Source organism: Fundulus heteroclitus, chromosome 23 (genome assembly GCF_011125445.2).
Source record: "Fundulus heteroclitus isolate FHET01 chromosome 23, MU-UCD_Fhet_4.1, whole genome shotgun sequence".
Taxonomy (NCBI): Eukaryota; Metazoa; Chordata; class Actinopteri; order Cyprinodontiformes; family Fundulidae; genus Fundulus; species Fundulus heteroclitus.
In genome coordinates this window covers 11,036,400-11,108,488 of record NC_046383.1, presented here as the reverse complement: position 1 = coordinate 11,108,488, position 72,089 = coordinate 11,036,400, and the positions used below count along the sequence as shown (strand labels likewise).

Below are 72,089 nucleotides of genomic sequence, written 5' to 3'. Positions count from 1 at the left end.
TTAATTGTTTGCATTCTGTGGCACCAGTCAGCTTTTAAAGGCCCATACAGATTTCTAGACGACTGTGTAAAAGTAGTTGAGTATGCATTTTTCATATAATTTATCTGGCATCTTTATTTTATTTTTGTTTTGTTTTTTGTACTCATATATTGACATTGACAGTAAGTTTAGAAAGAAACACAAATGTACAAATAAATGATTAATAATAAATTGACCAGTGTCTGAAATCGCAGGCAGCTCTAACTGGTGATTGGCAATTAAATTTAGAAAAAAATATTTTTCCTATTTGTTAAACACACCCACTCATAATAACTGATAACTCACACTTTTCTTAACTGGAAAAGCACCTGTTGGACTCAAAGTAGAGATACACCAATTGGTTTTTTTGTTTCTTTGTTTTTAAACTAACCTTAGAACTATTTGGGTCATTATAGATTGTTTTAAAAGAACAATAGCACAAATCATCATTATCTGCGTGAACGTCCATTTATTTTCACTAACATGTTGCAGGTAAAATCACAGTAATTTTTCAAGGACGCAAAGATGTACAAATTAGAAAATCTAACTCGGCATTGATTGGTCCTGACCTTCATTGCAGGAGGCCAAATGCAAATGAAACAAAATACTTTCCTTGTTAACGAAATGCATAAAAATTGACAACAACTTAAACATTTCTATCCTGAAGATGCATCTGTAAGACTCAAAATACCAACCTGGATTTGATCTTGGTCAGTTCCCATTTTCTTTCTAAAGGCTATATCACAAAGAAAGTTATTAGTATAATCTTTGTTGTAATTCAATAGTTAAATGCAGCAAATATTGACCACAACAGAAAAAAGGCACAAGCTGCAAGTTCCTTGACATATATTTAAATTAGTGAAGCTTTCCTCTAATCGACGCTGACTAGCAATTAGCAAGTCAACTAGTGAAACATTAGCATTTTATTTTTTCTGTCTGACAAATCTGACAAAAACTGAAAACTTCATCTTGTTAGGGTCTGTAAAATATATCATCTAACAGCTTTTTCTTTCTGTGCGCTGCTTTTAGTTTAGTCAAGATCAGTTAAAGGTTGAGGGCAAACACTTTGTTCAATTTAAAACTAGTTCTATCAAGGAATCTGCAGTATTTGCTATTTTGGGACTGACAGCTAAAAGACGAAAAATTAACAATAGTAATCTGTCAAAAAAAAAAGCAGGATCGGTGCATCTCTATTTTATAGCTTACAAATATGTTTACAGACCAAATTGTGGGAGCGTGTCAGTTTTGATTCATTTAATAAACCAGAAAAATAATAGATTTTTTTCCGGAATCAGCCTAAAAATCCCTGATCAGAGCCAGTCAAGGGGAAAATGTCCAATTTCTCACTAGCGGGATGGTGCAACACTCATTTTTATTAAAACATTATTATAAAGTTTAGTTCAACCAAACCAGAACAAAGCAACTTACTACCCTGCTATTTAACACGTATAAATGATCATATCGGGGGTTATGGCTTTCTTTCAAGAGCAAGGGTGCATTTTGGATTGCATTCATGTGATACAATCTAGTAACATGACAATGATAAATAAAGACTGATTATTATTAAAATCATGTCAAAACATAAATATGTGTTTGAGTTACCAGGTACACAGGTGGGGGCCACAGGAAGTGTTTCTAACTTTAATTTCTGAAACAGAAGAGCGCAAAATGAAATCAGGAAATGCTCCTCTGTTAGAAGCCATGTAACTCTTCGTCATCCTAAACACGTTTATCTCATATTGCAGAAATGTGAGACTTTTCCCTTGAAAATGAGACACACACACACATACACGCATATGGACTGTCAGTCAAGCAAACCATCTGAGAGCGACATTAAAAAAATGATGTCTTTTTAAATCCATCCATCTTGAAAATGCACCAGTAATAGCAACAAAGTGGTTTTTCTCCCCAAAATGAAGTTTTACTTAATCAAATCAGGGGTCAGAGAAACATATCTTGGTGTGAAAAGGACAGGACACACCAGGGTTAAACCGATTACGTCCTGTTAAACAAGCCTTTCAAAGTCTCCATCTCAGACACATTTTCCTGCCTTTTCCAGTAATTTTTGAAAGCCTTCAAGCTGTAATAAAATACCACTTTTTGTGCATTTGTGCATTAAACGCTCTCGGTCTCATAGCATTTTTCTGATGATAATCCCATTTTCCCCAAACCCTCCCCCTTGCTCTATTCCCATCTCCCCTTTTAAAGCACTTTGCCCCTTTTTTTTTCAGTAAAGATGACACTAAGGCTGGCTGAGCAAAGGGGAGGGGAGGCAGCGGTGGGCTTCAGCTAACAGTTCCAAATGGAGCCCTTTAGCTGATTCCTCATTCTGCAGGGCGCATGGCGTCACGTCTCCCTTTGGCTACAAGGGAACAGGCCCTCTACTGCCCTCTCAGGGACTCTCATAAAGTGCTCTGATGGTTCATAATGCAGATCATTACCCAGAATGCTGCAGAAGACCCCATGTTCCCACTTAGATCCGGAGCCTCTCTGAGCTCCCGCCATGTTATGTCTCCCTGCAGATCTCCTGCAGACACTCTGATTGTCCATTGCAGCCTGCTGTCGCCTTGCCTGCTACACGCTTTATTGACACAGAGTTGCCCCCGAAAGGCGGTCCTGATGCGTGCGACGAAGATGCGTCTTCTGTGTTCAAAGCACCTTCATGCTCGCACAAAGGAGATGTTATTGAAACACGGAGACATTAAGATATCTGACTTCAGATGCGAGCACAATGAAGTAATGGGCGATGATTTCAAATTGAGAGCGAGGGCAGAGAGGGCTGATGGTGAGTGGAGATGACTGCAGTGTTGGCTCTCTCTACAGAACACAATGAAAGTTTTTTTTTTTTTCAAGTATGTCCCCTTGAGTACTGAGGATTTAAGAAGCAATTTCCATCTGACATCACATACCTGATATGAATCAGGAATAGCTCCAGAGCTATAATGTCTAAATGTAAACTTTTGGTATCTGTGTGAAGGTAAGTCATACAAGAATATTAATTTTCCAGTGGAACCACTATTGCAAATGTCACTATGTCTGATTCATAGGTGATTAAAAAAAGGAAAATACACTTTTTTTTAGCCTCGTCTATTTTTTCTTCTTCAAAACAAACATTGCAAAACACCATGAAAACCCTTTTGAAAATATAGGAGACACCTCAGATGACTTTAGGACCACATCTTGACCACTTCTATAACGGGGGTAAATTTGGATTTAATCAGATGAATCAGTGGGCAGTGTGCCAGACAGAGCTGTAATTTTAGCCAAATGTGCCAGAACTGTGCCAAATGTGTTATGTCGTCTCATAAAAGGGAATCTGGTCAAATAAAAGTGCGGATTTCCATTCTAGGACTCCTGGCTCATATAAAAATAGTCTTTCATCAACACATTTACCCCTTGTGTCAAAATGTACCATTGTGCATGGCATTATATCAATAATGCACAAAACAATGTGTAAAGCCAAATCATAAGCTTGATTGGAATGACGCCACCAGATATGATGTTACAAATAGGGGGTTTCTCTTGTTTCACATGATACCGGACATGATACTGGTAAATGTATGTTCTGTGTAGTGTTTTTTTTTTCTAAACGTATTTAGAGGACCTTTAAATCTGACCTAGTAGGTTTAAATTGTTGCAAAAGCATAAGATTTTGTGCAAAAAAAAATTGAGGGGAATTGTTTTGGAAACCCAAATGCCTCCTCTTGCGAGCCAATTAGAGGAAAAAAGCTGTTTCACTTTGTTAAAGAGCAACGTTTAAATACCTGTCTCACCTGGGCCCACATGTGTGCCCTTCGGGCCAAATAAATGTCGTCAATTTTACAACTTTTCCTTTCAATCTAATTCAGGCTTGTAGCTCTCAAAAGTTATAGTCATTTCCATGTATGAAATGAAGAGACACATGACAAAGCATGTAGGTTACTATGCTAATATGGAATCAAACTAATTATTCATTTTGTTCAAACATGGAGGAAGAAATAAGCTACAGTTGAAGCTAAACCGGCAAGGCAAGAGAGAGAAGTTATCAATTTAATAATTTATCTGTGGCTGACAGCAGAAGATTTGCATTTATGGAAAAAACATCAAAATGAAAAACTGTTGTAAAAGAAAGCAATACCTTACCTCAGAAACTTTATGCACACAAGCAACACAATAGGGGGTTTTCAGCTGACGTCACGCTCACGTGACTACTCAGCGCGTCCGCCATATTGGGTGGCAGTCGTTTCGCACCGTTGACCTGCATTGTATGACGCCTTAGGCAGTATTGGAAGTGAACAATGGGGAAAACGTGTTTAATGGTTGGTTTCACGGCCCCCTGGAGGTGGAGATCAACGCTTTCTATCGCCTACCAGCCGTAATAGTGAATCAGTGTGGAAAAAAAAAAAACAGCTGTCTGAACAACGCCGTCACCTATGGCTGACACGGATATCCAGGTCCGATTTGGACGGTGTTAAGCTGGAATACGCCAGAGTCTGCGGTGCTCACTTTGTCACAGGTAATTAACTGTTAAGTATTTTAAACATGTAAGAAGAATATATTAATAATAGGGCTTGGGCGTTATGACTTATTACTTTCCGCGGCTGCCGTGTTGACTGCCTCCGCCGCCTCTACTGCCTATTACTACCGCATACTGTACTCCCTCTCTCAGCCGTGTTTTAATTTGATTAATTTCACCTTAACTTGATTTCAACCATGGTAAACCGTTGCTGTATTGTGGGCTGTAACAGCGCAACACATGATCGCCATGGGAAAAACATAGAAACAGATTAATTTTCCACCGCTTTCCAGCCTGGAGGCAAAACCACGGAGAACAACTGTTAGCGATAACAAAGAGTCGGCTCGCTTGGATCGCGGCTGTAAGTCGACCGAACATAACTTTCCACAGTATCCCGATGACAATGAGAGTGTGTTCTAAACGTTTGAAACACATAGCAGCAAGTTAAAAGTACATTACATGCGCGAGTGGTTGTTAGCGCTAACGGTTAGCATGAGCCAGAGCCCGGCTGAGCGCAGCTTACCTTTGAACGAGTTACAGAGATAAAGAGATCGTCGGCTCGCTTGGATCGCGGCTGTAAGACCGAACATAACTTTCCACAGTATCCCGATGTCAATGAGAGTGTGTTCTAAACGTTTGAAACACATAGCAGCAAGTTAAAAGTACATTACATGCGCGAGTGGTTGTTAGCGCTAACGGTTAGCAGCTACTAAACTAGCATGTGCCAGCCCGTCTGATCGCAGCTTACCTTTGAACGAGTTGCTGTGTTCCCACTGTTTGCTGGCTTTATGATCTGCAGCTCCTACCGGCGCCAATACGGTAAATACAACTTAATTTTGCACTGGTCATTGTTCTGCTTAAATAATTAAAAGCCGCGAGCGGCGTCGATCGGCCTTGCACCGCCCGCCGGCGGCGGGCGGTGCAACACATTTGCAACACATTTGCGTCGGATTGTTTACATTTTTACCATCTTATTAAAACTCACCCGTCCACATATGATGGCGATTTCCTTGATGTACATAACCAGATGTGAACTGGTTGTGAGCCTCTAGATCCTTGTAAGCTCTCATTTCCTCAAGAGTGTGCAGAGGGTTTTCACTGAACACCAGGTAATGCACTATGTCGCCGTGCTCTACATTTGGCCAATCATCTGGATTACGGCTAAACAAGGCACCGTGGAGGGCATAGGGGTCCATATGGTCGATCACGGAACATTTCCTCAGATATACGTCCTTATCTGGTCGCTCTAGCGTGCTGGCGTACTTATCCATTCGCGATACGATAATACGTGTAAGACAACTAGAGATAAGGAAGTGTGCCACCCAATATGGCGGACCGGAAGTTGGCCAGTGACGTCAGTGAAAACACCCTATTGGTTGCCTCAGTGGTCTGGCTGTTGACTGTTTGCTTCAATTCAGTTCAATAACATTTTATTTATATAGTGTCAATTCACAACACATGTCATCTCAAGGCTCTTTCCAAAGTCAAATCCAATCAAATCCTCCAGGTTGGTCAGAAAGTTTCCTCTCTAAGGAAACCCAGCAGGTTGCATCAAGTCTCTCCAAGCAGCATTCACTCCTCCTGAAAGAGCGTAGAGCCACAACTACTGAGATAGCTCAGGGTAACCTAAGCCACTCTAACTATAAACTTTGTAACAAAGGAAAGTTTTAATCCTAGTCTTAAAAATAGATAGGGTTTCTGCCTCACAGACCAAAACTGGGATTTGGTTCCACAGGAGAGGAGCCTGATAGCTAAAGGATCTGCCTCCCATTCTACTTTTAGAGACTCTAGGAACCACCAGCAGACCTGCAGTCTGAGAGCGAAGTGCTCTGTTAGGAACATACGGGGTAATCAGAGCTCTGATATATGATGGAGTTTGATTATTAAGGGCTTTATACGTTAGAAGGAGAATTCTAAATTCTATTCTTGATTTAACAGGAAGCCAATGAAGGGAAGCTAAAATTGGAGAAATATGATCCCTCTTGTTGATTTTCATCAGAACTCTTGCTGCAGCATTTTAGATCAACTGAAGGCTTTGAACTGCATTTTGTGGACATCCTGATAGTAAAGAATTACAATAGTCCAGCCTTGAAGTAACAAATGCATGGACTAGTTTTTCAGCGTCACCCCTGGACAGAATGTTTCTAATTTTGGCGATATTCTGGAGGTGTAAAAAGGAAACCCTGGAAACCTGTTTAATATGGGATTTAAATGACATGTCTTGATCAAAAATAACACCAAGATTTTTTATTTTATTACCAGAGGCCAATTTAATGCCATTCAGATTAAGTGATTGTTCAAGAAGTTTATTTTTTGAGAACTCTGGTCCAAAGAGGACAACAGGTTTTGATGTCATCAAGACATGCCTGCAGTCAAAGTTGTAGTTGAGCTATATGTTCTAGCCATGGGATGAACTATGTTGTTTTCTCTTCCCTCAGACTTGGGTAATTTCTTCTATTTAATCCAAAATTTCCAACAAAAACACAGTTTTTAGCATGGGAGATGAAATCGATAATTTTGATCTGTGTATTTCCACGGAGATCAGGCATGTTTTCTACAAAAAAGATATTTGGAGAGAGAAAAAATCACCTCATCCTGTTTCTGTGATAAACAGCCACTCATAAACTTGACTCATTCCTGTTAAAAAAGCAAAAAAAATGTTTTGTGAAGAAAACCCAAAGTATCCAATATTAAGGCCAGACTTGTTCCAAATGTCATGTGATTATAAAAGACCGGCATAGCTAAACAAAACATTTTTGTTATTTACACCCCTGCAATAAAAAACAAACCAAAAAAAAGCTTTATAAGAATATGAATAGTTATATTACTATATACTTTACCTGGACACTTCATACCTGCAAGCAGTAACATCAGAACAAACTTGAAATAACAACAGTTTTTATGCCTGAGCATTCACTTTCTATTCAACTCAGCTTATTCATATAGCGCTGTTTTACAATTTTTTTGTCTCAAGGCACTTTACAAAAGCAGCATTATTTACAAAAATATTTAGTCAGTTCAGTCCAGACGAGGAAGGAAACTCAGCTAATCACGTCCCGATCCCTCCTGAACGAGGAGGGAGCAACAGGGGACGGTTGATTGCACTGAGTTGTAAACTTTGCGGCAATCTCTCATGCTGAGCATGCATGCGGCGGCAGAGGGAAAGAAAACTCCTTAATGTAAATCGTTGGATTTAAAGCACGAGAAGAGCCATACAGTATATTATCACTAATGGGTCACCAAGGAGACGGCGCCATTCTTAACAGCCTAAGCTGCGTCTGTGCAAGCATGCATGCACACCCACATGCACACGTATGCACACACACACACACACACAGAGCAGACACATAGCATTTGGCTTCGCACTCGTTTCTACATAAAGACGCTTGCATTTGTAAGCATCTTTGTAAAATACAGTTTTATTTTTAAATGATTTTTTGTTATGTTTTTTCAAAGGTTTTTAGGTCTTGACTTTAAATTGCATGTGTACCCTGTGCCCCAACTGTCACGCTTTCTGATTGGCAAGCATTTAAGCCCAAAGGAACCTAAAAACACATTTTTATTATTATTTTCCAATCATATACACATAGTTCTTTTAATACTGAAGGCTAGACCATCTTTAAAGGATAAATCCTCTGTGTTTGTCGGTAATTTGACACCACGTTTAGTTTGAAAAAAACACATTTAAGGTAATCTTAGTCATTTATGTTCATCCATTGAATTGTTTTACGTTTTCTAGATAGAAAAATGGACTACAGGGAATAGTGGACAAGCACCTATTGAACTATTTTGAAGTCAATGCTTGTTGAAAGTGTAAGTTATATAAAAGCTATAATATACTTAGCTATTAATTATCAAGATTTCCATCATGAGTATGCAGGCTTTTCCTCGAGCGATCGTTTACTCATCTGTACAATTAGAAAAACCACAACCACTGCCTTATTAACTCTTTCCCTACCTGGCTATCGTCTAGCAAAAATTAAAAGGGCTTCAGGTGTTGAAAGAGAGACAGGAAGGAGGAGTGGATTTAATGAAAGCTCTGGCATCTGTATCCAATTCATCTTGTCAACATTGCGCTGCCATCTTTGCCCAAAAACCAAACCGCCGGCGTGCCTTGCCAGCCTCTTTAATTACTTTCCCTTTTTTGTATGGAATGGCAACCGGCAGAACTGACAGACAGGTGCGGCGACTCTGATTAATTAAAATAATAAAGAGAGGTAGAGGACGAAGGAGGAGGGGGGTGGTGGTGGAATATCAATGCAGCGGACAGCTTCTATTGACGGGGAAGCAGTGAGGGGACGTCAACAGGGCGGGGGACGCTGATTTACTCAGTGACAACAGGATGGCCTTCAGGCTTGACAAGACCTCTACAGCAGAAAGGCAGGCGGCGAGTTAGAAGACGGGGGAGGGTGGGGTCTGTGTCCCACTCACGTCCTCAGGGCCTGGACAGGACAACCTCCTGGTGCCTCAGCAGCTGCAGCATCCCCTCCCAGAAAAAGCTGGTGCCATCACACCTATCAAAATGAGACGGAGTTAATAAAAGCTTTCTCTGGGGATTCATCAGCTCTAACAGCCCTATATTATTTCAGCAGACAAAGAAAACATCTCTCTGAATGATAAGTCCTGAGAGAGTAGGTAGCCATTGTGCTATCGCTTTCTCATTACGTGCTGAGATCACGTCGTGTTGGTTTGGTGGACTCCGGGTGAGGCTAAAAGACAATTATTCATCAACAGATCACAGCCACACAAATATTGGGTTGCAACTCATGTCACCTGTTGGCTTTCAGTGGCCAGAAAAAGTGTTTGCACCCCTGGAACTTTGTCGCATTTTCGCTATTATGGATTTTTCTTTTTGGAGCAGAAAGAAAAGGAAGCACGAGAATTTGTTTTCAGCTCCTCTGTGTTTTGCACATTTTAAAGATTGACATTTTTCTCCTGCTTTTCTCAGCCATGCAGCTCAGCCTCACTCTGAGAGCACCAAAAAGTGTGCTCTCAGTCAAAAAGTGACTGAATTGTCACTGGACTTTGACTGGGCCATTCTGACACAGGAATAGTCTTTGATCTCAACCAGTGGTGTCAACCTCCAGTACTTTTGGATTTATCCAACTCACCTGAATCAAATGACTGAATTACCTCATTGTGCACGCATGTCCTACATAGACCTGCTGAGGACTTTTCTGTGTGATTTCTTAGACTTAGACTTAGACTTAGACAACTTTATTTGTCATTTTGTATGCACAGAGTGCGTACAGAACAAAATTTCGTTTGCATACAGCTTGAAAAATTACAGTAAATTGCAGTAAATTACAGGATAAGGTGCAGCTGTGATTTATAGTAAACAATGTAAACAATTCAGGGGAAATAGACAGTGTGCGATCACAGTGTACAGGTGAGTACTATTAAAACCGTACAAATATACGAATTGGTACAGAGTCCATTTGTGGCTTCAGCAGTTCAACAATCTGAAGCATATGTGCAGATGTGCAGATGTGCAAAATTTCTGTCCTGGAAGGCTGGAGTTTGACACGTGAAATAAATCATGGCGTTGTAGGTCTGGCTGCGTGTCTGGGGCCACTGTCCAGCTGGGAGGAGAACCTTTGCCCGACTCTCAGGTCTTCTGTACCCTCCATGCCCGGCCACACTCTTTCCCTTTTCAGATAATGGATCGATTGAACAGAGATCTGTGAGATAGTTGAATCTATTTGCTAATAGCGCAACATTCTAATTTTATGACCACAGTCAGTGTAATTGCGGAGGATAAAGGCGTATAAGAAACTATTTCCATTGTGGTCCTCCAGATCCCAAGGCCCTTTTTTTTTGGCTTTAGGGACCAATCACTTTTCCACAAAGAGTCAGGTTGACTGAGGTTAGAATATTGTTTTCTAACGTGACGCAGCTTTAAACGTCTCCTTAACCTGTCTGCTGGCTTCCTAAGTCTTCATAAAGCTGTTTGTCGCCTGATGTTCTCTGACCGACCTCTGAGGCCGTCGCAGAGCAGCTGCACTCACACTGAGACTCGTGTTGGCTCGACTGCAGAGATCTGCCCGCGCAGATGGTTGAACTAGAGTTTGCATCGGGGCGTCAGAGAAAATGGGAACTGAAAACAAACGCTTCCAAATCTTAATTTTATTTTATTTTTTTACCTATGAAACATTTAAAAAAACACACATTTCCCTCATAGGTCAGAAACAAGCACTACGCTGTGTCAGCCTACCTCTAAGAATCCCAATAATAAACGTTGAACCTTGTTGTTGTGACCAGACAAAATGTGAAAAGGGTCATTCACGCCAGAAACTCTCTGTGACGAAACGAGAGCGTCTCAGTTTTTGGCGCTTAGAAGAAAATTCTGTATAAAAATAAACAATGGTTATAGAAGTTGTTTCTGTTGTTTCTCTGTGCTTGTGTAATTGAGTTATCAGCAGTGTTTATGTACCCCTACCAGCAAGATTCAGAGCTGCAGCTCTCCGCTGGTGTTGTTTTCTGGCTAAAGAGCTGAAGAGCTTGAGAGCTGCTTTAGTTTAGCGTTTTTTGTTTTTTTTAAATGAGTCAAATGAGTGTTTTCCAACACATAGAAGCATTTCTTCAAAAGCGTGCAATGAGACGCTGGAAGTAGCATCCACCCATACTGTGGGCTGAAACGTGAGAAGTGTAAGTTTGTGGGTGCGAAAGCTGACCTGCAGTGCCCACATCCTCAAGCTGACACTTTAGAGCTGCTCTGTCTCAGCTGAGCGTGTCGGAACAACAGAGACAGGGAAAAGACCGGCATGTTTACCACTTCTCTGTGAAATCAAATACAAGCTGCGCTCGCCGCGCCCGACTGTGTGAAAGCAGCAGATTGAGCCATTCACAGCTTCAAAGTTGCCCTGATGTGCTGCGGAAGTGTTGTTGTGAGAAGCTCCATCTGAACGCCATCATGATTTAGTTTTTCACCACTAATGGATGAAACGACAATTAGAAACTGGCTTCAGCTGCATAGCTTATCTAATGTTGGGGAAGTTATCTTACACCCTAAATCTTAGGGATCAAAACAATAAACTGACATCCATCCCAGTTTAATCCAGTTCAGACTCAGATTTAAATCCACTCACAGAAATTTCAGTTTCATTCAGCTCATTCCAAATTAAATCAATTACTGATGATCAAATACAGTGAGATTCAGGAAATTAGGGATTGTCTGGACATGGAGCTGGTACAGCGCTGACACGGGTCAGGTATTCACATCTCACAGCAATGCAAAACGTGTGGAACTTATAAACCTTTTGCCCAATTAACGCATTTTTTTCATGTATTCAACATAGCAAACAAACTGCTTTTTATTGTTGGATACCAATACAGACAGAGAAGAATATTTCTAAAATAAAATCTTGAAAAAACAGATATCTTTAAATAAATCAATAGAGTGTGACTGACTTTTTTGTCAACATTTTCTGTATCTATGACTGGAAAGTCTACTTACATACTGTGGGCAAATCATTTACCAAAAACATCATTTAATTTAATTTTGTGTAATTGAATTACATTTCAATAAACTGTGTCTATGGAATTAATTGTAATGATTTTTATTATTTTATATTATTGTACTTTTTTTGATTAACTGTATGTCATTGAAATCATAAAATGTATTTAAATAAAAAATTAAGAAATTGTCCCAGAATAGGGAAACGTGTGACAGTGGAAAAAAAACACATGGTGTTACACACTAGATCAGTAATAAAAAAAACAACTAATCTTATTTAAATTTGATCTACAGCAACAAAGAATGAAATTATCATAAGGGCAAAAATAAAAATAAAACAATAATTTAAGATGAATAATTTTTGTTGAACTGTTCTGACTGTTAAAAAAAAGGCATATTTTAAAAATATTGTTCAGCAGATGATGATGTTAGGACTATTTACTGGAATATGAAAGTGTGAAGAGAACCATCTACTATTTCTTTAAAATGTGAAATAGAAACAGAAACCAATAAAGTGTAGTATTCTTGCATGGGACAATAACCCTTACAGCAGTGGCTATTTTAAAATCCCCATCCACTGAACATTTTTCTTTTTTTCTTCTTTTTTTTTTTTTGTTGTTTGTGTTTTTTCTAAGACAAAATGCAATGCATTCATTCATCCAGACTGCTGCTGACTTCACAGTAAGAAGAGTCTGCCTGTGGTTTGGAGGCCTGAGACGCCACCTTCTGGACAGACGACGCATTGCAGCTTTGCTGATGCCTCACTCAGCCTCCATCAGAGCTGAATACAGCTGTGGAGGATCACGATGACTGACGGGAAACAGGGACTTCTTAAAGATAAACGTTTCCCTGCCCCAATTTGTCTTTCATACATAACATGTTATTTTTTTTATATAGCTAAAGGAATTTTTATAATGATAATAACGTTTGACATCACAATTTCTACCTACTTTTTTGTGTCTTTCCCATTTTTCAGGTCATCTTGTCCAAGTGAAAGTTTGAATGAATAACGGAAGATGAAGTAGATTCTAATAGGGGTGTATTTTCATCCTACTCTTCTTAGGAAACTACTCTATAGTAAAAACTATTTTCAGCGAGCTTATAAATGTAAGAAACCTCTCAGAGAAGCTGTATATTTAATATATTCATAATCAACTGCGCTGATGTACTGCCTGACTGTCTTAAACTGCGATGGAGCTGGCAGGAAATGAAACAAATTCGATTGGCTTTCCACTCTGTGTCCGAGGATTGGCTGCTTTGTTTCCTTCTGATTGTTCAATTAAAAGTGCGCCTCCACTTTAGAAGGCTGGACCCATTACAGAAAGTAATTTCAAGAGCCAAGCTGTTTGCCCTGCCTGGCTCTCTGCTACGAGGAATTCCCTCCTCGCTTCTCTGCAGCCGAGCCGAGGCAGAAAGTGTCGGTAATATTAGCTCCCGTTTTTATTGTGAGACCCATTAATTGCAGCCTCCTGCCGCTGACCCTTTGACTCCCGCTGACCCTGGGACATCATGTTACCAGCCAGTCAAACGTGGCGTTAAAGCAAGTTGAACGGACGTCTTTTAAAGACAATAAGCCTAATCTGCAGATTTGAGCTGTGGAAGGAAACTGAATCGCAGATCTGACAGCAGGTCCTGACGTCCAGATATTTCAACATCCATTAAGTGTTTCATCAATTAAAGCATCTGTACTGTTGGCCTTTTCGTACGTTGCGGCCGCCGACTAAAAGGGGACGAATCTTTGTCCAGAGAGCCGCTTCAGAAGAGAGAAAAAAAAAAACAGCATTAGGCTGCACTCTAGGTTGTGCATTAGGAAAAAAACAACATTCAGCCTTTGGGACGAGGTTATGTACAGTAATATACTACCATTAAGTATCCTACTTATCTAATGCAACCATTTAGTTTGCTGGGTCTTTACGAGGAGCGTGGAATTTCTCTGAAATCCTCCCGACATGTCTGCAGGAGTTGTCTGCTCGCAGCATGTGTTGATAGTGTGAACCTTTTATGGAGTGCCGTATCGTTTCCAGCTCCTTGACAAGCTATTTCTGAGGGATGATGGCTGAATACATTCATTGCAGCTTTATGACGGGTCATTTAGGAAGTATCAGTCCTGCACTACTTCACGCGATCTCTTTATCGGCTGCCGAGCGCCCCCCTCGATAGAAGACTTGTGTAACTTTATATATACGCTTTTGTCTGATGGCTACATAAACTGCACTCTACCTGTTTTTCGACAGCCAAGGTCTGGGCCCAGGACGGGCGCTGAAAGCAAACACCTGATTGTATTAGTGTCTCCCCTTTAAGCTGTTGTCACCTAGCTGACCGATTATGGGCAATTACCTGCTCTGTCGGAATCCTAGCCGAATAGATTGAATTCAGATTGATTTTCGCCCAGGAAAGAGGGGGGAATTTAAAGCCTTTTTTAATTGGGTATTTGGTGTGTGCTGATCTGAACACCGTGGCCTTCCCCAGGGATCCTTTATGGGCCAATAATGGCATTGGAGTGGGGGGGTGCTGCAGTCTCGTCAGCCGACTCCCTCCCAAGGCCATAACCCTGCATTTGCTCTGAGTGCTTTTCTATTATGCATTGATAGCTGAGCATCAATCAATAAGAGGGGAAACAGAAAACCCAGCGAAACCAACTTCTTAAGTGTAAAATGCCTCTTAATACCCAGGGCCTTTCGAACAACTTAACCTGGACGCTTTTTACCCTCACCCTTCCTCCCTTTGCTCTTTGAGGGACATTTACCGGCGCCTGGCGACACCATGTTTTATTTAGGAGGGCTGGAAATGTGCAGCTCTCAGGTGAAAATGCACCACAGTCCTCGCGTTATGCTCCAGCAGTATATCACTGGGTGTGCGCAGGAACAAAAACAAGCTGGGCGAAGCAGATAGAACAGTGCATTTCAATTATATCTGCACGTTCTTGTTCCTGTGGCTGAAACATCCTGGCTTTCTGAAGCAGGAAAAATGAGCCGCGGCCGTCACTTGTTTGGGTTTGCTTCGAGTGATAACCATCCTCAAGGTTGATAAGGTCAGAGAAGACTCAGAGAAGAGTTTTTATGTGTGTAGCGTGTCGTGAAATCAAAACCCACACATGGGCTGAAGATGATCCAAAAAAAAAAAAAAAAAAAAAACGAAAGGAAAGGAAGGAGATGGCTCCTTTTAATGAACTTCTCAGCTGGTTGAGATTCCTGGAAGGAAAAAAAAAATGGGAAAAGCAAAGTCGCAACCAACAGATAAGAGGAGCGGTGGGGATTGGACCTCCTCGGCGTAAGAGATAAGAGGGAGACAGTCACAGCAATGACCGGCCACACAATACACAACCCCACCTCCAGCCGTCCAAATCTCCCATCAGCACCGGCCCCCAACGGCCCTCCTGTCACCACTAATGCACCTTTTCCTATAGGACAAAGCCCCAGATACAGTAAGCTTATCTGGACCTTTACGGGAATTCTCAGAATTGGCAAGTTCACCTTTCCTTTAGTCCCGATGACAGGAGCAGATACAGATGGAGGCTATCGATCGTTGGTAGCGCAGCATGTTTTCATTCAACACCCCTGATAAGACTTAGATGCTGCGTGTTGTTTGTGCCTCCCGACCAATTCAGGTTGGACACAAGAATTAGACTTTAAGGGTTGGAGCAGCTATGATAACATTTTCATGCTTCATGGAGTATAAAAATTTTGATATTTGTGCAAATTTTGCTATAGGGAACAGTGGATTCCAAGAATTTTCCCTCTAAAATATTTATGTGTGAAAGATTACTTACAGTGCTTTGCAAAAGTCCTACTCATTGAACTTATATTGTGACTTATAAAATTACAATCACTAAAGTCATCCTATCGTTATTTAATCAGACAGGCCACTTCAGTACACTGCATAATTGCTTTCAACATTGTTTTCTGAAAAATACTAATCTGAAAAAATGCGTAACGTGTTTGTATGCAGGCCTTGTACTGTTGTGTTCAATAAATGAGAATATGCATTCTGATGAGACTCGTTTAGCAGATTAAAAGAACTTTTTGACAATATGCTTTAAGCAGGAAAAGGTCACATTTTTCTATAAAAAAAAATTTTTTTCCTCGGCTGATGTAACATTTAGTTCCTAAATGTTGTGTTTTCATTAGTTGTGACTGATAAATCATCATAACCAACAGAAATAAAAGCTTTAAAACAAATATGTGAGTAGCTCATATAACATTTCAATGTCTCTACCAGCTTTGCACATCTGGAGATTGGTATTTTTATGAGTGCTTTGAAAAATATCTCAAGCTCAAATAGATTAGATGGAGAGTAGATGATTTATTTTTTCCAAGAGTAGCCACAGGTTCTTAATTGGACATAAGTCTGGACTTTGACTGGGCCCTTCGAACATGAAATGTTTTTTGTTTGTTTGTTGTTTTCTTTGTTCCTGGGCTGATTTTGAGCTGAAGTTCAAGAAATATACTAACTATACTGTTCTTATTGTTTAAAAATACATCACATTTGTTTTTAAAAGAGAAATCAGTCAAACCCAAAAAAACTTATTTCATTTTAAGAAGATAGAACCCTTTTTAACCCTTTTATCATCTACAATTGTTTATCCATCCCTTTCCTTCAAAAATTCATACTAGTTTATTTGTTTACTTTAAATATTGTGTGCTTAGTGTATTGTTCGGCAGAAAAGCAAAAAGAATATATATATATATATATATATACGTATATTTGTGATTTTATTTGAAAATCAGTATTTTTGGCCCATGTGACAAAAGGTTTGACCACTTTTGAACACATTTGTTGGATGTCCTGCTGAAAACTGGATCTCCACTTCCAGGATTGTCTTGTTTTCTGCTTTATTTATCTTCCTTTTCCATTTACCTGCTGAAGCATTGAACCATCAGAGCCTCTCCAGGATTGACATGGACCTTTTGGCTGCTTTGAACTGATATAGTTGCACTACATTGTATGTAAGTCTATCAGAGTGAGGGGGTGGGGTGAATATGAATCCACATGAATCCTCAGTACATTGCTGTTTATGGTTTTAATGTCACAAAATGAAAAAAAAAAAAAAAAAAAAAAAAAAAAAAAAAAAAGAATTGGGGGTGGGAATAATTTTTCTACTTAGCTTGAAAAATGAGATCTATACTTTAAATTCACTGTTTGGGTTTTACAGGAAAAAAAATATCAGCCCTTCTGGGGAGGGAGGAGGATGCATGTGCAAAGAGAGGACGCCCCCGAACTACTTTGGTTACACAAACTTTGTTTTTGGCCTCAATGCATCAGCGCCCTCTCCCTCCATCTGCCATCTGCTGCTGAAGAATCTGTTTCACTCCATGAGCCAAGCCCAGCCTTTATTGGTCCTAATGGCACTATCAGCTGAGCCGCCAAACCCAATTACCTTTTAAAAAGGGAGGCCACCCCAGCTAATCATGGCTGCCTAACCTGATTTGCCTGTGATGAAGAGACGGGATAAAGAGCAGTTAATGGAGGGAGAATGATCTCACAAATACAAAAAACTCAATTCATTTCTCCGGGAGAGCAATCTGTCCGATTCAGCGGTAATGGAGTGGAGATTCATTAGTCCTCAGGCCTCAGTAGTAGCAACGTCCCCTTATCAACTAAATGACAAAACAACACTCACTGTGCTTCACTTATAGAGATTATGTTGTTGGGAACAGACACAGAAAAGCTTCCAGACATGTGGCAAGGCTAGATATCAACTTGGATAGAAAACAGGAGAGAAAAACAGTCTAACCAGTTGTTAAAAGGGAACACGACTAGGTTCATTTTGGTTAAAGTGGCCTATTTCTCAGACGTTTAACGCAGGTTGCAAATGGCTGTGCAGCATGCATATTTAAACACATTTAATAGACTGTTTCCTTGCCATGCGGTAGATTATTTTGCCTACAATGAGGTGGAATCCGGTTCAAATTTGAGTTAGCACCTCTGTTGAGTTTTACAACTCATGAAATCATAGGAGATTGCCTGCTTATTCAAAACTAAGAGTTCTGCAATATATAATGCTTTTTTTTATTTGAGGTTTAAATCATATTTATACTGCCTCAAACAATGGCTTTTGTTAGACTCATCTTTTACTCCCTAAGTCGATACTTGCGCTACATATCAGCCGGGTGATCCAACATCCGCTTTTCGCTGCAGCAGCCTCATTCACAGCGTGTCTCGTTGATGATGCAAGTGACACATGAATGACCAATTGATGCCGAAAATGTAATGCAGGGCATGAATAGATGAGAGCGTGACCCCCAACCCCTTAGAATGCGCGCACTGCTCCAGCTTTAGCTTGTTCTGCCTCAAATAGGATCCAGAGGACGTCGAAAGGATGGGGCATAGGGCCATAGCCAGGGTTTGCAGACGGACATTAGGCCAAAGCCAGAGTTAAAATCCTATTAGTTTGAGTTGGGAATCAGATTATCGTCGTCGAGAATCACTCGTCTGGCAACTAGGGTCTAATTTACGCCAATCAACGGCAATTATTGAGGGGAAGGGAGCCCCTATTAGAGAGCCTCATCCACTTAGTCTAATGAATGGGGAAGATTCAATCTTGGCTGTGGAGACGCATTGGAGGGCTGCAGCTGAATGCAACTGCAGCAGCAGGCCAAACAGGAGCGGCTGTTATTTATCAATGGAGGGGTGCTGTCAGAGCAAACATGCGTTAGCCATGGGGCGCCGGGCTCTGGTTTCTATGCTCTGAGAGGACGCTGTTCAGTGTTACAACTCGTGTAGCCTGGTATTTGAATCATGATGTTCAGTTCCCAGATCATCAAATTATTTTAATATCAGACAAAGACAACCTGACTAAAGTAAAAAAAAAAAAAAAAGTTTTCAAATGATTTATGTATGAAAGGAAAAAGAAGTTGACAAAATCAATCTGGCCCTAAGCAAAAAAGTAATTCCCATAATTGAATCAGAATCAGATTTTCTGATAAACTTGCAGCACCCAGCCTTGAATACTCTCAGTTTCGTAGAAATTATAAAATCCCTTTAATGGAACCTGTCTGACAACATGAAGTAGGCTGAAAGATCCCAAAAAGAAGCACATCATGCTCCAATCTAAAGAAATTCAAGAAGTTCTGAGTCCAGAAAGTCATTTCAATGGCTCTACAACACCTGCAAACTGCAGTTTTAACAAAGATTGAACAGTAAAAAAAAAAAAAAGGGACTGGGCAAAAATGGAGCGTATCAAAGTGGAAACCACTGCAGTCCCAGACAAATATAAAGGTCCGGCCCCATTTGCAACAAAACATCTATCATCCCACTAAGCTTTGGGAGAAATTCTGTTGACTGACAAGACAAAAGTCAATCCTTTAGGGAAGGTGTTTGTCCCATTACATCTGCCTAAAACTAATGGTGGTGGTAGTGTGATGATATGAGTCAGAATTGCTGCTTCAGGACCTGGATGACTGACTGTGATTGATGGAGCCGTGAATCCTGCTGTCTAACAGAGGACCTCACCAGGCATCAATTCATGACACCTGGGTTAAGCAACAGGGTAATGATCAGAGACACACCAGCAAGCCTGGCCCAGGACTGTCTAAAATGATAATTTAAAAAAGTCTGGAAGTTATCCATTCATACTATTTTATTTGTTTACTTTAAATGTTGTATGCTTAGTTTATTGTTCGGCAGGAAAGCACACTAATTCAAATAGTGTGGGCTGATGTTAAAAAGGCTTTTCATGCGATGAAACTGTCCAAAAAGGTTGAACCGACACAATTCTGCGACAACCAGTGGAGCAAAATTCCTGCAGTCGATCCATTCGCTGCCTTAACAAAGTCTCAAAAGCAGACCATAGGTTTAGGGTCAATACTTTTCACATAGGGTCAAGTTAGTTTGAATAGTTTCCCCCCATAATTGTATTAAAATGCAAACCAGAATAAATCAACAAGGGGGGCAAATACTTTTTACACCATTGTATGTGTATGCCTGTTTTTAGACGTCATCATTCCTTATCAACATGTGCGTCTGTGATACATTTTTATTGTTTAGATGTAATCATTAAGTTCACAGATTTTCTCACTTACTTTTTGGATTGCATTATTTGTAGTAATAAATTCATATTTTACAATTTTTAATCTCTAAATGGTTTTGTTTTTGCTTTTCAGTCATTGTTTATGTTCAGAATCCTCACATTTTCCAGATAAAGTACATTTTTGTGATGCAAACTGAGAGGAAAGAGCGTGTCTCTGCTCTTGCAATATGTGGCTGCAAAACAGTCTAAACCCAGTGACTCAAATGTGGCAACTGACTCACTCCGAAAACGTCTTTCTTATTTTTCATCCCATCACAAGGAGATTTGCAAACTCCTTCTTGCAATGAATACGGCAGATTGATTTCCTTTCCCTCACTGCCATCTGCTGTTAGACAAGAGGAACGTGCCGCTGGGGGACGAGCGGAGAAACAGGTCAGTAGGTGACTCTAGCCTTAGATAAGAACATTTTAAGTAGTATTTGCAGAAGAATGAAAGTTTGAAATGATTTTGCAATCATTTTAAAGGATTGATATTACACTTTTTATCATAACTGGGGGTGGAAGCTGAAGTGAGACTCCAACCATGGAAAGTTGATTTACATATTTGCCTTGCATGTGCAGTTTTTACGTTTTTGTGGTGTCACAAATTACATCAGATTACGTGTGTTATGACTCCTTGCATGCTTCTCCCACAATCCACTGTGTTGCATATTTTATATTTTAGACTTGTTTTCCACAAATAATTGAGATAAGAAGTGAGGGTACTTTTTATCTGTCTCTGGTAGATGTGTCCTGACAATCTGAGTCTTTAATTGGGGGATTTCCGAGACCTTTAATGGCTTTATGTTGGGGTTTGGCTTCTCCAGATTGGTGAGAGGGTGCAGACTTGCACAAAGTTATTATTAACAACAAATATTTCCAGTGGGGAGCGTTTCATTTCCGATCAAAGCCGCTCTGACTTTTCCGATCTGAACGAGCACAAAACAAAAAAAAAGCTAAACCTTTTAGGATTTTCCTTCACAATATTGCAGTTTTTCTGTATGTTTTAACCAAATTAGGATCTTTTTACCTAAATTAGTCCATCAGAACAAAAAAAAAATAAAGGACTTACATGCATATTTCACTATAACAGATATTAACGTTCACCACAAACTAACTAGCATGACATGCTCTTCCAGATTTATTAATTGATAAATGAGGTCGTGGTTAAAGACGCAGCAGTGACTCAACTTGTTCCTTTGTCTTAGCTGCTTATGGGAACAAGGGAAAGAGGCATGTCAAGTCATTTCAGCCGGCGCCCTTTCCCTTTTCAAGTTCGACTGATCAAACCCCCAAAGAAATTTGATATTTTGGAACTGTGGAGGTGTTAAACCATGTTTGTTCCTGTGGCGACCTCGACATCTCTTTGCCTGTGGGCTGCTTGTTCCACTTCATTTCATACTTTCTCATAATCGCTAAACACTGTCCCCACTGAAGAACACTTATGATTTCAGCAGCCAGAAACGACCCTCCATATGACGAAAGCTTTCAATTCTGCCATTTGGCTGCACTTAAGGCCAGGTACTCTCCCCACCCCCTGGTGCCCAACCACACAGTAGCCACTTCCTCCAAGGTGAATATTTACCACTTTTACAATTCTTAATTTAGAAAAAGTAGGTGAGTACTATCACAGTAGTTTGGAGGTTCCAACTGTCGTGTAACGTGTCATCATGCAATCATTGTCTAAAACTGGACAGCAGAGTGGTGGAGTTTAAAAATAGCAACATACATGATGAAGAAAGCCATACAGACAGCTATTTTAGGTAATCTCGCCAAAAGGGGATTTCCCAAACACAAATTTGACCTCTCCAAGGATCATAATGCATCTACGTAAAGAGGATACTACTGTGTACCACAGTGTTGTTTCATCAAAGGTGAAAGAGTCAGGAAGCCCCCTTTTCATTACAGCCCACTACTTCACCACTTGCACTGAGTGAATCGAAACTAACATAATGGAAAAATATGCCCGAATGGTCTAAAATGAGACGTGACTTGGGCCGTCAGGAAGTGATGTCGCTGCTGAAACGTAGCCCAGGACGGACAATAGGCTTGCTTCCAGTTCCGATTGTAACTGATCGTTTCCCTCAGAAACTGTCATTCAGAATCTTCCAGCTTGTAAAAAGTACCGACTTTACAACATCAGAAGTTGACAAGTTGCAACGTGTTCACTAATTGCTAAATCATACATCTACTTGACTATTTAAAAAAAACTGTCTTTTAGATTTTTTTTTTTTGAGAAGATACTTTATCTTGTTAATTGAGGTCATTCAACGACATTTCTATGACTATGAATATTATGAGCATAATATTATTTTATATGTTCCTAGCAGGGAGTCCTGTGGACACGGGCATGGGTGGTTTTAGACGGGGCCACCAGGGGCCAGTACTCCAGTAGAACTGGTCCTGACTCATGTTATGGCCCCTATACTAAAGATGTAATAGTAAATCAGTTTCTTACAATGATATAAACTGGCACAGAAACTGTAACTGATTGAGCCCTAGGACCAACTTTAAGTTTTTAAATTTACAAATTTACATAAAAACTTAGTTGTTACACTTTCAGCTTCCGTCGTATTAAGGTAGCATCACAGGTTTCATCTGCTTGATCAAGGGTCTGTAGCCTGTACCAGGGGTCACTAATTATATTAGACAATAAAATTTTACCCTTTTTAATTTTTGTTTGTTTTGTTTTATTCTTTCAAAGAGCCTCCTGGGTGCCCCACTTTAAAGGTTTTCCAGGCCTGTCCCATTAGGAGGCGACCAAGTACAGACCAAGAACTCTACAGAGCAAATGGACTAAAACCTACTTCATTGGCACTGTGTCATACCAAGGGCTACCAGTACTAACCTATGAACGAGGAGAGTTAAAGTTCACCTTAACTTTATGTACAATAAACATATAAACATATTTTTAACACGTTTACTAGATTTTGTCATTTTTAAATCTACATAAGGGCAAGTGTGAAAAAAAAAGAAGAGCAACATAAACTATTCTGTTCCCTTCACTTCCCATAACATTGTCTATATATTGTGACTTTGTATTCACTTCGTTGTTCTGATACTTAAATGCAATATGAGGTCATTGACAGTGTTTGTGAAAGCTTGATTGATTGTTGACTTCTTGGACTCAAAGGCTAAAACTGAATTGCCTGACGATGAATAATAAAGTAGTTTGAAAATTAATAACAGACATCAAACCAATCACTGAAGTCCTACGTTTCAAAGCAAACTAAAATGTTGACATTTCATCAGAAGTCTTGTTTATATGGATCACATTTTTTACAATACCATCACAAATAAGTACTGTAGAAGACCAAAATATTGGACTTATTGGACAACAATCTCTAATTCCCGACGATAGGTGAAAGATTTAATACGATTTGATAAAGAAAATTTAACATTAAATTTTAGTTTAGTTTAGTTTAGTTTAATCACCATTAATTTGATGCATTCTATTTTTCAGATAATTCATCTAAACAATTTTAATGTCTACATATAACAGAACCATGTCCACATGAACAGTGAACTTCATCTAGCCTTCAGTTTTCAATGCCTCAGGCTGAACTTACATTCAATGAGCAATAAATCCTCCTCTAAATCATTGATCATTGATCTAAATCATCCGTAAATAACAGATGTAATCCGTTTTCTTGTCCTACAGCCACAGTAAACATCAGACCTTCAACCATTGTCAAAAACATGTGATTTTACATTTGCACCTACAGTTTAGATCAGTTTTTACTTATTTATACCAAAGTTTCATCCTTTCAAATGTTTGCGAATGGTTCTGAAATATCATTAGATTGACAAAAGAAACTTGCTTTTCCAATTATTAAAAACGATCAATTGTGTTTTTTAGCAAGAAAATATGATCAACTGTTGAGTATCCTTCTGAAAAGACTGCTTCATTATCTTACAAAACTGCATTACTTTCACTTTACATGCAAATAATTTCATTATACTTAAAGCAACTGATTCCAAAAATACTACAATTTATTTCCTCAACAAAGTGGTGCAATCTTTTTTGGGTAATCATTCAGAAATTGATATTTTGTGAAATAGCAAAACATAAAGAGGGAAGGAAACATGACCCATGCTTTTATTCCATTAATTTAAAACATGATCAACAGCGTTCCCTGTTGTGGACATCAAAATAACTTCAACCTTCGGGTTGTAAAATTATTGTAACGTGCAGTGGTGTCAGCCACTATCAACAAAAACATAAATAATTATGGAAACAGTTTTTTTTCCCCTTTGTTTAGCCTGTTTTTCACTGTTCCTTTTCCAGCTAATTAAACAAGACTGTCTGAAAAAAAGATTAAGCTTCTTGAGTATACATTCGACATTATGCTACATGAAACCTGGTTGGTTGAGAAAACGTAGTAATAATTTCCAATAAAAAAGAAAAGTAAAACACGACAGTGGTGCAGGCAGGGACCAGAATAAAAGCACTCATTTATTAGTCAGTGCTTTGATGACAGGTGAAACTGATAGTCAGGACAATAAACAACAGTTTTCACAGGAAAAAAAAATCCGGTCCTATCAGTTTATCCCTTTACTGATAGACGTCTCCAGTAGCCTCCTTTTTCCTGCAGATTCATAGCAGTTTCCTTGCAGTGCAGGTAACACAAGCGGCTCTTTGTAGCTACCAGGCAAAAAGCCGCGGCTCTGGAGGTCTTGATTGGCAATAGTCTGCAGACACAATCCTCTCTTGGTTAGACGTCCCTGATCTAGGGGAAGCAAAGCAATTTGTGGCCCCTGGATTTATTTTGTGCGGCCCCAACCTCATTACAAGAACAGACCGTTGATGCAAATGAAGACTTTTTATCTAAAATCAGAGTACATTTTTTTTTACCGGCAGAAAATTTTAGGAACAACACAACAGTAATGTTTTTAAATAATTTTTTTTAAAATGTTATAGTATATAGGATTACAGCAACTGGTTGCTCCCAATCCTCCATTTAAATGATTTATTAAACTTTGCTAAAAAAAAATTTCAAGAAAGAAATTGACTAAATGCATGCGTGTCTTTTAATAAGGCAAACATACAAACCCATTTAATCTTTTTTGATCTATAACAAATAGCATATCCCTTGTTCCCATAATGACTGTTTGTTTCGAAACATATTATTAATAACTATCATAAAATATTGCACTTGTAGTTTATTACTGAACAGGTGCTTTTGGGGTTGTACTAGTGATAATATATCTGTTTATACAGGCAAATTAGTTGCCATCCTTTTAGCACTAATGTGGGTAGAAAGCAACAAGCGTCAATCTGTTTTAATTGCTACAGACTCTCGCGGTGCAATCTACAGCATCAAAATTGCTCACTCTTGGTCAAGGCAAGACATTGTAATAGTCAGACATTTTACGGAAAACAGACGTAATTAAAAGAGCAGGAATTTTAGTGAGATTATGAGATCACACAGCAAAGCAGAAATAAAAGGAGGAAGTGAAAAAAGAATGGCAAAAAGAATGAAATAAAGAGTAAAAAGGGATTCATGTGTTATATGTTCCAAAAAATTTGGGTATGATGAGGGAAACATCAAGGAGAAAGAGGAATTAAGAGGATTAGATTCGGTCTTACAGGTTTGCAATGTGTAGCCTAAACAATAGGAGAGCACCCTTCAGGATGTTGTGAATGTGGTCAATCTCAAGAGAAATGCATTAATTGATTTTATAAGATACCGTAGAGAAAGACATATTCTTCAAGTTTTGTGAGCAGAAAGCGCATTTCGGTTTAGTTGAATTAATTAGTTTAAATTCAGAACTTTTTAGTAGAATATTGGACTTCCATTATAGTTCAAACTCCTATACAGAAGGTGGCGCTAATACCTGTTTAAAGCTTTTTTGCCAACAGCCAGTAAAACCAAAGACGAAGAAAATTAACCGCGTTGTACCTTCGTTTTCCAGAATTTTCCGACGCCGTTTCCCATCTGGTTAATTTCCCAAACCCAAGCAGGTAAAGCTGAATAATTTTGTCTGGTTTTGAAACTACAGCTTCGCAATTTTCACTCCCCGTGTTTAGAATAGGCTGCAGCATCAATTTTGGCTGATTTGACATTGGGCTAGATAGTTTTTGTAGTTCCACTCAGGCTACCAGGTGGAAGTTGGGAACCGAGTCGCAACTAACCGCATGCTAACCAAAAATAAAGATGAATGGACGTTTATATTTCCAAATAAAATGCCAGCTGACTGTTAAAACTGGCTGAAGTTGCTTGAATGTTAAGGGTTAATTAATAAGTATCAGACCACCAAGCTTGTTAGCAAAGGCAGTTTAGCTGTAAGATTAAAGGTAATATTTAGTTATTTTTGCTGTGGATGGGGAAATAAATTACAGTTTTTGTTAGTCAGAAATGTGTAATTGTCCAATTTTAGGTTGTTAAATCTTAGATTACATTACGTGTAACCTGCATCGCCCGCTTTAGCCTATGGGCGCTGACGAGATTTGGTGGCGCCATCTTGGGTGGGTCAAGAGCTCTGCTCGGTGTAATGTGTTGGTGCAGGTGCAGAATAAGTTTTTAATTAACTATAACTAAATTTAAACAAAAATATTAATACAACAAATAAGCTAATAAATAAAAATGAACTAAATAATCTACATTCTAAAACGTAACAAAAATTGAGAAATTGCTCCAACTGCAAGCTTGAATTTTGTTGGACAGAAAAATAACATTGTAATCAAAAATACTGTTCATCTTAATTGTGAAAAGGTATCCCTCGAGTCCTGATGTCAATAGTTGGTCGATTCAGACAAAAATACACCGCACAGTGCTGAGGTATCCGTCTGTTCACCTTAAACCAGCAGGTTAGGGTAGCAGGTCGACCTCCCCAAGATGGCGGCCGTAATTTCTGCGTCGCGACAGTCAATGCGGGGTCTACTCTTGAATAATGTTTATGGGTATGCAGGTGTTGCACTTTCTTCTCCTCCACCACCACCACCACCCAAGGTCACATTCTCAAACAAATAAACATAAATAAAATAATGAACTATGTAATATGGATTAAGCCTGTATCATTGAGAAATTGACACTTTACAATTTTCCCTTATTTTATCATTAATACCTAATCAGGTGTTACATCATTTTCTGCAACCCATCATATTCTGTGCCTCCAGGGGCTCTGATCGTTTAATAATACTAAGTTTAATTAAAAATGGAATAATGGTAGTACGTGCGGCCGCAGTTTAACTTGGTTATGATTGAAATTATCTAATTAAATAATTTCAATTCTATTTAAATATTTTAATTCACTGTCCATAAAGTATATCATTGGGCTTTTAAACCCAGCCAACTTTGGTCAGACGTGACTAATATTTGGTACTGTTAAAAGGGTTTTAATGTGCTGTTCAAGCAGAGTGAATATGGACCTCATGCACCTTCAGAGGTTTATGTAGATTGCATCTGGACACTGTTCTGGTGGAGTTACAGAATACGATGAGTCCACCTGGCCCATTAATGGCAACGTGACACACGACCACAGAAGCAGGCAAATAATGTCGTCCTTCACTGGCAACTACCCTCTCTTTATTAAATTCAAAACACTTAGAGAAAAACAAGACATAAACATCTCTAAAGGACACCCTCAAAAATGTAAAACCCTCATTTGACACCCCAGTTTTCCAGCTTCACTTCTGTTGTGTTAAATCGCTGTTCATATAGACAAGATTGACTATTAAATAATTGACGTACAATCTCGTCAACATGAACTTCTTTATTTGAAGCAAAAATATTTCTTACCTAATATTATTGCAACAAAACACTAAGTACCAACTTCTTTTTTTATGCTTTTATTTGCTCTGTCAGTCCAATGTTGTATTTAGGAATATAGAAATGGAAATAAAAGTTTTTTTTTTTTGTCTGCTGATTCATCGATTAATTGTAAAAATAATTGACTTATTAATCGATTATTAAAGTAATCATTAGTTGCAGCCCTGGACAGAACGCTTCTTTCTGTCGCCCGCGCAACAAGAGAGCGGGCTCAACCCCTCTTCACCACAAAAACTATTTTACAAGCAGTAAATGTTCTGCTGTGTGTAAATACCAGCTAAATATGTGCATTTGTGATCATTAGAAGCGTCGAGTGGTGGTTTTTCTTGCTGTTCTGCCACTTCTTTTCATGGATCAAGTCGATGTTTTTCACAGTGATCTTGATTTTGTGTGTGTGTGTGAAGAGGAGATGGCATCTGAGTGTTTGATTACAGCGGGATGACTGACTGTTTTCTGCAATAAGCTCTATAATAAATTAAAGCATAGGCCTGTAATAATACTTTTTTTCCCATTCATTTTGAGCCCTCTACATTTCAACCAGCGTTTCAGCTGCTCTACGCTGGTTTCTCCATTGAAGCAGGTTGAAATGAAGCTACTGGGTGTCGCCATTTTAAAAAATGATTAGTATTACGGTTGTTGGTAATGTAATTTTCACTCTTCCTGTCCAACCAGCCGGACAAGCGGGCTATCTCAGGAAAAATGTGACAACTGACCCATTGTTACATTATATTACTTGTCTGAACTATGGTTTGCACATTTTTACCATCTAGAGTCTAATAAACTGAAGCAGCACATTGTCAAATTGCAGTTTCCATTCGTTTCAGTGTGTTCAGTGTTGTAATGGCAAGAGACTGCTTGATTGTAGTATTTGACGGTCTATAATAATTTACTTGCTGTGCAACAAACTCTATTTGCCAGTGAAGTGTTCGGCTAGTTTGATGACATTTTAGTGTCTTTTAGGCATAAACGACTCGGAGACCAAGACGTTGAAGCTTAAGTGGTGTTGTCTATTTGAACTCTGTTGTCATTTTGATAATCCACATTCATTTCGTATTGCCCTATTCTAAGAATTTATCTGCAAGCTTTAAGATGTTATTTCTTTGACATTAATGTAATTTGTTTTGTGATTTAACAAAACTGTTTTCCTCGAGCAAATGGGTTTGTGTTCCTTATTTGCCTAAAACTTGTAAATCACAGTTTTATAATACCTCAGCAAACACTGTTGTTCTTTTCTTCTCAGAGCTCGTTCAGCTTGTAGGATGTTTTCAGCGACTGGATCGTTCCGAGGGTGTAGAGGAGCCAGCTTTGGACAAATGCTGCCGAAGAATCTGCCACCAACGTCAGGCTCAATGGAGTCAAACAAACACCAATCTACCTTCAGTGATCCTCAGAAACGTGGCCCAGACAGACAAGGTGCCAAGTGGGTCAGACCCGGTAAGCTGTGGAATGGGATCCTGACAGCTTGGTAGTAGTCTAACCTGTGTGTTTTATGCTTCATCTCTCTGCTTTGTTTGTTTGCCTTAGGTTATGCTGAGAAGCCACAAGTCTCTCCCAAAGTGCTGGTTCAGAAATACAATAACGGCGAAACAAACGCCGTGTCTTTGCTTCACCAGCTTGCCCAGCTTCTACAGTTGCAGCTAGAATTCAAGGAAACAGTAACAACAGGTAACAAAAGTACCATAAAAGTGAAGCGGACGTCACCTGGCTGTAGTTGTGGCAGGTGATGGTGGTTGAAAGGGAGGTTATGTTTTACTGTTTATGTGGATTGTGTGTAATTAGTTTAATTCAATTCAATTTTATTTATATAGCGCCAAATCATGAAACATGTCATCTCAAGGCACTTTACAAAATCAAGTTCAATCATATTATACAGATTGGGTCAGATTATACAGATTGGTCAAAAATGTCCTATATAAGGAAACCAGTTGATTGCATCAAAGTCCCGACAAGCAGCATTCACTCCTGGGGAACCGTAGAGCCACAGGGAGAGTCGTCTGCATTGTACATGGCTTTGCTGCAATCCCTCATACTGAGCAAGCATGAAGCGACAGTGGGAAGAAAAACTCCCCATTAACGGGAAGGAAAAACCTCCGGCAGAACCGGGCTCAGTATGAACGGTCATCTGCCTCGACCGACTGGGGTTACAGAAGACAGAGCAGAGACACAACAAGAGAAACAAAAAAGCACAGAAGCACACATTGATCTAGTAATCTGTTCTACATTAGATGGTAGTAGCGGGTGAGCCGTCTTCTCTGGATGATGTCACAGTTAACAGAACGCCAGACCAGGTGTACCTACTATGAAGAAAAAGAGAGAGAGTTAAAAGCTGAAATGAAGACAGTCATTTCAATGTAATACAACAGAATCATTGAATCTAATGTTGCTTTATATTTATGAGCTGTTGTGTTCTCTGCTAAATGACAATTTGGTCTGTATTTTAATTTTTATGACCCTCTGCTGGATTTTTAAGCCTTTTCTGCTGCTGGGCTGGGAATGAGTTTTTCTAACATTGGGGTTCCACTGAACGCGGAAAACTCTAGTCAGTCAGAGCGGTTCCAGACGGCGCCTTTCTAACGCTCGCCACTTCTATAAAATACACTACTGCTGTTCTATTTTTGTTGCGCCGACTCTACGTCAGTCTGAAGCAGAGTTCAGGCAGGAAGTCAGATGATAAGCAAATAGGATCTGGTCAGGGTTACAAGTTAAAGACTACATGTGCAGAATTTACAGATTGCATTTTACTCTGAATATCAACACGTAATTACCTGTCGCTCCAGTACCAAGCCTCCAGAGGACCTCACTTGATACTTGACACCATGGACGATGGTTTAAATTTTATTTAATGCCTAAAAGTACACTACTATCACGCAATGACATAACTCATGCATGATCAGTCCAACTGTGCAGAGAGGGAGCTCTGCTCTACTAGAATAGGGTGCCTTGCAGAAAGCACCGTGCAGCCTGCACTGCTTCCACATTTACTGGATCCCCAGAGTAAGGACTTTTTTATGTTTTTTTTTTTTCAGAAAGCAGATCAGAAAAATAATGTTTTGCTAAATGCCAGTTTTTGCTTTAAAAGCTTCCATTTTGGATTGTTTATACCCTTTGTCCTTCCTGCCAAGACAAGGGAAAGGGATGCCATGCTGCATTAAAAGTAAGGTTAGGTGGGCTATGATGGAGCGTTTGACCATTTTGGATAGCATGAACATGAAATGCAGTGATAACTTGATTTATGAGTTTAATTTGTCCCGTGACGGAGCTCGTAAATCAAATAAGTTGTATGTCAAATAAACTTTCCCCATTTAAATATATTGTTTCATATTCCCTTTCAAAATGTTAATGTAACGAGTTTGGCAAGTCTCAATAAATGGCATAAATGAAGTTTAAAGGTTTCTCCCAGATTCCCAACATTTCTGTCTTGTAGAGATAATGCCTCCTCCACGTCATCCAGTTCTTCTAAAACCTCCGTGTCAAGTCAAAGTAACAAATCGGCTCAGAGTTAGACTTAGACAACTTGGTTTGTCATTTTGTATGCACAGAGTGCGTACAGAACGAAATTTTGTTGCATACAGCTTGTAAATTGCAGTAAAAATTAAATTACAGTATAAGGTGCAGAGAGTTGGCTTGTATCTCGAAAACTTTAGTTGGGACCCTCGTAAGTCAGGGTACCACTGTATCTTGATCAGTAGATAATTTTTTTACTGCTGGATAGTCCTTGTAGAACAATGTCAGCAAGAATAGATTGAATGAATATTGTCTGGTTACCTGTTTTTTTTTCTTCCCACTCAGGTAACGTCCCAGGATTTTATTTTGCCTTTGCTGTTGTTGTGGACAGTGTTCAGCACAAGACTGGCCTCGGAGTGACCAAAAAAGAGGCTCGTCTAAACGCAGCACAGCTTGCTTTGGAGGACTTTTTGCCCAACTTGGGCTGTCTTAAAACGGATCTTCCTCACGCATCAGGTTTTGTATTTTGATGGTATCACTAGATATGACCTAAAAATTGTTGCAGTAATGTAGTTAAGTAACATGAAGTTTAACATGGCGAACATAGTGTGAAGTATTTTCTTAGTCATCTCTTACATTTGTTCTTTCCCGTGACTTTTTGTCTTCAGATGGTCCTCCACCATTGCCAGTGAAGAAAGAACTGTCCGTCTCCGACAGTCATCCTTCCAGAGCCATTTACGGTAATTCAGGGTTTTTGTTTGCCAGTATTAGGTTGTAAACCAAGTTTCACGCAGTATATTATTAACAGCACTGGCACTGCAAAAGGAAAACCCTTTGTTATAGTTTTACTCTTAAGAAGAAAACATTGGCTGTCCATTATGTAGTATTGTCAGATTTACAATAATATTGAGTTAAGGAGCTTTTGGAAACGTCGCCTAGTTCTGCAGACGTTCTACTTTGGCGTCATTGCACATATGTACATGTGAATCCATTCTTCTGTAGATCATGTACTGAAGGAAGAATTTCTAGGCTGCGTTCAGACCCTGTTAAAGCACCGGGGACTGTCTTACTGATTAATGCCAAATTAGAAAATGTCCATTATAAAATAGGTTTATTGCATTGCCATTGAGTAATAAAGTTTACCTTTAGCGATTTGGCTACAGTACAGACTTTATTTTTTTAAACATCGGATTGTTTCTCTTGTAAAAATGTAACATTTAAATGTTAAATGTTTCCTATTTTAAGAAATTCCTTGAATCAGAAAATATTAATTGCATTTTACTGTGAGATCAGTTGAGTCCATATTATTATTATTATTTTTTATTCAGAAAGGAAGAGTTCAGTCAACCTCCAGATTCCACTTGCCGTGAAGGACCAGCTCTCTAAACTGCTGAACAACCACCCTGAGTTCTCTAGCTGTGGAGACACGACGGCAGCATTCATTATCAAAACTTGTAAGTAAATTAACAAAAAATGCTATGATTTAGAAACGGGTTTAGGAGTTTCCCACGGAAATGTTGTTGGGGGTGATTTTCTTTTCACTTAAGTTTCCATTTATATCCCAGAATACAGCTTTATATGAGCAGCAAGCTTCTATCTCTCTCCGTCTTTCTCTTTCCGTGTTTTTTTTTTTTTGGACTATAAGCAGACATTAAAACAACTTCCCTTGCGGCGAAAATTGCAGTTTTGAATAAGAAATTGGTCTTTGTCAGATGATGAAGAGTAATTTGAGAGGCATTAAGGTAACTTTGACGGACTAAAGCTGACATTAGCTTTAAGTGACTATGCTAGCTAACTTCGTTATGAGATCTAACAACAAATTAACGTTAGCAATTTAATTTTATTTTTAGTTTCATGGTCATGCTTATAGCAAAGCAGTAATGTTAATCTGCAAGGTACAAAATAGTTGTGAATGGTGGACATTCACATTTATTAGCCTACTTATTAACCTACTATTTTCTGACAGAATACATTTGCCTTTAAAATTTGAAATCCAACTATGTCCTGTCTTCCTCAAATTTATTCTTACTCTTCCATTAACTTAAACTAAAAATTAAAAAAAAGGTAGTTATAGTAATAATCATAATAGAAGAAAATGTCTAAATTAAAACAAGGCATTGCTTTTTAACTGTGGTTGAAAAGAGTAATCAGTAAAATAAACCAAACTGTCCCAAACAAATTAAAGCACTTTGCTAAAGAGCAGGGGACCAAAATACCTGACAGCAGGTGCTGCCTTGTTGTGAAACTTACCTGTAGTCAGAGCAAATTTCATTTAAAAGCACCAATCTAGAGCCGAGAGTGTCTCCTCTTTGCTCTGACTACAGACGAGTTTAACGACGAGGCAGCAGCTGCTGCCTGTGAGACAGCGCTTGGAGAAGTGTGAAGGGACTTAAAGCAGCACTCGCCGCTCTTGTCACCAATAACAAGAAGGTCCTTAGATTTTACTTTAGTCGTTTTTTTGAAAAAAGGTTGTAGGATGGGTCTGAAGTCACTAAATACAGTGAGAAACTTGCTTAATTGGCAGCAGTGAACAGGTGCTTCCTCAGATTAGACGTGGAGCCTTACTTTCCAGCGCTTTCCATCAGCCATGCATTGTTAACTGTACCAGCGGCTGCTGATGTCATCAGTCTTGTGTGTGCAGCGCTGTGTTCATGTTCAGCATGGAAAACCGCCACTCTTCCACTCCCTCAGTGTCACAGTGATGCTTTTAGGTACTGAAACATGGTAACGTTTGATTTTACGTGAATCGGTACCCGGTCGTACCGACTGGATTCGGTTTGTCGGGTGGCGCCAATGTATGGCAGCCTTACCTCTGTCAGTCTGCCCCAGGGCAGCTGTGGCTACAACACAGCTCACCACCGTCAGGGTGTGAATGGGTGAATGACTGTAGTGCAAAGCGCTTTTGGGTCGTCGGACTTGATAAAACGCTATACAAGAACAAGCCATTTACCTTTTTACCATAATATAAATATATAAACTGTGTATTAATGAGAACTAATAAATTTGACGGTATCCTGTTCTTTTAGCCAGTGGATGTGAGGTGGTGGCTCTTGGGACCGGGAACTTCAACTCCAGAGACTGTGTGTCATCAAATGGACGAGTTGTGCGCGATTCACACGGGGTTGTCACAGCAAGGAGGTCTCTTATGAGGTATTTGTTGTTTTTCCTCCAACAATTGAGACCACTTCACGATTTCCTGGGTTAACATACCTGTTTTAGTTGAAGACTGGAAGTTTGGTTGATAATTTGGTGAGTATGACCGTAGAGGTCCTGGATAGCTGTGGTTTCTTTCATTGTAGATTTTTGTTTTCTTTAAAAAATAGATTAGAATTAGTTTGCTGTATATTATTACCTTTGACGGTTGTCTGTAAAGATGTGCTACATTAGTAAATGTTTACCTACTGTATTGTCTTTTTTTCTAAAGGTACTTAATGCACAATGATTCCTCAGACTTTGCCAAACATATTTAGACATCCAATATTGTGTTTTATAAAAAAAAAAAAAAATTATATACTAAGAAAGTAAACTTTTTAACAATATCTTCTTATGCAGTCAATCCCTAAATATTCCAGAGGTTGTTGTGTGGAACGCTGATCAATCCATCAATCCATCAATGCGGTGTTTTAAAAACTCAATGTCTTAAATTTAGCCATTTAAATTTAAGGCCTTAAAGCGACTGATAAATGTCTACCTTCTGTAACATTAATATAGAATTACATAAAGTACAGTGACTCAGGTCTTAATCGCGTTTGCTCGCTTGTGAACTGCTAGGGCCCAGCCCAGCTTGTTTGTCCTCTGCTCCATGTGTTGTAGTTCTGGCTGCGATAATGTTCATGATTTTATGATGTGGTCTAACTAAAAGGCCTTAAATGCTGGGGAGCAAAAAGTGCTTTCACACACAACGCCCTTCAATGATTGATTGGAGGGAATGTACCTCTGAAACGTTGCGTCTGAAACGGGCTTATTGGCCGGGGCAGCGATGCCGGGTTCCAGATCGTGCTCCATGCTAGCTCCTCAAGCCCAGCTTCTCTCGCTCTGCCCGCTCGTCTGCTGTGGGAGTGCAGCCCACAGCTGGAGCCAAATTTCAGCAACGTGCTAAACACAATTAAATATGGGCTTTGAAAACAGGTTTGAGTGTTTTCGGCAGTTTAACATCTTACCATAGGATACCTGTTGCAGAGAGATTCCCATTTACACGTTTCAGTGATCACATGTGGAATGAGTTTCTCAAATTCCTAAACAGCAATTATGACCTTTTGTGTTTTTGTCTTTTTTGCATTCTATATATGCTGTTACGTATTCAAAAATAAAATTGTCGCTGCACAATATGTTTCACTGGCGGCAAAAACGATACTTAAATTATCTCAGGTCGGCACACTTTGAAATCCCTTCATATGGTGCTGGTTTGTTAGGTCTTTAATTTACTGTACAGAGCATTTCTGACTTTTTTTCATCTGCACTTTAATGAGTCAGATTTAAACTAGACTTTAATACCATAAAAGATTATTTGGCGTCCCGTCTCCAATATATGGCGATCAGCGTTGTGCAGCCTTCATCTTAAGACACTTCTAACACATCTGTAGTGAAGTGCTGTCCTCCTTCTGTTACACCAGGTATCTGTATCGGCACCTGCTGATGTATTTCAGCAAAAATACAAATCTGACTGAGAAGTCGGTCTTCACGCATAACGTCAACAGCAACCTGCTCTGCCTGAAGAGTGGCATTACCCTCCACCTGTATGTGAACCAGCTACCCAAGGGTGCAGCTCAGATCCCCGGCAACCTGTGAGTATTTATTAACTTGGTTATGCTTACTACTGCTATTTTTTAAATAGCAATCCATATAACTCAGTGTTAGTTTGTTGTCTGTAGAGCCAAGAAATCCATGACAGCCAAATAAAAAAAAAAAAAAATTCACTTAGGTTTTGATATCAGCAAAGATGGGTAGTAAACAAGTTACATTGACTTGTAACTTTTTTTAGAGGAAAAAGTAGTTTCAGGAGTTTACTGCACTTTTTACTCATGTAATATTATCAGTTGAGTAAAATCTTGAGTGAAACCACTGAGTGAAGAGAAAACACATTTTTACCAGAAATGCACCAGAGAAACGCCAACATTCAAGGTTTAAGTCACCCATCTGAATATTAATTTTCTACTTTCAGTCTTCCTCTTGTAGGATTACTTCACTTTACCAATAATGTTTCTTAGACTTAATTGCATTGTAACCTAAGTGTTCTCAGCACGTATGTATTACCTAAATCAGGGATCAGCAACCTTTACAACCCGCAGAGCCATTTCTGCCCTCGGTCCAGCTAAACAAATTCTGTTTAGAGCCACAAGAGTTTGTTTTATAGTATACTATAGGAAATGTGTTTACATTATTTTAATATTAAGGATCAACAGTTTTTATTGTTTAACCAACGGTATTTTTATATTTAGGTTTAATGCATTTTCATTAATTGGATATTTGATTCTTATAGCAAAGGGCATCAAAATGATGAAAAGGCAAGTAGTTTGCAACCTATTGACAAAAAGATACTTCATTTAGCTATAGTAAAATATTCTATACACCATTAGTTTCTTTCTTTCTGGAAATGTTATGCATATATTGCAGAACTAAATGCATCCTAAAGCTAGCAATTTTAAATTACCTTTACATTTATATTTTTGGTTTAAGTTTTTAAGAGCTAAATCTGAAGGTGTAAAGAGCCACATGTTGCAGACCCCTGACCTAAATTCATGAAGCCTTACCTTTTCACCCACTCTCGTGTTAAGGGGGACATACAGTATCGCATCATTCAGTTGGGGTCTATATAAAGTTGACCAGCAATGCTTTGGTCTGAAGCCCTCATTAATTTATCCACACATTTCCGCTTTTATCTCTGTTCTGAGGTGCGTCAGAGAGAAACTTTTTTTTTTGGTACTGTCTCTTTAAATCTAAAACAGGCCCTACACAACACCCCCCTCCCTCCAGGTTGCTGAGCTTTCCACTACCAAGAACGGTGCCATAATTATTCAGTAAAACGTAATAGAAAAAGGAGAAAACCAAACCGCTTGAAAAATATGACCCAACCAGAATATGAAAATCTCTGTGTAGCTTCTGGAGATTCTGATCTTCTGTATACCTTGAAGTACCCAACAGACTGCATTTAGGAGCTAAATAAGTCCCCTTTTGAGTGCTTTTTTTTTCTTCTTTTAACGAAGAAAAAAGCAGCAGAAGCGTATTTCGTTACTGGAATAAGTCACATGAAAAAACAAACCACCACCACCCCCCCCACGCTGACAGCAGCAGTGTTTAGCAAACAAAACTGGTTCGTCGGAACCCGTGGGACTTAAAGACTCAGATCAGAAACACGCTGCAAGGTTTATTGGCGTTTGCATCAATGGGCAACACTGAATAGGTGCAACCACCTGAAATTTAACCACACTAACATTACAAAAAACATTCAATACATCTTTCCAAAATAAAAAGGTATGATTTATTTTTCTTTAGCTGGACTAAATTACAAGAAAATTTGTTTTGTTTAAATAACAAATGTATCTGTTAGGAAATAATTTAATGTTTATAGTTTATATTTTTAGGGTTCAGTTCCTAGTTCAACAATCTCCATTGTTGAGATTGTTTACATTTCAATTGATTACAAAAATCACCGCTGCACTTTATCCTGTAATTTACTGTAATTTACTGTGATTCTTCAAGCTGTATGCAAACGAAATTCCGTTCTGTACGCACTCTGTGCATATAAAATGACAAAGTTGTCTAAGTCTAAGTTATTTCTTGTTTTTTGAAGGCCAGTGAATTGCCTTTTACATAATTTTTTTTATATTGTTCGACATTTGAATACTTTGTAATTTTACAGAAAGGTTCAGCATGAAGGTGTCAGGGAAATGTTTTTCAAGGCAATTTCATGTTCTCCAATGAAACAAAAGGCATTGTTGTTTTTCCAAATTCCACGTAAATACTTGTTTTGAGAAATTAAGATTTCACTGTTGAGCAAAATTATTGTTCTATTTATTTTGCAATCAAGCATCCCTGCCCAGGAATCTTTACCCCAATGTCACTGACTGCCGGGTTGCTTGCTATGATTGTATAAATCTGAACGGTAAACGGTTTGGTGAAATCAATTAAAATCGAAACTGAAACATCAGTCTTGATTTCGCTCTCTACTTTATTCTCAGGCATCTGAGCCCTCTTTCCGTTGCAACATGGCAAGTGAACAATGAGATCAGCCTACACATGGCAGTGGAGGGCAAGGTATTGTACTATTATTCCCAGGGATTTGTCGAAATCTTTAGCTTAGTTTGCCATTGTAGCATTTTATCCAGATTTTAACCCTTAGCAACGAATATCTTTTCTTTCAAAGGTGTTTTGTGTTTTCTCCTCAATCCTTGATAACACTGCTAGCGAGATGATCAGCATGTCCACCACTGACAAGATCACTCAGTGGCAGGTGTTAGGATACCAAGGAGCCTTACTCAGCCACTTCATTGAGCCCGTCTATGTGCAGAGCATCCTTGTAGGTAAGTCTCTGACTGGTAGACTTTGTTGCATTCATGAGGATTTCCTCAAGTGACTCATCAAGAAGTGACATCATATCTATGTTTGAAAGTGCAATGAAAAACTAGAACTCTAAATATACTCCAAACATAATTAGGGGTTGGTTTAATTTCTCATACATGTGTTTGCTCCAAAGTCTAGAAATGTAATTTAAAAACTAAAAGTTTTTTTTTTTTGTTTTTTTTTTTTTCAAAAGTGATATCCCTTGCACACTATCATCTTGTTGGGGAGGTGCCTGTGTCATTTCCTACTAGAAAGAACCTGTTGGTTGTGTGAAAAAGATTAGAATCTGCCAGAGGTTTCAAGATTTTTTGGCTTGAATTATACATAATTTAACATTATTGAGAGGCACCAACTTCAAATCTGCTGTATGCTGGCTTATTATTTCCCTGTCAAACGTTTGTTTTTAACGAGTAAAATTAGTTCATCAGAGTTGGATATGAAACTGACCTGCTTTTTTTTTTCTTTTCTTTTTTTCATGAAGAGGGGAAAAGTTTGTGTAAAAATAGATCCTTATCTTGCTGTCAGTGTCTGCAACACACTTTCAAGGTGGGTGCTCTTAAGCACCAACAAATTCCCCAGTCTTATAACCAAGATAGAAGGGTGTGAAAATATCATAGTTTCCAGGTTGGAGGGGTACTTGATTGCCCCCACTTTTTATAATTATCATGGCAAAAGAATAACCTTTGTCCAGTATGGAACAAAGGGAAACTCCAGAATTAGTTGTGCTGTTTTTAAATGAAATATACAGTGGTAAATCCCCAGATTAGAGTGAGTTTGGATGGTTTGACAAACGCTAAAAAAAATAAAAAGATAGGATGTATATTATTGTGACTCGGTAGAAGTAATGAAAGCTAATCACGAAAATGGTATTTCAAAAAGAGATTTTTTTTTTTAAAGAACTATTTGTTTTAGAAATGTATCCTAAGAGGCAAAACACGACAGAGGGAGTCTGCGGTGTGTCAACAGTTGTGCGCCAAATAGCTCCTCAAGTAACAGATTATGTGATGCTGAGGCCTTTCTCAGTCACTACACTAATGCCAGAGAAAGTTGCTTATATATTGAAGCGTTCAAAACGAGAAAACGATGAGATCTTTTACTGGTTTTTATCCGTTTTAACACTTTAACTGGCATTATCCAAACGGTCATTTTGACTGCTTCAATATAAACCTCAATTAATTTACCTTGTAAGTTTAGAATTTACAAAATTTAATTAGCCAAACAATTTCTTTATTTCGAGATACAGTCCATTCCATAAATAAATAAAAACACATCATGTAAAAAAAAAAAAAAAAAAAAACTCATCCATCACAAGACATTTATTCCAATATTTAAAAAGGCTTGAGGTATATCTAACATTGCTATATACAGTTTAGAGCTTTTACTAATAATTTTTTTGAGACATCCAAGCGGCACCTAAATGTATACATGTAGTTTCTCAGCAAGGCGTGAAAAGTTGAGATGTTACTCATGACAAACATTTGACTTAAACATGTCCATCTTGGACGTCTGAGGAGGATTATAAAAGCATCTTGAAAGGCTTTTTGCAGTTTCTTCATCATAGCTTTAGTGTAGTTACACCACAGATGTAACGTATAAAAGGAGGTGCAATAAGTATGAAATAGGCACACTTTAACGTCATCTGTAAACATGCTAATTTTACGTGCCAACATATTAGCTTGCATGTATAATTTAAAACACTATTGTTTAATATCCTCATCATCCTCAAGATCACACCGCAGAATATGACCTAAATATTCCACAATATTCACCAAACTCAAAACTATATTTGGTAAATAAAATGAAGGAAAATTCGTCTTCTTATCCTTTTTGAGTTGTAGCAATCGTAAGTCTTTTTAGGATTAAACATGATGTCAAACTGGGCTCCATATTTAGCACAAACCCTAAGTACCTGCTGCTAGCCATCGCTGTAGGGAGACGAGACGATTTGAGTTGGTGATACCAGCAGAAACCCTGATATATGATGGTATGTGGTTATAGATGTGATTTTTTTTTTTGACACTTCTATTATACCATTCATTTAAAAGCTTATCTTTAAAAATGAGGAAAATAAAAACTACCAGTTTCACAACTACGCCAGCAGGTTATCGGGTCAATAAAAAAAACTCTGTCTTATAGGCGACTCTGGCGGTACTGACATCCGAGGGATGGAGATGTCTGTGAGCCAGCGTGTGGAGGGAATCACCTCCCAGATGCCCATGTTCTACTGCATGATCCGACCCCTGATCAGTCTAGTTCCTTCTGTGGTGGCGCCCAACGCAGGTGGCAGTCAGCTGACCTGTGCCATCAACTGGAGCGAAGGAGACAGCTCTGTGGAGGTGGTGGATGGTCTGAAGGGCAAGACCGTCGAGGAGTAAGCGTGCCTGCCAGATTTTGCATCTGTTATGTCTTGGTGACTAGTTTATATTTGTGCTGCTTGCTCGAGGTAGAATTGTATAGAGGGAATAAAATGTATTAAAGAAATTATGGTTTGCATTAAGCGTTAATGAATTTGCATTTGACAGCAAAATGTTTTAGCAGATCATAAACGGCGGTGATCAGTGCGGTGCAATACAATTTCTCATTAAACCCTGGAGTGTTTTTCTTTAAAAGGTTCAATGGACGACTCCCATCTACTGGCCTCCGTAGCATATATGGGTCTTTTTTTTAAGATATTCTAAATACTCCATGCAGCCAAACCGTCTGTTCTCCCTGTTACAAGAAGTACTAAGCAGCGGTCAAACCTGCAGCTTTCAATTATTAATGTAAGCTTCAATTTAGTCACAGAGTAGCTTTAATTCAATCCTCTTGCAATTGGCTTTTAGTACAGAACAGACTAAATCTGCGACTATTTCAAGACTAGGCTGTCCAATGGACTTAGTCCCAGACTGTGATGCTGTTTGAGCTGGTTTAAATCTAAGATACGAAATTCCTTTATTGTCCCACAATGGGGAAGTTCAGGCAAACAGTGTTTTAGTAATGAAAAAACAAACAGGCTCATTTAAAGTTGGTTCTAAAGCAACACAGAAAGCAAAAGTAAAAATAAATACCAGAGTATTTGTTATTGACAATATGGCATGTTCAGGTAAAGAATTATGAAATATGCAAGTCAAACAGTGGGGAATAAAATCTCCAGCCTATTTACAGAATGATATATATGTATGATATGAGATGATATGCATGATAGTTCAATAGCATCTCGGAGTAAAGTCTTGAGTAGAAGTTTCCTGTGGTCTAAAATCTCAGGAACAACTTCATACCATGAAGGGTATTTATGATGCTGATATATTAAAACAAGGCAGAAAAGAGAAATGTAATTGTTCTAAAATAACTTAGACATTAAATGAGTTAAGCATGTTTGTTACTGTGTCTGTTTCAGTCCCCCATGGCGTCCCCCTAATGCTTTACTCATTTCTTTGGTGCAGGTCCCCTTTTAAGAGTGGTCCTGCTTTGGCAAGCCGTCTATGCAAAGCAGGAATGCTGCACCGCTTCAGGTTGGTGGCCAAAGAAGCCCAGAGACAGGACCTAATCACCACAAGCTGCTATAGAGAACTGAAGGTAACCTATTTACACATCAGCAGTTCCCTACAGCCCTGTCAGCAATCAAAAGTTGCTAGTTCTTGTTTTGTGTCAGACTGCAAAAAAGTAAAAAAAAAAAAAACTGCCATTTTGGTTGAAAATGACCTTTTTTACCCTTAAATCTCACGTTCCAAAGTTGAAAATGATGCTTTCTGCTTAATGCTACAAATCCTAAGCGGGGACTTTCTCAAGTGCCGGATCAAAACGTTCTAATTGGATGAATACTAAAAGTAGTTTCTTGCATATCAGTTTTTCTCAGATGTTATTTACTAGCGCAAGGAAGTGATTGCACCTGTTCTATTCACTCAAATGATTCAACCTTGATTCCTAAAAATCCTTACATTTTCTGCCTCAAAGCTTCATTAAGTTCTTCATTGAGCGCGCTACGTGCTGGCCGGCTGGTTATGTTGCACAACTTTCTCACTTCTGCTAATGTTGGCCTACACACCTTTTTACAAAAGCATTTAGTACTTCCTGAGAAACTGGATTTTATTTTATTTACTAATCTCCTTTATTCCTTCTTTTATTTCCATTTAATTTGTTTACATTTTTTGCAGGCTGTATCTTTTTATCTGCATAATGTGCAGCACTTAGTGAACCCTAGTTTTGCTGTAAAGTACTTTATAAATAAAGATGGTATGACATGGTAGCACCTGAGCAGTATAGGTGTGCGATACCGGGAATTTTTAATCAATCCGATACCAAATAAATACAAGGTCAGTATTACCAATACTTGTTTTATATTTAAGCTTGATGTATCATGAATTTGACCTTTTGGTGTTTTTGTGATTTTTACTTTATTATTACAATTGAATAATAATAATAATAGTTTCATAGTGTTTTCATCCACCTCTTATGATACTATATCTTTCATTCCTTATGCAGTTTTGTTTGTGTTGTGTGCACTTGTCTGTTGCTTTAATTCTATAAATTACTCTATCGTGGGATAAATAAAGGATTATCTAATGATAGCTTATCTTAGATAACACTTTTTAATGGGATAAATGTACTGAGTTCTTTCAAGGTCTTAATTACACTTACGTGATATATAATATCTACTTTGAAAGTTAGTATGAAGTGCTGCTGAAGATGACCACTCTTCTCTACCTGGATATTCTCTGGAAGTCTGAACCGCCTCTGTCAATGACGTCTGGGTCTGTCGGGGCAATGAGCGAACTTTAGTTTCTGCAGCTCTACTTTTTCTTGCGTATGGTTTTTCATGTGCTTATACAGGTATGTTGTGTTTCCACTGCACTTAACCGGCTTTTTACAAACCATGCAGCTTGCCGTTGTTTCATTTACGGCATTAAAACAAAGCCAAACGGCGCTTCTTTCGCTCTCCTACATGCCTTTTCTGCTCCGTCGGTCTCCGAGCAGCAGCCCGGCTGTTTGTATGTCGAGTGGAGAGAGAGCTGTGTGCTGATTGGCTGGTGTCGCTGAGTCATGTGACGGTGCAAGACTGTGACGAGAGGGGAGGAGGAGCAGCAAAGTTCTGTGACACAGACAGGGAGACTTTGGTGAATCTGCTGCAGTCAGTGCGGCAGGAGAATAAAAAGTCGATATTGTTCAATATCAAAACCTGCATTGGTATTAATATTATCTGGTTTGGTTGATGTTTGCAGATTTTTGCTGAATTGGATAACATAATACTTGTTGATGTTAAAAACATTTTTAATCGCACCTTATTTTTCGAACTGAGACGCTCCGGAACATCATTTGCGTTAGTCAAAAAATGCATCATAAAGAGGAAGGAAACATGTAAGTCACACCAGACTACACATTTATTTAGATATATCACACAATGCAAGACTAAAAACTGACATCTAACCGGGTAAGGCAACTTCATAAATTACACAGCTGCATCCACAACCAGCTGAATAACATGGAACATACCTGGGAGGATGAATGGGGTAAATTAGCAACTCCAACCGGCTAGTGAATGAACGCTGGTGGCTACTGGGCTGCTCTGCTCCCGGTAGAGAAGGAAAACTAGAGACGACAGTCCAGCGTTTCCTACTTAGCGACACATAATTGGGGGACTTTCCAGAGCCCTTTCTGTGATTTAGCAGCTTCACTTGAAAGTAGCATCTACTAGTATCTCTCTACCGCTACTGTCTCACAACAGCTGCTAGAGTTGTATGGGGTCTCATTCCCTCAGCGCTGTCTCACAGGCACAGGCAGCTGCTATGTGAGGTTTGTGAAAGGCAAGTTATTGCACTATTAATGACAATAGGGACACTCTTCTTTGTTCAAGCGGAACCTTTTTACTTTTTCTTATTTTAAGGTTTGCACTTCAAGCCCAATGGGAAAATTCATTTTGGTTTGTTATGATATTTGAGTGATTTTCTTGTTTTGATAAAAAAAAAAAAATATTTTATTTTGAGGCCATGTTGCCCAGCCCTAGTTTCAATACATTTTTAAGTTGTGCAGGAGCAGGTTATAGTTTTCACAAGCCTAGCGAGGCCTCTTGCGGCTGTAGCATGGGTTAAAGATCTGCATCACTGCGACAGTTTCCATTAATTGGAAAATGACAGCAATACAATTTATCCACTTGGTTCCTTTTAGACTTTTTATTCAAGGTATTAAACTGAAGCTGCTCTCAACCAATGAAACCTGGCAGAGCCGGGATATCAGCCAATCAGAAAGAGACTAGGGCGGGTCTTTGCAAAGCGGGCATCTGCCAGTCTGAGGTTTGTCGGTGTTTCATAATTTTAACTTTTGGAAGAGCATCTCAAGCTGGCCACAGGTGGCATGAATAAAAGTAGCGGTGGTCAAACGTTTTCTTTGGATTTATACGAACCAGCAACTCAAAAGTTCAGTGGATCGAACATCTGAGAACAACTTCCTCAGTAAGTGTGTCTATTGCTGCTCTTGCAGTTAAATTAATGAGTTATTTCCACGTCATCTGTCAGCGTTTATTCCCTCACTTCCAGTAATTTAGCTGATAAACGCGGGCGACCAACCAAGGATCTCCTGGTGATTTGCTGTTACGTTTTTATTTAAAACAAGAAGACTAACGCGCTAGCTCAGGCTAATTTAGCATGAACGTGCTTTTTCCAGAAGAAGGGTTGGATATATCGACCGTTGACGGCGGCGTTAAGAATAAATGGAGAAGGGCTTGGCTGAGAGAAACGGACAACGTTGAGAAGATTGTCGGGTCGTGAGGCAAAACGCTTAACCTGCCAGGCGTGTTTATGTGCATAATTTCCCACCAAACCGCCCGTTTTCTGCAGCACACGTCCTCTTGTGAAACATCTACAAAACTGAGGCACCTGTACTCATGGCTAACAGGTGTGTAACCAGAAAGTTTGCATGTTTGTTCATAACCAAGCATGACCTGTCCCTCACGATGTCTCCGCCTCTCGTTGACCTGATCAAGTCGGTTGCTGAAAGATCAGAGAGCGCTTTCAAGACTGTCGGTACCAAATGCACATGCCTCTTATCTCTGCACTCATGGCATTGCTGCCCACTATAAAACAGAATAGTCAGCCAAACAGGACAAAAGGTGTTTAGTTTGTCTTTGCTAATGTCAGCAAATACTAACAGAATTATTAGTGTACCAGTGTGATACTATGATGATGACTTGGGTAAAGTGTTGACTCAGCATCTGGCCTCCAGAAAGGTCAATATTGTAGATGCAGTAACTGTCACACGTTGAATAAAAATTTATATAAACCTACACTTAAAATATATAGTCTTTCATTTGTGATACAATTATAAACTCTGTCAAACTAGCAAATGGCTAGAAAAAGACTGGGAGGGAATGGAGCTGAAGTTGTAAAGTCGAGAGGTGAGTGGACTGTTGACCAGCTTGCTAAAAGTGTGAAGGAAGAACTTGATGCTGCAAAGAGGAAAGTAAGTTAACCAGGTGATGTGGAACGTGTAGAGAGGATGGAGAGGGCTGTCCAGGATGACACCAAGCTGACATGAAGCTGAAAGGTGGGAGAGCTGCAGAAATTGTCAATGCATATTTTAAAACGGACAGATTTGGTTAAAGTTGACTTTCCACAATAAGCAAGTGAGGTAACTAATGTATCATAACCTCCATGGGCCCAGAAATATATGGGCTGACTAGAAAAAAATTCTGTCAAATTGAATATTTTTGCTTTATAACCCTTGGACTCATGTTTACTCCTTGGTTCATGTTGGTCCATATGAATTACCATTTAAAATTGGTATTTAAGTCGCACGTAACTAACCAAACTATGAAAAAAAAAAATTTGACTTACAGTCTGAAAAATACGGTATTGATGTTGGTATGTCTGATGAACTCCTGAACATTTGTCCTCTGATTCTTTTGTTATTGAAGATGATGGCTAAGCCGTACCAGGAGGCCAAAAGTGTGCTGCGGGCATACCTGTGTCAGCAGGGCTTCGGCTCATGGCTGGAAAAGCTTCCCGAGGGTGACAACTTCAGTGGTTGATGAAAAATGTTCAACCTAAATCCAAGTAAGCTTTTGAAAGCAAAAAAATTGAAGCCTTAATGTTGTTTGCTCAGTCTTAAAATGTTTCTCTTCATCTTTTCCACATCAGGTTTGCATCTGTTATCCTTTTGTTTTCTCTTTTGTTAGCCTAAATGTTTACATTTACCCTATTATCTATAATCATAAATGACAAACAAAAAAGTGTATGCAGTCCCTATGTTATATTTAAAATTGTGTTTGGAAGTGATGGTTTAGGTTTTGCTTTACTGCGTTAGTGGTTTTGGGACTATTGTAAGCAAGACATATTCAGCCTGTCTTGAATTTTTGACAAAATGCATGTTATAAAAAACTATGTTGCATGTGCACAAAGCATTTCTGTTTTGATTATTGAATCTGACAACAACTGCAACTTGTTTTTCTCTGCAAATAATTACAAAAAAACAATAAAAGGAACAACTACACAAGGAGGAGTCAGGTCACAATTTTGATGCTAAAGAACCTGGATATTCAGTGCTGTGTCCCATAATGTTATTATACAGGTGCTGGTCATTTAATTAGAATATCATGAAAATAAAATAAATCATTTACAAACAATAATTACAAAGTAACAAATTCAGGCAGAAGAAAAACTTACGTTAATGTACACACAGTAAGTTAGGAAAGTACAAAATACTTCCAATAACAATATCTACTGTTTACTGAATGCTTACTTGACCTGTAAATCGCTCAATGAGCTCAGCAGATAGAAAATACCATTAAAACAACAAAACTTGTCTACAAACAAGAAGTCTCACGTGTCTCTCTGGTGCATTTTTGGTTGAAACAAGTTAATTTATTCAGTGAAGTTACTCACAGTGGATAGAGTAGCCAGAAACTTTACTCAAATAATAGTAGTGATATTCCTTCATAATATTTACTCAAGTAAAATAAGTACAATGCAGTAAAACTACTCCTAGAAGTCCATTTTGTGCAAAAGCTTACTCAAGTAAACTGAGTAAATGTAACCAGCCACTACCCACCTGTTATGTAGGTGGCTTTACCTAACATAATTTATTGCGGATAAATAAGAAAAATGTTAGATAATAATGTAAAAGTGGAGAAATTTACAAAGAATATATCAAAGAGGTGATGACATTTTTTGAATTGCATAATGTCAGCAGCATAGATGGTCATCTGTAGGTTCGCTTGTGTTATGCCATCTCCTCGCTTTTGATTGCTGTACGCAGCGCTTCACTTTCCAGGCTGGTACGTCAGAGCATCAAGACGCTCAGAGAAAAAGATTTATTGATCGGCGGCAATAAGATTTCAAAGTCTGCCCATTTGTGCCGTGATCCAAGAACCAATTTGACTTTCAACACTCCTCCTCTCAGTGATGACCGGGCAGAAAAACTTTATTTATTTATCTTTCTTTCTCCATTTCATGTCGGTCATTTTGCCAAATACGACCCTTTTATACAAGCAGGCAATCCCAGTAAAATGCTGACAGGTGAGGCATTAAGTCTTGGTAAAAAGATGAGACAAAATGCTAAAAGGGAGAAGGTGACAAAAAGAGAGGAGAGGGAGTGGTGAGAGCAGTATAACATCTTCAGAGTCTGTTTCTACACCTGCAAAGACAGAAATAAAAAGAACAAAGTATTACAGGTACAAATAACCAACGCCTTGATACCATCACTGAGAAATAAACAGTATTATTTAATATGACATGTATAAAGTGACAGCTAATGATGATAATAGGTTTTCTGTATAGAAGTGAATCTGTAAACAACTGAATCCAAGCAGCTGTAGGTGTTTGTGAGAGTGTATGTACGGTTTATCCAGAGCACCCAGGCAGACGCCATGGGTACCACAACCCCAAAGCAAAGGTGCCCAAGAAGGACCAACACAGGGAAAGCTGGCTCCACCATCCCAGGGTAGAGCAGAGAGGAGCCCCCAGGAACCGTGGCAATGGCTCTGCTGGCAGCCAGCTATGCCGGAGCGGATCCAGCCACAGGCCCAGAGGCCCAGGAGCTCCCAGGCAGGGCCCCGATAGAGCCACGGGGGCAGAGGCCCCGCGAAACAGCCGCCAAGAGCAAGCTACTTAGCACCCAGCCTCGGACACTGAGGACCACCAATGCGCCGGCCATTGGAGGAGAGCTGGACGTGGGGGTGTGGGATTTTCTTGGGCACATTGCTGATCCAGTGTTGCCTAATATAAAAAAAATCTCAGACGTGTGTGATCTGCACGTTGTCCTCTCCACCGTCTTAGGAGATTTCCAAACATGTTTGGCGCTGAACATCAGTGTTAAAGGAACAGCCTGACTTGGACGCAAAGTAAAACTCGTGTATACCAGTGAAATCTCATGTAAATGACTAAATTAGTACAGAGCATATGATGTATCATCAGACATAGCGTAATCGTTTTGTTTCGCGTTGGTACCTTCCCCTTTCCCTACTCTGCACCTTCTTGTATGAGCCGATGTGACGAGTGAATTTCTCCATTGTGAGATCAATAAAGACTATCTTATCTTACTGGAGCCTCTGGATGTCAGAGCTAAGCGTTACGGACACCAGACCCACAGCATCAGAAAAAGAGGCTTAAGGCAGCATTTTCAACACTACTGAGTTGATCAGTAGTTGCAGCACATATAAATCCACAACTTTAACGTCAAGTGAGAATGTTTACAATTAATGATTTAGCTACTTAGACAATTTATTGTAATGAATCCCAGAATACCTTGTCAAATAGTTACTTGTTGACCTGTCCCCCACTCTGTGCTGTTAAACATATTTGCCTTACTGTTTTTTATATACACACACAGGAAATACTCTGGTTTCCTGTGTATGCAGCACAGTGCATCATTTATTCTAAACTGTTTAGCTGGAGCCTTGTGAATGGTGAGCTGTGCATTCCTACTTGTCTTGGCCAAGCAGTGGGGCTACCGTAGGACGCAGGGAATTTGCATCCAGTGATCAAACCTTTCTGTCGTATGTATAGCAACAAAGATTACTTCACCTGTCGTTTTATGTACTGTTACCTTGTGCATCATGTTCATAAAGAAATAATTTATTTCCTGGAGGGCACCTGATATGTAGTGCTTGTTTTAGGGTGTTGACACGCTTCCGTGCAGATTCTTTATTTTTCGGGATTCACTTTGTAGATATACTCTGAGCCTCAGCATCATGATCTGTTTTAGTTTCTGTTGAGCAGAATCTTGAACAAGCATTTAAAACCTGAGGCAGACGAAACATATTTAAGTAGCTGTTGGACAAAGTAATGCCACCTCTTTCTTTGTTTAACGTTCAGTTTTGGCGATTACTTCTTTTTTTATCAATATAAGAAGAAAGTCTAAGCATGTACCAGTTAATGGCTGATTTTTGCTTTGTGGAAAAAGTTATTCTCAAATAACAGAAATAAACCATATATGTTTTTCATCTGATTATTGCTTGTTTGACAAACCTCTGTCAGCTGCGTCCATGACGTTTATAGAAAACACATTTTCTGCCCCGCCTTCTGAGCATGAAATCTGTTTGTGTTTTTTTAAAACTGGACATTAACTCCCCACACCCACCCCAACTATTTGATTAATAAACTACTAAGTGCTTTGCAATTAGACAACACATTGCCGTGATCCCTTTGTCACTGAGGTGATAGTAGTCGGTTTAGAGATAAACAGGATGTGCAACTCGTTTGATGTGGGTCACACAATGGAAAAAAAATTGAACTGAGGTCTTTAAAGCTGTAGATGCTGTGCTGTGCAGGAATGTGGTCTGAATTCTTGTAAATTGCACTCAGGACTAATAAACGTACTGACATACAGATGTCCTTCTGCATTTTTTATACAAAAAAAAACTAGTCATCGAATCACTTAGCTGTATTTTCTTTTCCTCTAAACTAAAACATAAGCTCTCGACTACTATCCAGATTTTCTGGGCGAGGGTTTGTGTAATGAAAAGTAAAAGGTTTTCACATTTTTTGCTACACTACCAATCAGGCTTTGGAGATATTAAGCTTGCAAGGTTATCACACGTTCTGGGCTTGTGGTTTTTAAATACAATGTTATGCTGCTTTCACATAGCAAAAGGTGCATTCTGCACTGTGCTCTAAGGTCATTGACGAGAAAATGGTGCTGCTTGTTGATTGACCTAAATAGTATCTAGAAAGTAACTTCTTCAGCTTAGTGCATTGGTTCAAACATCCTTTAAAGCATATAATAATAATAATAATCTTGTGATTGTCCAAGATGATTATTCCAGTCCAATGAAATTTATGTTCTGCATTTAACCTAAGCCTTAGAGAGCAGCGGGGGACCACTGTGTGGCACCTGGGGAGCGTTCTGGGGCTCGGGGACCCAGAGTGGGAGCTAAACCAGGAACATTGCAGCCTCTCTGGGGCCTCATTTATAAAGCTTGCGTAGTAACAAAATAGGGCCTGAAACTTGCATACCTCACTTTCCACGCAAAAGTTGGGATCTATTTAAAGGAGCATTATGAGATTTTTCACCTCTTGGTGGAGCTTGAGCCCTGTAGACCAAAACAAGATGTGTATCAAGCCACGCCTCTCTACCTCGCTCCAGCATTTGGCACCCGTTTCCCCTTCTCACCCATCAGTTACTATGCGCCTATTTGCAAAGGATAAAAACAAAGCAAAGTAGCATCACCTTTCAGATGTCTAGTGAAGAAGTAAGAAACTCATAACTTTATAACGCTTTTAGCAAGAAAACGTTTTGATCCGATGGGCATGCTCTCCTCCATTTTGTTCCTGCCAGTGGCATTTAATGGGCAGGTAAGGGCTAACTTAAAGAAAAGACTCAAGTACAGAGATAGTGATATTTAGCTGTAGTTCATCTAAAAAGATACCTTTAGTTCTTCACAAAACCATTTGTTTAGTTCTTTCTATCTAAAATGATGAAATTTTGCTTATTTCCATGAAAAAAAAACTTATGGCAACTCTGACCCAGGCATACGCTCATTTTGGAGATGGAAAATTGGCAACACAGATGGTAAAGTTGTGAATGTCTGCCAAACTGCATGATGATTCCTCTCAAATGTTCAATTACACTCCATATCAGACTTAAATCATAGATTGACTTTATTATACGCATTCAAAACCCCAATTAATCTGGCTTGAGCTGGTTACACATAACTGCATATGAGCTTTCAAAGAAATAAAAAATGCCTATAAGCCAACTTAAATAAAAGTCTGCATAACATTTTTGTTGGGGTTTTCTACCATGAAATTCTCCGATGATCCCCAGGATGACATGTACTACAGATTAACATAATTGTGACAAAGTGTGCAGCAATTGCTTAATTGTAAACAGTCAAATGCACTCTTTTTTTATATATACATTTTTCTGTTGTCATTGCAACATACATTCCAATGAAATTTGTTGTCTGCATCTTAAAGGTATACTATGCAACCGGGGTTGATTTTCCAGCGAGGCTCCCCCAAGAGGGCGAAAGTAAAAGTGCACTGTCATAAAGATGCTCAGCTGTTCTGGTTCCTCCGTCAAGCCAGGCGCGGTTGTTTTGAGCTTAGCAGACAGGCGAACGCAACGAAAAGTGGAAAAAACGGCAGTACAAACAATGACTAACACAGTGAAGGTATGAACATCAGGGTTCCCGCAGCGCTATCTTGGCGAGGCGGTCGCCGCCGCCTCGCCAAGCCGCGACCGCCGCCGCCTCGCCAGTTTTATTATTATTATTATTATTATTTATTTTTTTATGTTGGCGAGACGCTACCGCCACCGCCTCGCCAAGCCGCCGCCGCCGCGGTAGCGTCTCGCCAACATAAAAAAAGATTATTATAATAATAATAATAATTATTATAATAATAATAATAATAAAACTCGATATGCTTGCATGTTTATTTGACGTTAAACTTTGCACCGCTGACCGGCTGAGCGGAGCGGAGCGGGGGGGGGGAGACAAACTTTGCACTGCTGACCAGCTGAGCGGAGCGGTGCGCATATCGAGTTAGTTTTATTTTTTTATTATTATTTTTTTGGAATGTCGGCGAGGCGGTAGCGTGAGGGAAACCCTACAATGTTACTTACAATCGCATCAGCAGAAACGCGAGGTCCGCGTCAGCCTTGCAGCCTTCTATGTTCACCCGTGTACGACTCCTCTCTCTGTCCAGAGCCCTTTTCCTCTTTCTTGCCTGCTCCAACATGGGCTTTCGCTGTTTTCTCGCTGGTTCCGCCATGATAACTGCACAAATATCGTCACTGCGCTACCAACGAGCACACCTTTCACTGGGGGCGTGTAGCAGTTCTCGCCGTAAAGCAAGACCGACTCTCGCGATGCACACCAGACTACTGAGCCTGTGACTGCGGGCCGACTGCTCCTGCATTGCAAGTGCGGTATTTCCCCCACAGACCACCAGGGCGGCCGAGAAAACCTTAGTTCAACCTGAAATGACTCATTTAATCATCCAAAACGGTATGGAACATATTAATTAACTGAAAAATGTTGCATAGTATGCCTTTAATCCATCTCCTTGGGGAGCAGTGGGCTGCCACTGTGCGGCGCCCAGGGAGCAATCTGGGGTCAAGGGTCTTGCTCAGAGACCCAGTGTGGCAGTCTGTGGAAGTTGAACCCAGAACCTCCGGGACTCATGCGTAATGCTGCACGGTGGATGCATTGACACTGCGGGAAAACCTTGTAAATGTACAGTCTCCGAGGAATTTCCACACAGAAACAGTTTTTAAAGCCTCAAAAGCAGCATGTGTTATAATACAGAATCAAAAGTTAGCACACCCCATGTCAATATTTTATGAAACAAAATAGTCTGTTTTTTAGTAGAAAATGAATGTGTAAATCATTGTAGATCCAAAACGTATAGTACTGGTTTGGAAAAAAAGTAATTCAACTGCACATATAAAATTGACATTTCAGTGAAATTTTGCTGCAAGGCTCAAAGTAAAACGCAGAGAAAAGAGAAACATAAATTAATTTCTCATTCATCAGGAATGTAGGAGCAAACCAAAAGACATTTCACATTTACAGAAAAGTTGTGTAGTTTAGGTTTGGTTTGGTGTAGTTTACCATTATTGAGACGTTTAATTGTTTTGGTTTTAACATGTTTTTGTTCTCTATATTCCACAACAAGGATGAAAAATAATAATTTCTACCAAAGCATTAGTGTATTTAGCCAAGTGTGATAGGTTTAAAATATCGCTTTTGTGCAAAAGTCACTGGATGTTTGTGGGCCTAATATGGGAAACAAAACCTTAATACTGTTAAAGCAAAACAAATTGTCATTGAAAATCTAACCTTTAGAAAAAAAGTGTGTCCATCTGTTTGGACCACTGGTGCTGCTGGACCAAATTGCAATTATTCTCAAACTGTGGCAGCTGCAAAAAAAGAAAAAAAGTGCTACGAATGGGCCTTGGGTCACAAAAACAAGTGTCTAAAAGACAAGACCAGGGGTGTCCAGAGAACAAATGACAATCCCAAAGTCATGATTTATGATTTAACATAAATGCCAAGGATAATACTCTTCAGAAGGTAAACTGATCCATAGCTATACACAATTTTTATTTTTTAAGTGTACGTATGCCACTCGTAAATTCGAAATTATGATTGTATCTCTTGTACTGCTTGTCACAATTCAGCACAGTATTCAGACAGATGACATAAATTCAATATAATATACATGAAGCCCATTAAAAACTACATAGAGTAAAATGCCTAATCTTGTGAGTTGTGCAAACTGAATCAGGTTCTGCATTTTAAATGTTTCTTCATTGGCCGAGCTCTTTATGCTGTGGCATGTAATATTTTCTGGATCACTTGCAGTCATGGTGGGGCTGACTGGTTCTTCTGAATCCAGAGTAAGTCTGCTTGGTCATAAATGAAGCAGTCATGGTGGACGCTTCAGCAGTTTTCCAGGTCTTGGCAGCAGTTGTGGTTGAAAATCCAATCTGGTAATATCCATCCGAGCCAGTCCCCTTTCAGTCCATTTTCACACTTTTACTTTTTTGTTTGTTTGTGGTTTTCTTTGTTGCTGAAATTACCAGTAAACCTATGCAGTGTTATCACATACAGACTACATAATACATGTAACACCCACCCAAGAACAAATATTACTCAAACCTGAGAAAAACAAGAGTTGTGTTTTGAGCAATCCTCCGTCCCGTAAACGAATACATACTGTGACGTAATGAGAAATCCTAGATTAGTTTGTTGAAAACTTTATTTTATTAAATGAAATTACCATTCACAAGGAAACAGCATTGAAATTGAAAAACATTCTTCTTTGCACCGAGTGCATGATATAGGAGTTTGATTTAAAAAATGTTTTTTAAGTTGCTGGCCTAGTATGTTTCAACAATAAAGCTAATTTTGACATTACTTTCATTACCCACAAAAAACAAAAAAAACAAAAAAAAAAAACAGTCGGCTGACCTCACGCAACACTTGTTAAGACTTGTTGTGCATGGCACAAGCTTGAAGTTAAAAATATATATTTATATCTAGCTATTGTAATTGCCTGTGTAGGCTGGATTAGTCGGTTCATCAGAGTGATTCAGGCCAAATCCTTTGGCCGTGCGCGTGGGTTTGACACGCTGCACGCTCTCATTCATCTGACTACTTTGAGTTTTCACTAATAACGATGCATTAGTGGGAGAACGCGGGCTAACATGAACATTTATAACTTTCTTACATCAGAAGACATTACGCCTTTAAACAAAAGACCTGTGCGGTCGGAGCGCCAGATGATTTTCCTCTTCTCCCACTCACATGCACAACACTGGTGTCATATCAACCTGTTGCCAGAGGGGGCAGACTTCTGCAAAAACTCTGGAACATGCGCTTTGCTCCTTTAAGTAGCAACCAAACAGTCGATAGCAATCTCTGCCAGATTTACTTTAGGTTTATTAGTGAGAGAAATGAGTCTGTTGGCCGAACTGATTTTTCTGATAAAATTAATGAATCCTATAGACCCTTAGATAACTGCCTCATAGGGATTGCTGGACACACATCTGTAGTTTCTGTTTGATCACAAAGGAGCAATTTTTACTTCAGTGTAGCAAGCACAGATCAGCTTGGCTCAACAGTCATTTGGCCTTTATACTACATTTGAAGCCGGATGGGGTTCAAGAGTAAAGTGCATCACCTACGCTACCGCATCCACTGTAATTTCACTTGGTCTATAAATAATTGCTTTGTCAGCGGAACTGATATTTTCCACACATGGAATGACACGGTAGCAGTGAGAGAGGGCCACTGAACAGTTTTTAGGAAATTCCCCTGCCTCTTGGTCATTCCACACTGTATTTTTGCAACTAGCCTAATTTGTTGTAGATCCTTATCAAAATAATCCCACAATTAAAACACGAGCTTGAAAAATGCCAAAAGAGAGGAATCAAGCGCTTTTCTGTAAATGTGGTCCTCTTCATGTGGCCATCTTCACCTCTCTCTCTGTATTTGGCTCTGCCCACACTTCTTCACTGGTCCTATCAAAAAGTTATAGTTTATTAAATATTTTAGGTGGTTTGTTGTTACAATTATATATTTTAACAAATAATGATCTGATCAAAAGTTGCAGGTGCATCTGTCACAAAAACATCCTCATTGGCTTTTAAGATTGACTTTATATGTAAAGCCCTTTGAAGCTTGATACAGGTAATTGTGAGAAAACTTCAGATTTAAAAAAATAAATAAATTATTTTTGGTTGCTTTAAGAAAAATAAAATGTTAGGCTTTTGTATTGTAATTAGTTAGTAATAGCAATATCACCTTTATTGTCATTGAAACATACATTACAACAAAATTTGTTCTCTGCTTTTAACTCATCACCCTTGGGGAGCATCACCCTTGTTAGACCAAAAGCTGCATCCAATTCATGTTTTCTGCATTTTTAGATAGGGTCTGTAAAATATGTTCATTTGTATGATGGAAATTGTATGTTCAATAAAATACTGATGTTGTTGAAGAGGTAGAGGTCTCAGAAATATTTTTATCCAAAATTATCCAGGCTTACATCATGCACATTAAAAGTACTGTTGTTTAGATGTATGAATACTCATGTCTTTAATTTGATAGTTTAATTTTAATAGTTAACCTTTTATCCATTGCAAAAATGCTTCACTTTCTAACACTGTTGAGCACCGTGGGAACATACAGAATAGGCTGCTAAAATTTCTTGACAATGACTTGTTGATTTTCCGTACGCCAACCTCTTGAGGACAGCTCGACTAATTTAGGTGCTCTTAACACAGAGGAGGAAAGCCTCCCACAAACTATTGCTCCCCCACGTTAATAATTCCAGTTATGACAGTTGTGCTGATGTATTTGAGATCTCGGGCTTTTTCAAAAAGTAGATAAGGCATTCATTTAAAACTTTATAGTTGTTTAATACAGTATTAAAGTTCACAGATCATAAAATATAAGTTACACACATCAAAGTTTCAAGCACCAACAGACAATATAAATAAATAAATAATAAATAAATATTTAACCAGATATTTAGAGCTTTCCAAAGCTTTAAGATACATTCATTGTTTTTTGCAAACAGACTTTCACGGTTGATTGTAGCAATGATTTATGAAAATAAATGATTAAATAATACAGTAATAAGTGGTGAACTTGTAGGCTATATAAATGGTTCCCTTAGAGCTCCATGATCCAGTGCCATGGTTTGAAATGTACAAAAATTAAGAGCAGTGTTGAATCAGTTAAATCAGATTCCATTCTGTAAAAGCAAACGAATGGCGATAACCTTTAAAACACTCCTGTATTATGAAAATGTCCATTCTTTTCTGCATTTTAGCGGTTTTTTAGCCTACTCCAATACTCTGCTGTAAAACTGATGGGGAAACAGTTGCAAATATGTCCTCTGGCCATCTCAGCCCACAAATGTTGTCTGTACTATTGTGGAGCTGCAGCGTTTATTCTCTCAAGCAAAGACTTATATCCTTTCAGAAACTCGCGGAAAGAGCCCTCTTTCCAAATCTCACAGGCACATGCAGGGAGATTTGTTGATTCCTAGAGGAAAGATAAGTCCAGTTAGGTCTAGTTGGAAATATAACTTTAACTTGTCGTGTTAAACACAAAAGAGGCATTACTTACAGTGGTGGTTGTATTATTCTTTTGCCACAGTATCTCCCTTCCTAAGGTTGTAAGTCCCGGGCCAATGTAATATTTGTTCTCACACTCCCGTAAAGCTCTTCCTTTCAGCTCTTTGAAAATGCATTCCAGTGCACTTATACAGCATGCGTCCTGTTAGTGTGAGAGAAACGTTTAGCGTCCTTTTAGCGCGTTGACTGAGGCAGACTTGTGGCTGCACACAGTAAAGTCACAAAGTAATGACAGCTGTGAGAAAAAAATCAACACCTGGCAAGCTCATTTCCTGTACTCGAGAACCTTTACATGTGGTTTATAGAGACTCGACTAAAGCCTGCAGCCTGGGTCTCTTACACCCAGGGGAGTACCCCAACATTACTTAAATCCTAAATTATCAATTTATATTCCTCACTGTCCTCTTTATATCAAGCGCATGCTATATCACATGTTATTTTAGCTTGCTGCTGTTGTATTATTTATTTTGCAGAGTAAAAAACACTATCTCACCTCTGTAATATTTGGGATGTAGAACGTAGACTCAATTTCCTGTGAAGACAGAAGAAAACAACATATTAGCAGCTGTGAAACCTAAGCAAAAAATATCTAAATAATTTAGCAAGAAATTACTTACGCATGTGACAGTTTCATTCATGAGCTCGATGTTAAACTCATGAAGTTCTTTATGATGTAATTTTCTGCAAGTATAATTAGGTAGTGGATGACAACAAGCTAGCGTGACGGAGAAGGTAAAGATCCACAATGCAATCCTCATAAAGCGCTCCATGTTTCAGCTTGAAGTCTTGTTGGTGTGATAAGCAAGTTGTTTAGTAAAAGTGCTTACTTACCCCGTGTGGTGCTGTCCTTTTTATAAGGCTTTGAGGTGGAAAGGGTGGGCAGAATTATTTGTGCATTACTGAGATCATACATTAGTTTTTCCTTGCCTCTTGGAATGTTTTTTTTGTCACCGCTCTGGTGCAACATGGTAAAGTCCCCCCAGTGGCTTGTTGTAGTATAACACTTCAAGATAATATGAAAGTAGGTTGTCTGTCACTAGTTTGTCTCGCACTGGGTTTGCATTTGCTGTCTCTCTTTGCTCTATGACTGTTAGAGCAGTTGTGCAGTTGCTTAATTACAATTGAAAGATAACTTTTTATATGAACAAAAACTAAAGTAATACCTTTCTGCCATTCTACACCAAAGTCTTGCTTGGCATAATCAGATGTTTTTGATTAAAGAGTTAACAGTGATGTTGGCAGTGTGATCAGTGTTTTATTCTGAAGGTTAATTACGGGTTATTTTATTAATTAACCTTTTTTAAGCATGGAGCAAATTCTTCCATTGCCGCTCTTTATTCCTGCCTTTAAAGTTTCCACCTAATCATGAGACTTATTTGTGGTTTTTGTGTTCCGACCACATCTGTCTTTTGGTGGTATATTCCTCTTGCCTACACTGAGATGACACCTCTAGGAGTATTGGGCCTTCACATGCCTGCTGTAGCATTATTAAGAACATTTGTAATAATTTTAATAGTTCGTAGGGATTAACAAAACTCTAATAGTACATGAGTAAGAATGTAAATTTATGAAAGCAGTTGTAAATTGAGGAATGTAAATGTTTACTATTTTTGTTTGTAAAAGGAGAAGTTCTAGTACACTTGTCTGTGTTGAGTCATTAGTTTAAAAATAAAAGTCATCACATTGAAGAGTGCGCTGTGCAGAAGCGATAACCTGTGGCTTGTGTGCAAGGAAGTGGCGTTTTCCTCCCAGTTTGATTATAAATGTCAGTTTCTGACAGCTCATTGATACATTATTTCAGTCCAGATCATCTTTAATTCTTATCATTGAACATGAAAGCTGTGTTTTCACCAGACATCCTGGAAGGCTATACAGTTCAGTCTAAATTAGTCCTATTTTCTCCTTCACTGGTACATCTCAATAACTGGGAATATCACTGAAAAAGTAACTTATTTCAAGAATTGTTATTTTTTCGTCCTCCAGACTCTGGAACCCTTACTCCTTTAAAAAAAAAAAATGCAGTTTCTTTAATACTTTTGCCACCATGTTCAAATAAACGTAAAATTTTGTCTATTGCTACCCAGTGTTCTTGATGGCCAATATGCTTCTTAGTTTAGAACTTCACCTATATGAGCACAAATGTTTTTAATGAATACGTCCCTAGTAGTGTCTTGTGGAACTTGGTGAGAGGCTCAGGAGACAGGATGTTATAGGGTGCCCCCAGAGACATAAATCAAAATTATCTTCCATATACACATGTTAAATTAAACTCTTCCATATAATATAGTGAAAACCTTGCACAAACACTAGTGAAAAGCTCTCACATAAACTAGTGAAAACATTTACCACTCATTTGGGGTCGTCAGATGATTTATTTCAATATTCTCAGCTGCACATTGCTTTTTTAAAATAACGACGGAACGCGCTCAGTTCTGAACAATTTCTTTGTGCTGCTTTTCGTTTTTATGCCAACGGCAGCTTTTTAATAACGTAGGAGACACAGAAAATCTCTAAGGCAACTGAATGTCACGCTGTCAGAAATGTTACTCAGTTACAGTTTAAAGGTGTTCCATAGTCAGAGACCCACAAGATTAATAAAATAACTACGCAGAATGAAAGCAATCATTTATTCTGTATCAAATTTTGGCACTTCCAGCTCTAATTTTCCATTCCATATAGCCTATGTAGTTAATATAAAGTGAGGTTGGCACATTGAACATCTACAAGACAATCAGTGTCAACTCATTTTTAGGGTTGGTGAACAATGGCAAAAAAGATGAGCATATCAGTTATTTCAATAACACACACCATCCCATCATTAATTGCATATGTTGAATATAGCCAATTAATGCTTTGGTTGAGTACTGTTAAACATAAAACTTCTAACTTAACCTTACCTGGTTAAACTGTACTTCATGATTTGCTGCCATGTCCTTTCAATGATTTTAGTAATCAATGCACACACCCCCACACAAACACACCCACACTCCCCCATTTGTGTTGAACAAGTGACGTATGAGAAAACAGCTTTAATTCTCCATCACATAACTTTCATATCGCAGCATACATTGACTTTTTTAAACAATTTTCTCTTGCGGTTTTCAATAGCTACGGCATTGTTTCTTATGGTTTAATATTGTCCATATGCCTTCTTTAAAGATTTCTAATTCTACTCTAATTCTATGTTTGAAACATCATAATGTCACAGTGGTGCAGAGATTAGAGAGTTTGTCCTGCACTTGGCTGGTTCCTGGTTTGATCCCCCGCTTGGACCATTTCAATCGTTGTATTCTTGGGCAAGGCACTTCACCTGCATTGCCTGCTGGCAGTGGTCAGAGGGCCTGGTGGCGCCGATTGTATGGGGGCGCCATTCAGTCAGTCTGCCCCAGGGTAGGCTGACCATATCAGTCAGCCTACCCTGGGGCAGACTGACTGATATGACTCACCACCAACCGGATGTGAATGACTGGTTGTAGTGTAAAGTGCTTCGGGGTTGTCGGACTAGTTTAAGCACTATACACAACATTTACCAAGATTTGAGAGGTCTTGGCAAAGTGCCGATCAGCCTTGATGTATTAAGGTGCTAAGCCGTTCAGGGATTTAAAGACTAACAGAAGTATTTTAAAGTCTATTCTCTGAGATACAGGGAGCCAGTGTAAGGACTTCAGAACCGGGTCCATGTTCTCTGCTTTCTTAGTCTAAGTGAGGACACGCACCGCAGCATTATGGATCAGCTGCAGCTGTCTGATTGACTTTTTAGGCCGACCTATAAGGACACCATTGCAGTAATCAATTCTATAAAAATAAATGGCTCACCACCGTTAGGATGTGAATGTGTGTGTGAATGACTGATTGTAGTGTAAAGCGCTTCAGGGTTGACAGACTAGTTAAAGCGCTATACACGGCATTTACCAAGTATATTTGAGAGATGTTGGCAAAGTGCAGATCAGCTTTTTTCAAAAACACTTTTTATCCATAACAATACCACCATAATTGCAAAGGAACAACATAAAATACAAGTGTCATCTATGTTCTACCCACACCAATGGTTATTAAAGCTTTCTGGTATGATCAGAAAAGATTACATTGGTCCCCACAAAGTCCCAAACCAATGTGAACTCTGTCCTGAGTCTTTGGGTGTGGCTGTGTTTTTCCTTGCCGTTGGTGCCTCGCTGAGCATGGGAAGTGTCGGAACCTCGGAACCTGGAGGTTTCAATGTTGCTTGCTTTTGAAACAAAAGCTTCCCATGTGTTGCGCATGTTGAAAACTCTCCTGCCCCCTGCCTTTTGAGATTAAGCTTGTTGAGGTATTCATTCTTATTTATGAGAAGCAAAACCTTCACCACACACTTCTTGTCTTCGCATTGCCAGGAATGGTTTTACCTCATTGAAAATAATATACAGATTGTTCCAGAACCTTCCCAGGGCTAAGCCACCTAACAACTCAGTGGAGTGGTCTGTCTTTGCTTGAGCCTTAGCTCCTCAAACGCACCTTAAAAACTTTAGAAATATTCTTCCCTCTTGTTGTTTCAGGCGGTGGGGTAAGCAGAACAGTTTTGGTTCTGCCATGTCAGAGTATCTTACCATAACAGCCAAGCACATCATTGACATAAACGCTCCATGTCCAAAGCTACATCAAACACCCGGAGCTCTTTCAAACCATTTGTTGGGCTCTGACATTGTCACTCATTTCCTGGATGTGTGGTTCCACAGTTGTGGTTGATACAGGTATGTCTTGCATCCTTGTTGTAATTGTAGCTATGTTTAGGAGCCCAACATGTAACCCTATGAGCTGCAGAAAAAAAGCCTCTAAATTCTCTTTCTGTCAATGGCTTTTCCCGTTTAGTAATCCAATATGGAGTATGATAACTGCCTTGAGTTCTATGATGTTGAGCAGCAGTAAAAACTTACTTGAACTCATATCCTGACACAACATGATTCAACCTTCTCCGCCTCATTCTTAAAAGTTTTTTGATGTTAGTCTCAAAATGTTGTTTAATACTAGAGGTCCAGCTAACAACACTTGAGGTAAAGGATACATACTGCACAATCTTTCTGCTGCACCAAACTCAGTTCTCCCATCCACATCATCATAAAAGGCTGTTTTTCTTTTGTTGTTTGTTTGCTTCAATGCAAAATTTTATAAAACTACAATCTTAACATAGCGAGGTCCTTCTTCCCAGTAGATATAGTAACAAAACTGCAGAGGAGGGTAATCTAGGTTCACTAAGTAAAGAGAATAGTTTCAACCATTTGCATTTCCGGCTCCACAGCTCATACAATGACTCATTTTTAAATCCCCTGGTTAAGTGAACAGGATAAGGTAAAACTAGGCAGGGTTTTTACTTTCTGATGCCCAATTTACCCACCTCTGCAAAATAGTCAGCGAGTTCTAGTTAACTTCAAGTTCAACCTAGTAGGTGGGGTGTTAGCTAAGACACCATCATTATAAAGCAGCACAACTATTGTCTGTAAGCTAATTTCTAATGTGTACTGGCAGCGCTATATGTCTTCTATTCAAATATACTTTTAGAGATTAATGCATGGCGTGCGACCTGTGGCATTAGTGCCCAAGGTAGCTGACCCTTGATCTAAAACCCTTTGGATGCCGCTGGGGTTTGGCGACCACAAATGTCCACCTTTACTCAACGGGCTTTGCCAGTTTAGAGTCTAATTTAAAGATTCTGTATTTTTAAACCATTAAAATAAACTTGGCAGGTTTAGTTGAGCTGCACCATGAGAAAAGATCAAGTGAATGTATCTTAAAGCAGTTTATGGTCAAAGTAAATTGTATTTGAAACTCTTTGTTTCTCAACTGTGTTTAGGATTGTAGCTCATGATGCTTATATTTCTTTCTTTATCCAAAGTCAGGGAATATGTAAAACAGCTCTAAAAGTTTCAGCTGAATTTTGTGAAAGACTGATGATGTTTTTACACTGAACTCTTAGATGCATAAATAGGTATCCCCCCAGCACAAAAGTAGTGTCTTCAGCTCAATTGTGATTTATCTGAAGAATATTTGGCATGCCCTCTGGACCCCTTAGACCCAGGAGAAAAAGGACTGTAGGAAACATCACATCATTGATGTATAATGTTTCTCAGGCCATGCATAGAGTGGAGAGCGCTTTCACTGACAGACTCCTGCATCGTAGATGCTCAAGGTAGCGCTTCCGCAGGTCATTCATAAACGCTGCTATTAGAGTTTATAATCTCTGTTGCTCACAACAAACTCAATAGGTGTTTAGAACATGCTACCATGCGGTAGCATGGGTTATTGAACTGACCATTTACACGTCTCAATCCAGGAGCTGCATCTTTCGAGGGCCGCATCTGTAGGACAGTTACAGTGGTACCAATTAATGACTACTTCAACCAGGCGCCTCGAAGGATGCAGCCCCTGAATTTCGACACCAGCTGACTCTCATACTAATATCCATTTGCACACATTTTAACCTCTCGTTGTTAACTTGTACAATCATGCATATTGTAAATTGGTTACCTCCCTTCCCTCTATTTAACTTGAATATAGCATTTTGTTACGCAATGTATGCATTTTTACTTGAATATGTTGTATTATCAATTAATAACTGTGAAGGTTTCCCCTGTTAAGTTCATTCTGTTCTGCTTTAAAACATTACTTTAAATTAGTTTTTTTTATTCATAATACTTGATCTAGTGTGTATCCTGCTGACGTGTTTTTGCCACTGTCGTGCACGGATTTCCCCATTGTGAGGTAATAAAGTATTTCTGTTTTTATGGGCATTTTCCAGTGAGGAGGAGGACGTTTTGAAGCGTCCTAAGGGCAAGGCAAGTTTATTTGTATAGCACATTTCAGTACAACATGATTACAAAAATAGGAAAATTAAAAATAATAAAAGTAATAGACTCTTGGAATGAAATATAGGAAAACTGAAGAAGAAAAAAAACAGGAAAATGGAAACTAAAAGCAAGTATTAATGATTTTAGAAACAGATGGACTACAAACTTAAACTAATGATGTTTCAATTAACATTTTAACTAGAACAGTCAAAGGCAATCCTAAACAAATGTGTTTTTAATCTTGATTTAAAAGAACTTTTATAGTTTTCTGGAAATTTGTTCCAGATAAGTGGAGCATAGGAACTAAATGCTGCTTCTCCATGTCTGGTTCTGGTTCTGGTTCTGCAGAGTAGGCTGGAGCCAGAAGACCTGAGTGTTCTAGAGGGTTGATGCACTGATAACAAGTCTGTGATGTATTTAGGTGCTAAGCCATTCAGGGATTTATAAACAGAAGTATTTTAAAGTCTATTCTCTGAGGGAGCCAGTGTAAGGACTTTAGAACTGGGGTGATGTTCTCTACTTTCTTAGTCTTAGTGAGGACGCGGGCAGCAGCGTTGTGGATCATCTGCAGCTGTCTGATCCACTTTTTAGGCAGACCTGTGAAAACACCGTTGCAGTAATCGATTCGACTAAAAATAAATGCATAGATTATTTTTTCAAGATCCTATTGAGACACTAGTCCTTTAATCCTGGAAATGTTCTTCAGGTGATAGAAGGCCCAGTTTGTAACTCCCTTTATGTGCCACTGAAGGTTTAGGTCTGAGTCCATCACCACTCCGAGATTTCAGTTCTGATCTGTGATTTCTAGCTGTAGTAACTGAAGCTATGTGCCAACTTTTGATCGACCCTCCTTTGGATCAAAAATTACTTCTTCAGTTATCATTGCTAAAGGTAGTAGCTTGAGGACCTTAGAGGCCAGTACCAATGCTTTATAGCTGTTAGTCTATTGACCAGGCTGCGGTCACCCCAGGTTATTTTACTGAATAATGTGGTGTTTCTATTATAGACTTCTGTAGTAATAAAAAGACTCTTGAAACCAAAACTATATTTTACCATATTTAATCTGAAAGTCAGAGGGATGTTTACAGTTACAGTACCGGACTCGTATACAGTAACGCGACTGGCAGATTTCCGGTCGTCCGAGAGAGCCCTCACACAGACATTAAGTAGAACCCATTGTGTACATCCATTCAGGGGTGTACACAATGAAGACGTGTCCTAGCTGACACATTTGCCCTAATCAGTCATTCTGTCCAATCTAATTATGTCATGCTCTGGCCTCCAGAGTCCGTTTATCTGTAATCTCCATGGTAGCTGATATTGCAGTCCAGTCTCTGTAGTCACATAATTTCTAACATAGCGTTCGCAGTCTGCCTCTGATTCTGAACATTTGCGAACGGCCACTTGTGTCAGAAATTGTTATTGAAGAAGAAAAACTCCTGCCAGGGATTAGGTTGGCGTAGCATTTTAGATATGCAAGGATTAGGCCTTTCTCAGGGGTTTTCCGGTTCTATTTAAGGCTTAGTAGTTGGGGTATTTTTGGATCTAATGGTAAATGAAGAAACCACAAGATCATATTTCTTAATGCCTTACTATGTCCCTAACATTTAATTGTTTTTTATTAAAATAAAATGCATCAAAAAATGTACTGTTTGCTGATCAGTTTATTGTAAAAAAAAAAAAAAAATAGTGGGAGTTATGGATAGAGAATAAAATGTAGATTTTCAGTTTTCCTGTTCTTATAAGCATTGTTGCCCTGAATAAGGACTCCGTAACCCTTAACTGTCCTCAGAATGTTCTGCTCGCTTTTAGCGTAAAACAAAGCTGTACGCTGTTGGACGTTTCACAAATGTTCATGTTTGACAGTTTTGTTGTATCTGTCTTACAAGTGACAAGAGCTAGGACTCGTGCAGAAATTGCTACATTCTAAAAAGCACAGATGAGTTTTCATTCTGCTCAAACTTAACAGGTTCAAATGTGTTAACAGTTAAAATTGGCGTGTTCATCAAGAGGATTCAGTTTATGAATAATAATGGGGCTGATTTGAGGTAAAAAGAAATTTGAGCTTTTTGAACAAAAGTATGAATTTATTTTTGACCTTTTGTGAGTTTCTTGGCCTATTCAGAGACAAAATGAAGCTTTGAAGAAGTTCAGTTGTTGGTACATTTGAATGCCGTCAGTGGGAGGTTCACCAAGTAATAAGAAAGAGGGGCGCATGTGTCAGGGATCTGATTTATTTTTGATATATTTTTGGCACATAACATAAGCAAAGGGAATCAGTCAGGGCTGTTTTTGTTATTACAATTAAAATTTTTGGAAGTTTTTTAGAGTTCTTGCAGCAGCGCCTCTTCCAGTTTCATGGCACCCTAGGTGAAACGTCTATACAGTCTATGCCAAAGAACGGCTCTGAGGTTACTTTTTGTTTCTCTTAGGCCTATTTCCAAAGACTAACATGCTGTAAGAAAAGTCTGGTTAAAAACTGATGCCTTTAAAAAAAAATGCTGTGAGGCTTGATCTTTTTTCTGGGTTTTGTAACACAAGTTGTGTTGTGCATTCTCTGTTTCCCCAGTTCATGCGGATGCTCACCATATTTTTGTGGGTGAAGCTGCTGTTATCACACACAATCAGTTTTAGATTTTGTACCGGTGCCCTGGGATGTAAATAAAAAGAAATGCATTGCTCTAAACCAATTTGTTTTAGTCTTTTAAGTAAGCAAGACAATTTCTACAGATAAACCGTTTCATGCAGGGGTAATTTACTATAAAACGGGTGCATTTATTGGCTAAAAGTTGTCCTGTACATGCTCATAAATTGGTGCCGATTGCGCTACTAAGGTGAAATTACTCAACTGTTTCCACTGTTTTACCTTGTAAAGTGACATTTAGGTAATATCAATGGAAAATGCTGCGGACTTTTCTTCTATAACCCATGCAGATGTCGTTGTACTGTGGAGGATTGAGTTGAAAGGGAAAACTTCAGTCTCTTTAAGAAACTGAAGCACATTTTGGGAACTTTCCCCCACAGCGTTTGCTACCTACATCCTGTGAAAACTGCAAAGATGCTGTGAAACATTGAAAATAATCAAGTTTTGATTAAAGCGGCTTGACTCCCTCAGAGTGAGACTTTGTAAAATTTTAAATGTTTTGAATTAAGCTAAACATTAAGCTAACAAAGGATCATTTTTAACTTAATATTGGATAAGCTGTACTCTTTTTTTAATTAATTATCTATGATAATGCTGGAGGTTTAAGCTCACTTGGTAGATTCAGCACCCGTGTTCTTAGGTTTGAGTCCAGCATACTATTTTTAATAACCCTACAGTATTATTTGATTTGTGGTGTAAAATTCCCCTTTATACATTTATACTTCTTTTCATTTTTTACATTTGTGTGTTTCTGCATGCTTCCATTTGCCTTTCACTTTGCTGCTGGTACACTTGAATATCCCTACTGAGACAATAAAGGTTATTTCTATTCTATTCTCTTTCATGCATTGAGATTAAGTTTTGTAATTTTGAGATAAATAGAAATCATGTTGACCATTTGTTTAGACTAAAGTTACAATTACTGAAACAGAATTGTGAATCAATAAAACAGTATGGACTCAAACAGCTGTTTGTCACACAATATAATTCACCAGATTTGTATTCGTGCCTTGCAAAAGAATTCACCCCCTTGCCTATTAACAGGTGGGGGGGGGGGGGGGGTTAGGGAGTTGGCTGTTTGAGTCTTGTAGAGGTACAAAGGGCAACAGTTCAAAACATCAGTCTGTCACTCTGGGCCTCAATCTGAATACTCTTATAGAGCAAGGACTCTTTAGCCAAAGCGGAAGTGTGTCAGCGGTCGCCATGATAAGTGCTGTCTGAATAGTGCAGTCAGTAAGGAAGGAGATAGGAAATAGCCTGTATGCTCCCTCTTGTGGCTATTTTAGCCTAGGAACCCCACAACGTCCCTTACCGGCACTAAAAACCCTTAAGCTATCCCACAATCCTTTTTGTGTGACATGACATATCAGCACAGCCCCCTCACGGAGATCAACAAAAATAACCGGATAGAAGAGAGCAAGCACTTTTTGGTTCATTTTCAAAAGGTTGTTGACCCGAATCTGACTCTCATCATCCATGTGCGTTACCGTCACGTGACATTGGAGTTTAATGCGGTCCCAAATTGGCACACCAGTCCGAATCTTGTTTTCTATCCACGATAGTTCTGTCTTTTGACCCCATAATTGGTCAAGGAACAGAGCTAGAGAACACTGTTCAAGGAACGCTTGAGTGTTTTCAAGGGAAACATTTAAATGTGTTGGAGTGGCCTAGTCCAGACCTCAGTCAAACTGAGAACCTGTGGTTAGACCTGAACATCTCTGTGCACAAGTAAAAACCATCCAGAATGAAGGAGCTGGAGCAGTTTCGCCTTGAGGAATGGGCAAAACTCCCAGAGGCCAGATGTGGCTAGCTCATAGATACTGATGCAAAGACACTTGCAGCTGGAATTGCTTCAAAGGGGGACTCCTCAACCTCAACGTGCCACCTTTTGCTCGCTGAGGTTTTCTTCTATTTGGTCCTCTTTGTTGTTGGCTTCACAAAAACAAAAATAATGCATTTTTAAAGCTGTAGGTACGGTTGTCTAGTAAATTAAATGGTACAAACTCTCAAACAACCTATTTAAACTCCAGGTTGTGAGGCAAGAAAACATGAAAAATAGCAAAGGGTGGGGATACTTTGGCACGCCGTTCTATTTACAAATACTGGGTAGTTCTTGAAAATGTTACCCTGTTTAACGTTTCTTATAAAATGGAGAAATAACTGAAGAAAATCCAATATGCAATATATATATTAACACTTTATTTAAAAATCAAATGCATTACTTTTTCAACGATGTAGCACATGTAGTTCAATAAATTACATAAATAAGTTGAGAACTTTTGTAAGTGTTTCTAAACTTTAACATTCAATCACAGTTTAGTGCAACATAGTAAACATCGGACAAATCTGTTTTTGCTCTTGTTGGATTCTTCGACTTAAGAGCTCTTGAAACATTCAAAGGACCTTTGAGTATTATTCACAAATTTTGCAAACTGCACACGGGTTCCCTCACTGGTGGCGTTTGGGGATGTTTGCTGTTGGAAGAGAAAGCTAGTTGAGTGCTGGGCAACATGTTTTTCAGCTTTGGATTAGAAAACAACAGGATGCTTATAACTCACCAGTTCAGAGAAATTTGGAATCTTTCTCAAAGTGCCCAGGAACCGTTTTATGACTGAACTTGGTCCACAATGTTTAATCGCATGCTCCAGTCCCTCCTTGATGACCCTCAGTGTTTCGAATGGACAATCTGCCTGTTAAAAAAAAACATCAAAACATATGGGGAAATTCAAACATTTTGCTTATAAAATCAAAGTTTACCATACAGTATATACCGAGAGCACAAAATATGAATGTAATCGCTTACCGGCATGCTCGATGGATCCACAAATGTCACATTTTCTCCCTGAAACAAGAAAGATATGTTGGCACACATTTTCATCGTGCGTACATCGTCTCCAGCTCGTTCTAAAAAAGAAAATCTGAATCAGGTCGTTTTTACTTACACATGGGACGGCTTTTAGACGATTGAATCGCAGGTCAGACTTGGGGATTTTCGATATATCGACTGATTGTTCACATCCTGGCATGGCTTGAAGAAATCCAAACAGAAGAAACATCCAGACTGCAACTGTGAAACTGCGCTCCATGTTTAACTATCAGAACAGCTTCACTACGGTTTTCTGTAAAGACTTGTTGTAGCGTTCTTGGTCAGTGGCTTATGCTGCTCTCCTTTACAGGCCGCTTATATATAGGGTAATCCAGAGAAACACAGGTGGACAAATCAGTTTTTCCTATTAATCACTGCTGAATTACCACCCCAATGGGGGGGGGGAAATACCCAAGTCGGTGGCCAAGTGGCTACAGGGTGTGCATGTCATTTAGGGAAGAATTGAAAGTTGTTAATCCCACATTTTCCACATGTTTTTAAAATTTGTTTTTATCTTGATTGTCTCCCATCTCTAGCTGGGTCTCAGATATCTGTGTGTGCACTAATTAATGTGCATTTTAGTGACTATTGCTTTAGTGACTTATTAATCCACTGAACTGGTTAAAACAACGAGCACACAGGCACTGTGGGTGTTTGGTTTCCCATGTAGAACAGAACGACCACAATGTGTGCACAAAGTGACGTCTTTTCCCTTTGGGCTGTCATTAGCAGGTGCTTGTCGTGTTTGACATAGCTACACTCAATGAAATTTAGCACATTGCTATATAGAAAGCCTACAGTAATGACTGTTTGAAGAGTAATAGGCAATAAAATGTACAGACTATAGAGCTGGGGTAAAAATGATTAAAGTTTATTATAATTAAAATAGTACTGCTTTAGAATATGGAAAGGAAGCATGACTCCTCGGTTGCACAGACTCAGCAGAAATGAAGGGTTTCTCTTGACACCCACATTGTTGGGGTTTCCCCTCTAGAATCCCGGGTAGTTACGCCTGCTTAAATCACCAAATGCAATTCTCATTTTTCTCTGTTGCTAACTAAAATAATGTCATTAGTCAGGTTAGGTTTCAGTTCTGAGGTTCCTTGAGGTCTGAGAATGGTAGTGAATGTGTCAGGATATCGTTGAAGAGGGTAGGGAAATTTCTATCCATGGAAATGATTGTTGGTTGTGGTGGGGGGCACCCTGCTGTTTCCACATCTTTGAAGTCCATTTTCACACTCAAAAGTAACTTTTAATATCAAGATGCCACATTTTGATATGTATTTCACCCTACAGGGACATTATTTAAAAACCTTTTTGTTTAATGATGGCACAAAAACAAATGTCAAATTTGAAGTTCTGCAGATTTTGTCATTATACTGTCTACGTTTTTTTTTAATATTGGTTTTATAAATATTTAGAACCCCACTATGAACGGAAAGGATTTTTCAGTAATGATCCCTGTTGTTTACTAATATTAAATATGATTAAAGTTGCCGTTTGCCCCAAAATCACCTTGAGGGTATTGAAATGATGATATCCATACCAGGGATTTTCTTGTTGTGTATTTTCAGTAGCTTAATGTTTTATTTCTGATGGAAGCAACAACATTTCAGGCTAGAGGTTTTGGTCCAAAATACATGTTTTTATGGAAATTGATGCTCAAACCTTGAAAATTAATGTTTTCTAACGGGAAAAGGTCTCCTATTGCTTGAATAACTAAGTTTAAATACATCTGCATGAGTACGGTTGTCAATCTATTGACATTCACAATGCCGTCATGCATGTCAATCTGACATTTGAAGATTGGACAGGTTAAGGTTAAAAACATAAGTAGGTAGGTGTGTAAGGTGAAGGGAATGACACAATGACCACAAATTGCTCTTAATGCCACAAAACCTGAATGTTGGTGTTTCATCGCTCAACGAATCAAAGGGAAATAAATTC

At 38.9% G+C, this 72,089-nt stretch overlaps 1 protein-coding gene across 2 annotated transcripts; it reads left to right on the top strand.

Moving 5' to 3' along the window:
* The first annotated feature begins 25,817 nt into the window (after window positions 1-25,817).
* adad1 (adenosine deaminase domain containing 1 (testis-specific)) lies at window positions 25,818-47,520 on the top strand. 2 transcript variants are annotated; one of them, XM_021320649.2, is made up of 14 exons: window positions 25,818-25,941; window positions 28,989-29,182; window positions 29,273-29,413; window positions 31,538-31,708; window positions 31,861-31,932; window positions 32,521-32,646; window positions 34,219-34,342; window positions 35,806-35,976; window positions 38,371-38,446; window positions 38,556-38,712; window positions 40,889-41,123; window positions 42,175-42,307; window positions 46,638-46,776; window positions 46,861-47,520. In XM_021320649.2, exons 2-13 carry the CDS (start codon window positions 29,008-29,010, stop codon window positions 46,749-46,751), a joined length of 1,695 nt encoding a protein of 564 aa, XP_021176324.2. In that variant the 5' UTR covers window positions 25,818-25,941; window positions 28,989-29,007; the 3' UTR covers window positions 46,752-46,776; window positions 46,861-47,520. The 2 variants fall into 2 exon arrangements, with proteins under 2 accessions (XP_021176324.2, XP_021176323.2); XM_021320648.2 differs by having other exon boundaries at window positions 46,638-47,520.
* Window positions 47,521-72,089: the final 24,569 nt, after the last annotated feature.

What these genes read in the sequence shown, in the direction of transcription:
- adad1 (XM_021320649.2), top strand. Translation starts at nt 29,008, where the DNA reads ATGTTTTCAGCGACTGGATCGTTCCGAGGGTGTAGAGGAGCCAGCTTT. An exon ending in GGATCTTCCTCACGCATCAG is followed by an intron (nt 31,709 to 31,860) that starts GTTTTGTATTTT and finishes TTTTGTCTTCAG; the next exon opens with ATGGTCCTCCACCATTGCCA. An exon ending in GCTCAGATCCCCGGCAACCT is followed by an intron (nt 35,977 to 38,370) that starts GTGAGTATTTAT and finishes CTTTATTCTCAG; the next exon opens with GCATCTGAGCCCTCTTTCCG.